Source organism: Crinia signifera, chromosome 8 (assembly GCF_055691185.1).
Source record: "Crinia signifera chromosome 8, ASM5569118v1, whole genome shotgun sequence".
Classification (NCBI taxonomy): domain Eukaryota; kingdom Metazoa; phylum Chordata; class Amphibia; order Anura; family Myobatrachidae; genus Crinia; species Crinia signifera.
In genome coordinates, this window is record NC_139224.1 from 110,946,601 (window position 1) to 111,018,453 (window position 71,853).

General features: G+C 46.7%; 1 protein-coding gene across 3 annotated transcripts; it reads left to right on the forward strand.

Moving 5' to 3' along the window:
- Positions 1-16,433: 16,433 nt before the first annotated feature.
- Positions 16,434-45,911, forward strand: LOC146026367 (flavin-containing monooxygenase 5-like). 3 transcript variants are annotated; one of them, XM_083156980.1, is made up of 9 exons: positions 16,434-16,529; positions 26,240-26,400; positions 26,865-27,053; positions 30,096-30,258; positions 38,273-38,415; positions 41,931-42,127; positions 43,553-43,908; positions 44,011-44,083; positions 45,480-45,911. In XM_083156980.1, exons 2-9 carry the CDS (start codon positions 26,269-26,271, stop codon positions 45,823-45,825), a joined length of 1,599 nt encoding a protein of 532 aa, XP_083013106.1. In that variant the 5' UTR covers positions 16,434-16,529; positions 26,240-26,268; the 3' UTR covers positions 45,826-45,911. The 3 variants fall into 3 exon arrangements, with proteins under 3 accessions (XP_083013106.1, XP_083013105.1, XP_083013107.1); XM_083156979.1 differs by lacking the exon at positions 16,434-16,529 and adding an exon at positions 16,549-16,733; XM_083156981.1 differs by lacking the exon at positions 16,434-16,529 and adding an exon at positions 17,519-17,982.
- Positions 45,912-71,853: the final 25,942 nt, after the last annotated feature.

Below are 71,853 nucleotides of genomic sequence, written 5' to 3' on the forward strand. Positions count from 1 at the left end.
AAGATGGCGCCAGCCCGGCCATCCTTATATAGTGTCCTGATCTTGCAAGCTATGGATAGGCACGCTCCGAGCCTGGGAGGGAAAACCCGAACAGGCTCGGAAACGCGTTCAGATTGGGGGGTGTTCGGCAGTGTTCGGTTTTCCAAAATCTGAGCGCGCTCATCCCTAGTTAACAGTTACTATACCTAGGTAAATGATTGCCAGTCACAGATAACATCCCCATAATCTCTGATAACTGCTGTCTGTAAACTTTAGACAGTGAAGATAGAGAAAATTCCTTCTTGCTATAAACAGGTCAACAAATCTGCTTCAAACCAGACAGAAAAATACAACATAGCAGTTAAGTTACATAATATTCTATGAATGCATTCTGACTCTATTACTAAAATGTTCTATAAACAAATAATTTAGGGGGGTATTCATTAAAGGTCAGACAGAGACAATGGGGGTTATTCTAGTTCATTCTTTCTGACAAAATCCTTCTTAGATGGACAAAACCATGTGCACTGCGGGTGGGGCAGATGTAACATGTGCAGAGAGAATTAGATTTGGGTGGGGTTTTTCTTCAAAGTGAGATCTATATTGAAGTGTAAAATCATGCAGTCAGTATTTTCCCTGCACAGAAACAAAATAACTCACCCAAATCTAATTCTCTCTGCACATGTTACATCTGCCCCCCCTGCAGTGCACATGGTTTTGTCCATCTAAGAAGGATTTTGTCAGAAAGAATGAACTAGAATAAACCCCAATAATACGAAAGTCCTAGCCAGTTTTTTTAGGCTTAAGGGATGTACACATGGTGAGATTTTGGCAGGAGATTTTGACTAGATACTATAGTTAAAATCTACTAGAAGGTTTACCAAAATCTTTAGATACCAACGCTAAAGCAATATCTCTTAGGTGGAGAGTAATAAAGTCCAGTCATAGGTCAACCCCTATTGGTTGACGTGCAAAAGGTCGAAATGATCAAAAGGTTGATATCAATAAGTCGACATGGCAATGGTTGACAAATGAAAAGGTCGACATGAGTTTTTCACTCACTTTATTCTTTACGATCCACATGGCATACAGTAGGGAAAGGTAAAATGTACTCGGCTGTGCGTCTTTGCAAGGCATACGCATCGTATTGCATGGTGTACATTTGTGAAGGGCCTATTGTGGGCCGCCGCAAGGGGTGTGACCAACACCATGAGGATACATAGGATTCATCCCATTGCTCTGCTGATACAGGGCCAGATGTATCAAACTACAAAAAGTGATATAATGGAGAGTGATAAACAGCCAGCCAATCAGCTCCTGCCTGTCATGTTACAGACTGGGTTTGAAAAATGACAGGTAGTAGCTGATTGGCTGGTTGTTTATCACTCTCCACTATATCACTTTGTGAAGCTTGATACATCTGGTCCACAGGGCCTTGTGTTTGGGCAGTTTCAGAACTAAAAGTAGTCCTGGAAATTTTTCTGGAAGTGGCACCAGGAGATAGTGATGGGGAGAGTTAGTTATGCCAGGGAGAGTCAGTGGTTGGGGGAGAGAGTGACAGGGCAGGGCCGTCCGGGCCACCATCAGGGTGTACTGCGGGCAGGGCCGGCGCCACCACTAGGCAGCTCTAGGCATTTGCCTAGGGCGCCGACACCTGGAGGGCGGCAGTTCGCCCCATCACCCCCAGCATGGAGCATTAGCGAACTGTGTAAAAAACTTGCGGCGCCGGCATCCCTGCAGTGCTGGAGTGGGCAGGGGAGTCCGTGCCGCGGGGGTTATAGAAAACAACTAGCGCTTCCCGCGCCGCCGCGCGCATAGCGCTAGTTATTTTCTATTCACTCCAGGGACCCCGCCGGCCGCCGCCAGCTTTATACACAATGACAGCACCGCAGGTACCCCCGCGGCACGGACACCCCGGCCCACTCCAGCACTGCAGGGAAGCCAGCGCCGCAAGTTTTTTACACAGGTACCACCACCACCCCACCCCCCCCCCCCCCGGCACCGGGGCGTCCCCACCCCAACTCGCCTGGGGCGCTCTGGTGCCTTGCACCGGCCCTGAATGCGGGTACAGAGAGGGCCCCATATGAGTGCAGAGGCTTCTACCTGCAAAAAACAAGAAGCAGTTTGCTGCTGGAGTAAGTAACGCTGCAGGCTGGGGGAGGCACAATAATGATGAAATACAGCTTCCTGCTGCTGCTGTGTGTGCTGGAGCACATTACTCCATGCTCCAGCAGAGTGAGAGTGAGACATCATCAGATTGCAGAGGGAGGAGAGAACACTCCTGGTCAATCTCAGTATTACAGTGTATTGTGGGCTAGGAGGCTGTATTCTGACTCTTCCCCATGTCCCCGGTGAAAGATATCTCAGGCACCCTCCCGGAATGGACATTATTATCTCCAGAATACAGAGTTTGATAGTGCAGTCTGGTATTCCGGGGTCCATTACGGTTCCGGTTTTCACTTAGTCCCAGGGACTGTGTGTGAACCCAACTATGGGCCTTATTCAGATCTGAGCAGTACAAATTTGTTTGGAAAATGGGCAAAACCATGTGCACTTAGGGTTACCACCTAGTCCCTTTAATTCCGGACACATATTAATTACACATGTTCTGGGCTGGCTGACTTCAAGACTCCACTTCACCTGATTTTAAACTGCCACAGAACCTGTGTAATTAACATGTGTCCGGAATTAAAGAGACTAGGTGGTAACCCTATGTGCACTGCAGGTGGAGCAGATGTAACAAGTACTGTATATAGAGAGTTAAATTTGGGTGGGGTGTGTTGAAACTGAAATCTAAATTGCAGTGTATAAATAATGCAGCCAGTATTTACCCTGCACAGAAACAAAACAACTCACACAAATCTATCTCTCTCTATACATGTTACATCTGCCCCACCTGCAGTGCACATGGTTTTGCCCATTTTCCAAACAAATTTGTACTGAGCTCAGATCTGAATAAGGCCCAATGTGTGAACAAAATAATATTTAAATCTAACCCCCGTTTTACCGCATTTTCCTATGTATCATCACCGGTTCGCCCCGTTTTCGCAGGCCAGGGTATCGCCACCCAGAGGGTGGCGATACCCTATAGAAGCCTATGGGCTTCTTTCGCCGTCCGCGCGCCCACCCCCTCCCGTCCTCCTGTGATCATCTCCTCCCCCTGGTGTGACAGCCGGCAGGACATCCGGCTTCAGGGGGGAGGAGGAGACACAGGGGGACGCTGGCAGCCACCGGGAGGCTCCGTTACCGCAGCCCGATGCTGGTCGCATATGTTAGTACATATGCGGTAGCATCGCGGCGGCTGCCGTGCGAAGGGCGGAGATGTATGGTGATACATCCCGCCCTTAACCTCCCTTCCTGCAGCCTTACCCTAAACTCTCCCCTCTGGCAGTCTTACCCTAACCTCTACCCTAACCACCCCTCCCACAGCCTTACCCTATTCTCTCCCATAACCTCCCTTCCTGCAGCCTTACCCTAACCTCCCCTCTGGCAGCCTTACCCTCACCTATCCCCTAACCTCCACTCTTACAGCCTAACTTTGTGGTACTTGCAGAGCTGGCATGACCGATTCACATATAAAATGTAACGTGGTTAATCAATTCATCTGCCTGGATGTGAATGGATCAACACACTAGGGACACATCATTTAGCTCTTCTGCAGCAATACTCGATAGATAAATTAATAATATTGCTGTAAGGGCTGCCCCACTTCTCTATAGCTCTATCTATCTATCTATTGCCCCTTTCAGACCGCACTTTGTAAACGGTATATTGCCATTTTTTTACCGTTTTAAAACGGTAATCTGTGCGGTCTGAAAGGTGCAGATCCAATTAACCGGTTTGAAAATACCGTTTTTTCAAACCGGTTAAAATGCAGGGTCCTACCCGTTTCAGTCCCGGTATTTTGGGATCAATATCGGGTCTGAAACGGTATTTAGGACCCAGCCAATAAGCTTGGTCCTAAATTCAGAGCAGCGAATATTTAATGAGCACTCATTAAATATTCGCAGCACTGGAGCCGCCCCCGCCGCCCCCCCCCCACGTGTCGCCCCCCCTGCGCATGTGTCGACACCCCCCCCACGCGGCGCGTGTGTCGACACCCGCTGTGCAGCCGGTACCTTCGTTGTGGATCCCGGCAGTGAAGTATGGTCGGGGAAGCACTTATGAAAAAAAAGCGTCTTTCAGAAAATGGCTGCCCCATAGGAAAACCTGTTTTAAAAAACTGTCTTTCGTATGGGGGCAGCCATTTTCCGAAAGTCACTTTTCTTAAAAGAAAAGTGACTTTCGGAAAATGGCTGCCCCCATACGAAAGAGTTTTTTAAAACTGATTTTCCTATGGGGCAGCCATTTTCTGAAAGACGCTTTTTTTCATAAGTGCTTCCCCGACCAACTGCAGTGCCGGATCACGCAACGGAGTTACCGGCTGCACGGGGAGGGGGGGGGGGGGGGTTGTTAGCCATGGGGTGGGGCGGATTTGGTAGTGTTAACCCCCGGGGGAAGGGGGGGCGGGGGCGGTGCGCGCTGAAGACTGGCTTTGACCCTGTTTTTGGAAAGTTTCCAAAAACGGGTCTGCCAGTGTAAAAAAAAAAACGCACTTAAACGGTAATATACCGTTTAAGAGATGCGGTGTGAAAGGGGTTTTACCTGGCAGACCCGTTTTTGGAAACGTTTCCAAATACAGGGTCAAAGCCAGTTTTGCGGTCTGAAAGCAGCATATCTATCTATATATCTATCTATCTATCTATCTATCTATATATCTATCTATCTATCTATCAAATATGATCTTTTTTTTTATTAATAAAACCTTTTTCTATCCTAGGGGTGCCTTAAGAAAAGGGTGATACTTTAGTATGCAATGATTCAAGAAAATGTGGGAACAACTGATGTACTGTATAGTATGTGTGCAATTACTATATTTAGCCACCAGAAGGAGACATTGCATGTTTATTCCGCTCCCTTAGATAAAATGCTCCCTAGTGCTTTGCAGATTCCTCCATTTGTGTAGTTGAGGAGTACAAGTAGATGTCTAGAGTGTAAGGGCAATCCTAGCAAAACATTGGCTAGAGCATTGATTTGCTGAGTTTTACAGATTAGTGCTAATACATTTTTTTTTTCAGAATGAGATTATTGTAAGCAAATAAATAAGCAACGCTGCTGGAACTGGATATAGAATTTATTTATTTACTGTACTAAAATTATGAATGTTATGCTGTGTACACTATATAGTCAAAATCGCATGCAGATCGCAAGCAGATCGCACAGGTTTTTTACCTTGCGATCCCGATGCACGCTCCCATAACAGCACAAATTGAAACCCAGATAGACAGGGCAGCAATGACTATATAGTGCAGATTGTATAGCACTCGAATCTCGCCATGTGTACACACCATAACTCCCATTCATTCACAATATTAATAACAACAATTGGATGATTATTAAATAAAACAGCAGAAACAAACACAGTATCATAATAAATTAAATACCCAATAACATTTAAAAAATAATATTCACAGTCTATGCAGGGACTTGTATTAAATTAGAAGCTTTCCATAATGTGAAGCATGGGCAGGATTAGTAATTCACAGTTGTTAGTTCCCAATTAATAATTGCTTAGTAGTTAAAGTTGTTAGAATGCAGCTTAATCCTATTATGCAGTTCGGTACACATCCTCCGACCGGTACACATCCTCCGACCTTTTCATACCCCCACTATCCACGTCGGCGTGGAGTTGACTTTAGATAGTGTGGCGAGCGCAGCGAGCCCGAAGCGTGGCGAGCGTAGCGTGCCCCGCGAGGGGATGCGGAATACATGTAAAGTAATATGCGCCCGCTCGCCACGATTCGGGCTCGGTGGCTCGCCTCGCTCGCTACACTATCTGAAATCAACTCCACGCCGATGTGGATAGTGGGGGTATGAAAAGGTCGGAGGATGTGTACCGCCGCCCCTCGCGGGATCGTTGCGCTTGCCACGCTTCGGGTTGGCGTTGATAGTGGGGGTGGTGTGGAGGTGCATTTAACATTATAAGCACCCATCAGGGTGCTTGTACAATGAAAAATCGCATTGCATCGCATGCATCGTATGCCGCTATATGGCATGCGATGCGATGCCATAAGATAGAAATCGGGGGCGCCGTGCTAGGAAACAAGTACCTGCAGTTCTCTCACAACTGCTACTTTTCAGTCACTTGAAATCTATGCATGCAAAATTGTTATATTTTGTTAGTGTTGCAACAATTTATACTCTGTCCACTCTTGCTACTACAGTCTGTAGCCTGGATTACCCAACACTTGACTGCCTGCTGGCCTCACATTTGTTCCGGGCTGCTGGTTCTTTAAAAATGCAGCCATCACTGGAATGCTTCCACGGGATTGTTCTGGTGAGCATTGTAATAATTAACAGGGCCGCCACTAGGAATCATGGGGTCTGGGACTGACCTTCAGTCCACCCCCCCCCCCCCCCCCCACACGAGTACCATTACTTACCTAGATGTGGGGGCATGGCATTGCCCTTGTTCCTGCATACCTCCACTCTCTGCATGCATCTCCTCAGGAGCGCACGCTGCACAGTGCAGACTGCAGAGCGCCAAGCCCCTCTGTGTCCTAGGCTCGGCGCTCTGAAGGTTGCACTGTGTATTGTGCGTGCCTGGCTGGGGGGCCGCGGGGGTTGGGGTGGCACCATGCCACTGTCGCTGTGGGCAGCTGCCCGGGCCCCTCCAGAGGCTGGGTCCCGGGACAGCTGTACAAACAGCACCCCCCTGTTGGTGGCCCTGATAATTAAAGGGATAATATGGCGGCTTCCTCAGAAAACAACTCATGTCGACATGTGACTGACGATCACGCTCCCATTAATGCTTGCGTCTAACTTTCGTTACTCGATCTAGATGCGGTCAACTATCTTTAGGCGTCTACCTAAACAGGTTAGCCTAAGTGTGGTCAACCATAACATGGTCAATTTAGACATTGTCAAAAAGCTATACCATAACCAATTCACATGTGCATTACTAAATTGTTATTTAAAAAAATATATATATGCAAGATAGTTGCAAAAATTAATTTGATGTGTTCATACAGACCCTGACTGCACTGTATGCCCGTGGATCACCATCCTTACATGGACCTTTCTAGACCTGCGTCTAGCGCTAGTTATTTTCTATTCACTACAGGGACCCTGCCGGCCGCAGCCAGCTTTATACACATGACGGCGCCGCAGGTACCCCTGCGGCACGGACACCCCTGACCGCTCCAGCAGCACTGCAGGGACGCCGGGGCGCAAGCTTTTTACACAGTTCGCTGGGGGTGAGGGGGCGAACTGCCGCCCTCCAGGTGCCGGCGCCCTAGGCAAATGCCTAGAGCTGCCAAGTGGTGGCGCCGGCCCTTGAGCTAGCTATGCGCACATCCCAGAGAAGCACAATGTGCACAGTGAATATAGCTACTCCCTTGGGCTTTGTCACATCCCCCTCCCATATCAGGGCTTGAAAATGGTCTCAGTAACCCTAATAAACAAATGCATTCACAATCATATATGCAAATGAATCTCAGTGCACCAATACAGCATGTATAAACTATGAGGCGGATTCAGACCCGTTCTTTTGGGTGCAAATTCCCCCAATGTTCGGGGTTTGCGCACATGCATTTCTGCACATGTGCAAATCCCGGGAGCAAATGGCTTTGGTCAGTTTCACACCCCCCGTGCCGTTCACTCTGAGAAGGGAGGGCAGGAGGTAGCAGCAGGGGAATGCCCAATGTATTATGGGCGTACCCATAAAAATGCAGGGCATTCCCTTATGAATGCAGGCATGGAAATGCCTGCTTGGGGTGGGCGACTGACATCACATGACGTCAGAGTCACCTCGAATGCGGTGCACAGCGGCCGGAATAAAAGTCAGTCTAGAGAAAAATCATTTAATGTTGAGCAACCATCAAATGATTTCTCTCCCGTTCGGCTGCATGCCAGGGGCTGTGTCAGTGAAAACATCGGTACTTGTGTAGTTTCACGGTGGCACGCTACGTTGTCAGCATAGCCCAATGGCAGCCTAGCGTAGTCAGCATAGTGTCCCCGCGGCAGCCCTGCGTAGTCAGCATAGTGTCCCAGCGGCAGCCCTGCGTAGTCAGCGTAGTGTCCCCGCGTCAGCCCTGCGTAGTCAGCATAGTGTCCCCACAGCATCCCTTCATAGTCAGGGTAGTGTCCCAGCGGCAGCCCTGCATAGTCAGCGTAGTGTCCCAGCGGCAGCCCTGCATAGTCAGCATAGTGTCCCAGCGGCAGCCCTGCATAGTCAGCATAGTGTCCCAGCGGCAGCCCTGCATAGTCAGCATAGTGTCCCCATGGCAGCCCTGCGTAGTCAGTGTAGTGTCCCCACGGCAGCCCTGCATAGTCAGCATAGTGTCCCAGCGGCAGCCCTGCATAGTCAGCATAGTGTCCCAGCGGCAGCCCTGCATAGTCAGCATAGTGTCCCAGCGGCAGCCCTGCATAGTCAGCATAGTGTCCCCATGGCAGCCCTGCGTAGTCAGTGTAGTGTCCCCACGGCAGCCCTGCATAGTCAGCATAGTGTCCCAGCGGCAGCCCTGCATAGTCAGCATAGTGTCCCAGCGGCAGCCCTGCATAGTCAGCATAGTGTCCCAGCGGCAGCCCTGCATAGTCAGCATAGTGTCCCCATGGCAGCCCTGCGTAGTCAGTGTAGTGTCCCCATGGCAACCCTGCATAGTCAGCATAGTGTCCCAGCGGCAGCCCTGCATAGTCAGCATAGTGTCCCCATGGCAGCCCTGCGTAGTCAGTGTAGTGTCCCCACGGCAACCCTGCATAGTCAGGGTAGTGTTCCCCTCAGGCAGCATAGTCACCGTACTGTCTCCGTGAGCTGCAGCTCTGTCCCCTGTGTCCCTGGCAAGCCTAGTGAGCGCCACTCACACAGCGTCGGTAACCGCCACATACCCTGCGCTGGCAGACGCCGGCAGAGAGGCAATCATGCGAACGCTGGTGGAGAGGCGCACTATCTGCCTGAGACGCATGAGCGTCCCATACACTTGTGCGTCTCAGTAATTTGTGCGGCAGGGTACGGCAACCTTGCCCATGTCTGCTTCCGGGATATGGTCAGGGTTAGGGGTTCGGAAGCGCGTGCGTCTCGTGCACAAAGGGGGGCTGTGGGCAGAAGTGCGTCTCATGCACAATAAAGGACACATTTGCCAGTGCTCCATGTTACATACTGGCAAATGCCTCCATTTCAAACCCCCACTATCCACGTCAGCCCGAAGCGTGTCCAGTGCAGTGAGTCCCCCGAGGGGACATGGTATGCGTCCTCCCAACCTGTTCATACCCCCACTATCCACGTTGGCGTGGAGTTGATTTTATAAAGTGTGGCGAGCGCAGTGAGCCACCGAGCCCGAAGCATGGCGAGTGCAGCAAGCCCCGCGAGGGGACACATAAAACGAGCCCGAAATGTGGCGAGTGCAGCGAGGGAACGCGTAATACACATCAAGTAATCCGCATCCCCTTGCAGGGCTCGCATTGCTATGCTCGTTTTTCGTGTCCCCTCGCGGGGTACACTGCGCTCGCCACGCTTCGGGCTCGGTGGTTCACTGCGCTTGCCACACTTTATAAAATCAACTCCACGGGAGGATGCGTACCACACATGCTTGCTACACTTCGGGCTGACATGGATAGTGGGGGTGTTTCAGGAACACATTCACACCTGTCATGTCAGGTTAAAAATGGTCAATGGTTCCCACACTATGTGATAAGTGCTGACACAATGCTGAGTGACTACGCTAACTGCGTAACGCTGACTGACTACGCTAACATCAACTGAGGAAGCCACTGATGTGGTATACATAGGCAGAGAAACACGTTTTGAACTATATTCCAGTCACTCTCTGTGAATCACTGCCGTGAGTGCAGCAGATTGGCGGTGCACACAACTCCAATTGGCCACAGTTATTTCCCCATTTCAGCAAAAAAGGCACCCAACGTTAACTGGCCAGGAGCTGCATGGCCTATTGAGGCAAGATGTATGAGGAAACCTCTGTATCCAAGCAGAGGCAGAGGTCACAGTGTTAGCTGCTGTGCAAGTGCTGTTTGCAGGTAGGTTGGTTGTACAATAGTTTTCAGCATATGTGTAATGGGCATTATGTGTGTCATGTATAAATGCATTAATAATGTGCGACATATGTGTAACAGGCATTATGTGAGTCGTGTATAAGGGCATTAATAATGTGCAACATATGTGTAATGGGCATTATGTGTGTCATGTGTATAAGAGCATTAATAATGTGCAACATGTGTGTAAGGGGCATTATGTGTGTCATTATGTGTATGAAGGGCATTAATAAAGGTTGGCATAATGTGTAAGGGGCATTATGTTTATAAGAACATGAATAATGTGTGTCATATGTGAGGGGCATTACTGTGTGGTATTATCAGGGGTGCTGAGAGAAAGGGGTAGGGGGTACAAATTACCCAGGCCAAAGTCTGATGGAAGGGCCAAGTGGGGGCCCCGTGCCCCCCCCCCCCCTTAAGTGACAGCAGCAGCTGCAGCTTTTCTCCTCTGCCCAGCACACTCTGCTTTGTGCTGGGTTGCAGTGTGGCCATGGAGGTGCTTAAAATACAATATTTTCTCAGGATTTTTTTCTAAGGGTATAATGTGAATAATGTGAGGAGTAATGTATTTAAGGTAAAGTGGTACTACTGTGTGATGTAATGTGAATAAGGGACACCATCACATGATATAATGTGAATAAAGTTGCACTACGGTGTGGCATAATTTGAATTGGGGGTACTATTGTGTGGCCATGCCCCTTCCCAGCAAGAACACACCCCTGTTTGGGCTGCGCACCAAATGTGTGCACTGTTTTTATTTAAAATATTGCGGGTAGGAGCACCAAAATGATGACTGCTATGATGAGGGTTGATGGTGCTGGGAAAGGGGAGCAGGGTCAGAGGCGGAACTAGTGGCGGCGCTAGGGGGCACCAGCCAAAATCTTGCCTAGGGCATCATTTAGGCTAGGGCCGGCTCTGCTGGTACTAAGGGGAGCTGCTTACTTGGACATCTAATTCTGAAAGTGAACCAGGATTGTAAAAATAGCCACTGGAGGAAATACATTGTGCGGGGTAGTAATTATAAGGATATCTGCCTTACACATTCTGCAAGTTCATGCCTAAAAATTTGAGCAATCTTTAGCCTCCTATTAACAGCCATTTATGCCGGAGATACTATGGGGAGTATTCAATGCTGTGGGCGAGCGGCGACAGCGAGCAGAGCTTCCTGCTCGCTGTCACCACTCACCCTGTCAGTATTCAACGCAGCCCCCCGCATACACCAATTCCCCCTCGCTCCATTTTTTGAGCGAGGGGGAATTGGCGTATGCGGCTCCAGAACCAGCGAGACTCGTGGCTAAATACAGCGAGTTTTCTGCATTAGCCACGGGTCTTGCTGTTTTTTGGAATTCTCGCCGAGATTATCAAGTGACATCTTGATAAAGCTGTGAGTGAACACAGTGAAACGCGTTGGTATAGACCTGACTTTGGAGTAATAACACCCACCACCATTTGGAGAAGAGGTTGACCACCTGCTCATCATTGGATCGTGTCCTCCAAATCTATCACCAGAGGCACTTTTACCGTTTATAAGAACCTGACCTATTGGACTTCCATTTATTGGTCCCCCCGGGCTGGCTACACAACATCTATTGCCAATGGGTTTGGAACCAGGAGACCATAAGGACATTCAGGACTACCATCTAACGGACTTACTGTGCACTTGTCCATCTCGATCCACGCAGGTTCTATCAATCCCCCATTTGGTGACTATTGACACTCCACAGGTCCCCCCACACCTAAAATAGGTCCAATCTATATATTTTATATATATATTTTATTTTAGATATTGTGTTATATATGTATGTCTAATTGTTATTAAATTGTCATATATTTTTAATTGATGCATACACTCTTAAATTTGTCATAGCGCTGCTCCATTCTTGTTTTTTTCTTGTATATCTTCTTGGGGAACTGACCATCCCCGGTAGCAGCTGCATGTTAGAAAACAATCTCATATTAAGGTGCTCTAACAGTTAACCTAGGTTAATTATTTCATTTTTTATATTTATACATTGGGTAATTCATTTAAACAATTCTAATTGGCGCTGATTATTCAATAATCAGCTCTTAGAGGTTTCTGTTTAGAGTTTGTTTTTGTAATTGCTTCCTGCAATCTAACACAAAGCAATCACTATAACATCCAATCTACATATTGGTTAACTAGGATGCTGTTGTATTCACATCCAGAGAAAAAGAGAAAGATAGAAAGATAGAAAATAGGAATGAGAATAGATAAAAATAGAAATAAAGATAAGAATAGTAATGAATATATAAATTATTATATACATAATAATAAATGTGAATAAATATAAAATTAAGAAGGTGTGTGTATATATAAGTAGAGAGATTATATAATAAATTCATAAATAGTAACACCATTTATGTAGATACATAAAGGCAATGGAAAGAACAAATATATAGTAAAATATATAGTAAAATAACCATAATAATAATAATAATAGATATATCTGTACAGAATCGCTTAATACAATATACAGATTAGACAGATGTTTCAGGATCTATGTGGCGAGAGCAGATATCAGTATCTTTTATATTTTTATTTTTCATTTAATACAATTTATTCTCTTCTTTAAGAGTTTATTCACCTATAGAGAGTTTGTTCCAATAGATTGCTTATGGATAACTCTAACGCTACAGCCCCCTCTCTAAGAGGTCTATAACAGGTTATAACCTGTACTCAGAGCTGTATTTTTTTTTTTTCAAAAATAGATATTTATATATATATATATTATATATATATGTCATATCCAACTCGTTATACACTATATTCAGCTCGTTATATGTCATATTCAGCTCGTCATACACTATATTCAGCTCGTTATACTGTATGTCATATTCAGGAAGTCGTAATTTTGACATGAACGGCCCCTCATACTGCACATCATGCAGTTTAAGGGACGGGGCAGAGCTGCTGCACATCCCTAGTGTGCCAGCTTCTTCTTCCACATTTACTGTATGTGTATGCCCTCAAACATTGCAATGGACCAGAGAGTAGCTGCCAGGAGGAAGAGACAGGAGCCTTGCCATGTAATGGGAGATTGTGAGCTTAGAAAGCACAGTACTTGTTCTATTATGTTTGTGTATTTATTTATCTCTTATATAATAGCCCAGAACTGTCAATCTGTGAGTGTGTGTATAACGCTGGGTGGAGTCACAGAGTGAACTGGGTGCAGGGTAGGGGTACAGGTGTGTGAGGAAGGTGGCTGGGTGCAAGGTAGGGGTACAGGTGTGTAAGCAGTGGCGTAGCTACAGGGGTCGCAGCGGTCGCAACTGCGACCGGGCCCCTGAGCCAGGGGGGCCCAACCCCCGCCACTGTCCGGCCGTCCTGGAAGAGGGTAGCGAACAGCACCCGTTCCCAGTGGTGCTTTGCGGGCCCGGCCAGCGTGCGTCGCGCTGACATCACGCGGCAAGGGGTCCCCTTCCTATTGGCTGCCTGCGGCTGGGGACGGGACACGGTGGCCGTATCGGAGCTGTGATTGGCTGCAGCGGCTCCGGTTCCCCCTGATGCTGAAGATAGAGCGGTGTTAGAGGAAGGACAGTCGCCGCTGCCGCGCTGCGTATTCGCGTGTGTCCCGGTGCTCAATGGCCGCCGCTGCCTACACGTAAGTCTCCTCTGTTGTAGTATCGTCTCAGCCAGATAGCTGTTGGATCAATCAGGATTTGGAGTGGTGCCCAAAGCTGACAAAGCAATTCGTTTTTATTGTTTGGCTGCTCTTATTGCAGAAATAATTACTGCTTTTTATGTTTTGTTTTTCTCCCCCTCTCATTAGCTCTGATTCAGTAGGATATGTATGAAATTACACCAGGCTCTTAGATTGTCTGAAAGGTGCAAACTAAATGCAAATGCTGAAAAGAGGAAAATCTCATAGAATTCATTGCATAACAACTAGAAAATGTACACATTGTAGTAACCCAGAGCAACAGACCGAGATTTTAATTTTGTTGTATGTAGGGGGGCCCCAAGCTGACCTTTCGCACCAGGGCCCATGAACCCTTAGCTACGCCCCTGTGTGTAAGGGATACTGCTGAATGCAGGGTAGGGGTACAGGTGTGTGAGGGAGGTGGCAGGGTGCAGGGTAGAGATACAGGTGCTTCAGGGATACTGCTGGGTGCAGGGTAAGGGTATAATACTTTATTCCTAATGATAGTGTGGTAACTGGGGGGCGCAGTTTTAGAAGTTTTGCCTAGTGTGCTAAAACACCTTGCACCAGCCTTGACCACAGGCTCCACACACATGCCCACCCTCTCACTGCCCTCCCCCCACGACCATGCTCACCCCGCCGGAAGTTCTCTGTGTCCGGGATTCCCCTGCTCCCCCTCTACGTCCATAGCCAGCTGTAAGTCTGTGATGTGTCCAGAGCCCTGACCAGCAACACAAAATCCGCCCTCAGCCCAGCTTTACAGAAAGCAGCCAGCCACATCCACCAGGAGGTCTGCGGGGAACATGTGTGCAGTAAGTCACTGCCTGTGGGGCTCACCTGCCGCACATGCCATCGACCACGCCCACGCCCACCCCCACCTAAAGTGCTCTCTGCCCGATGCCCTTATCTCCTTCTGTCCAGAGTGCTCGACAGCCGCACAAACTCCGCCCCCCGCTCAGGGTTACAGTAATCAGCCAGCCACATCCACAAGAAGGTCTGCGGGAACATGTGCGTGGTCACTGCCTGTGATCCCCAGAAGGTGCTCACCCGCTGCTCATTTACCAGAAATTTGTTTTTATGAAGTATTTGAAATGTAAAACATGTAATTTTTTCACTAAACTGTCCATCACAATGTTAAACTACAGACACTTACCCTGCAGTCGCTGTTGTTTACAATAGCATACCTCCCAACTTCTGTGCTAATAAAATAGGGACACTCGCGCGGCGTCCGAAAAGGGGGCGGAACGTATGCAAATGAGGTTACGGCTTATGCTAATTAGCAGCGTCTATTCTATTAGATTGGGGGGTCTCCCAACTGCCACCCCAGCAGCGGGACAATGCCTGCCGCGGGTGGGACAGCGGGACAGGACCCGGAAATCGGGACTGTCCCGCTGTAATTGTGACAGTTGGGAGGTATGCAATAGTCTTTCAAATGGTCTACAACTTTTGTCATTATTTTGCAAAGAAACATTACTTCTACTAAAAAAATCTTATCACTACATTCAATACATATTACTGTCTAACCACTCTTCATAGCAACTAAATGGGTTACCCCTCCTTCCCAATTTTACGCCCTTGATGCTATACAGTACATCCTTGATAAAATACAAGTCATATTTCACATAATAAAAGTCTTCACAGGTTAAGGGGGTGGAGCCCCTTATGACTGTGTGAAGAGCACCCATAGGGCACGATGAATCACCTAGTTTATTATATGTTTAACCTTTTCCTGACCACTTATTTTATTTCAATGCTTGAAGCAGCCTATACTAATAATACTGTATTCCATGCAGGATTCAGTGTATAAAAAAAAACAATTTTCAGGGCTGTTACTGCTCCCCCAGACTCCCATGCTTACTTCAATGCGCTGCAGAGTGTGAGATTTTGAAATGGGTGTGGGTTGTTAGGTCTACAACAACTAGGTCGACAAGCAAGGTCGACATGGGTCTAGGTTGACATGGGTCTAGGTCGACTGGACATTGGGTCGACACAAGCATTAGGTCGACATGGGCAAGGTCGGCAGTCAAAAGGTTGTCATGGGGTTTTTCACTCTTTTTTGACCTGCATGTCAACACAGTCGACATGGACACAGTTTGAAGTGCACCGCATCCACTCGCATCGCTCACTTCGCTTGAAATGCTTCGGGCACTATTTTATTCTCCCACCATGCTCTAGTGGATGCTAGGACATGAAATACCGCCTGTCGGCACATGTCGGCTCCAAAAACAGTGACCTTTTGACTGTCGACCTTGCCCATGTCGACCTAATGCTTGTGTCGCCTAATGACCTGTTGACCTAGACCCATGTCGACCTAGACACATGTTAACCTTGACCCATGTCGACCCATTCGCCTGTCGGCCTAGTGGTGTCGACACAATGCTTGTCGACCTAGTTGCTGTAGACCTAACGACCAAAACCCCTTGGACGCTCCCCTCTAAAAATCCTGCATTTGCCACTGAGATCCTATGACTAATAACAGTGCACTTTTATCTCAGTAGTTTCAGTTGTTACTGTTTATTACTTAACCATTTGTCGGACCTAAGCCAACATGATTACCACATGTCAGTGTAGTTACAGCCAGTTATTTTTCCCTCTATTTTTTCCATCTTTATACAGTAGTAAGAATTCAGATCTGTGAATTATTGAACATTAACTAGATACTGGGAAACTCCCCAAAATCCAAGTTTGTATTACACAAGAGCCATATAAAAGGAGGAGGGGAAAATGTTACAAAAACTTGTTTTGTTTTTTGCTAAAAGAGCAGCACCCAAGAAGAAACAAAATCATTATTGAGCAGCTCAGGCAAGTGATCTTACTTAATTAGTATAATGCAATATTTGTGACTTTTTTTGCGTAAGATCTTTAGAGTTTGCATTTCTCTTGGGCACTCTTGAATTTGGGATGGTGGATGAAATGCTGGCAGTCAGAATACCAACTGGCACCAAGAAGACCTGTGCCGGAATACCGACATCGCTGAGGATACTGATGCCGTCATTCTGTTCACAAGTATGCGGGATAGCTGAGCATTAGGCTAGGGGGAGGGTTAAGTTTTGGCACCTTTTTGTAGACAATAATACTCTTTCTGATTTGTGATGCAGTTTATGTTTCTACTTTCAGAATATATTTAGTACTAATTTGATTGTTTACTGTTGTAGTATGACTAGCAGATGGTCGGGATCCCAATGGTTAATCATACCAACATCAGATTCCTGGCTGACGGTACTCCGAGGGAGGTGGGCGCAAAAAAACATTAAAGCCACATGCGGGCTCTCTGGGTTCCTCACACTGCGGGCTCAGGGCTCACTGCACTTGCCACAGGTTCTATTTTCCCTCTTTGGGGTCATAATCCCCACAAGGAAGAATAGCCCCTGTTGGTCGGGATCCCGACTGTCGGGCAGTCATCCGGCACCCACAGTTACAACAGAATCTCAGACATTTTTTTTTAAAGAAAATATTTTGATAAAATATCTGGCGTTTGTAGCAGAAATAAGGGAAGAGGCATAGTTGATCTGATGGAAGGCATTTTGTGTTTTGGTATATGTGTTGTGTGTGTATATTAGGTGTTAAAGTCGAGTTGCACACATGCCATTTTAGGATGGTATGGCCGCCATTTTGGTTCGCAGAGTTGCGCAAATAAAGTATCCATACCCGAGTCTGTGTGACAAAGTGGACCAGAAGCGCAGCCATACTATTACACATAAATTCATAATACCATACTTACACCAAATAAAATATAGTTAAAGGTTTAAAGCACTACACATAGTTTATTCAGCATTACATACTTCCATCTGTATAATGTTTGGTACCGTTACGTTCCGTTTCTCATGCGCAGTATTCCGGTCATTGCGAATAAATCGCAATTCATACGGTCCGCTAATTACGGACAAAATCCATATTCCCAAGACTGTTTCTGTTAAAATGTGTATTACAAAAGAATCTAGTTATAACCGGTTCTTACTGCTATTTACGACCCCTGACGACGATGCCAACAGACAAAGGACTCCAAAGTTCACTCCCCCTGCACCTATCCGAACCAGGTGCAATACTTTGCCCCAATCACAGAGGACTTGACATACGAACCCTGACCAATAGGAATGGCCTTTGACCTCCCCCTTCTGACCCTATAAGTTAGGTGACCCAGGGCGGCCTCGGTCACTTCGGCACAGCTTCTTTTCCCTGACCATTGACCGGGCTATAGTTCAACCTGAACATAGCGAGCTCCGACCGGACTGCGCTGCGCATATTTGATGAGACGGTAAACGGTTGCATTCACTGTACTTACTTTTATTGTATTGTTGGCTGAGTGTATCCTGTGCCTGTTTTCTTTCCCTAGTAGAGCTTGATTAGTATATTCATTGTTAGACAAATTGCATCACGTGTTACCCTGTGTTTTTCCTATTTCTGTAATCCCCTTTTGTCCATTAGGGACTAAATACATCATTTACGGAGTTTCTATCTCCTCACCTTTATACTGTGGTCTCGTCTGTTATTCGCACCTAGCGATAAGGTATATCACGGACATTGTCCTTAAAGGTGTATTCGCAGATTAGAGACAAATTACTGCGAAGGGATCTCCTATTAATGCATTGGTTCTATCGTGTATAAGGCGTCTATACATTTATTTGGCTTGAACCTTAACATTCACCTTAAGCTAGCTTAACTAAAGAATAAACTCACACCGACACAATAAAGACACGGACACCAAAGCAATTAGATTTAAAGGTCATAGGATATTTATTAAGTGGTATGACCCTTCTTCGTAAAGGGCTGGCAATAAGGCGTCACGGCTGCCCAGCTCTAGTCACATCAAAAATGGCGGCGACTTAAACGCCCCAACTGACTGATATTAACATGGGGACGACTGAGACGGCCCCATCCGACTAAGGCACAACCTAACGCTGGGAAGTCTCACCACCCCTTCTCTGGCTGGTGTGGACACTCCGCTGACGAAGTGCCCACAGCGCCCCCCCGCAAAGGCAGGACACCCCGCCGTCTTTCCCGGGGGTAGTGCCTCCCAGCGCCCTCTTATGCCACAAGTGACCGCTGGACCGTGACGCCCTACCGCCCCAGTTCTGATAATGGTAAATGTACCAATGAATTGACTATAAAATTGAAATGCCGAAGGCAAGGGAGGGTGGGTGGGGCTGAAGAAACTTTTGCAAGAGGAAGTATTTCCTGTAAGGACCTGCCTATATACCCCTCTCCTAAGCTCACGCCCCTAAGCTCTCCCATAGTCTGACCACAAAACTGAAACTAACTTTAGCCCACTAGCAGTCATTAACTCTTTCCTGCCAACCCAAAAAATGTAAGCCTCTTACGTACGCTCTGGCTTAGGCAGCCCTCGCTTTATCTAAGGCGTCTATACATTTATTTGGCTTGAACCTTAACATTCACCTTAAGCTAGCTTAACTAAAGAATAAACTCACACCGACACAATAAAGACACGGACACCAAAGCAATTAGATTTAAAGGTCATAGGATATTTATTAAGTGGTATGACCCTTCTTCGTAAAGGGCTGGCAATAAGGCGTCACGGCTGCCCAGCTCTAGTCACATCAAAAATGGCGGCGACTTAAACGCCCCAACTGACTGATATTAACATGGGGACGACTGAGACGGCCCCATCCGACTAAGGCACAACCTAACGCTGGGAAGTCTCACCACCCCTTCTCTGGCTGGTGTGGACACTCCGCTGACGAAGTGCCCACAGCGCCCCCCCGCAAAGGCAGGACACCCCGCCGTCTTTCCCGGGGGTAGTGCCTCCCAGCGCCCTCTTATGCCACAAGTGACCGCTGGACCGTGACGCCCTAACGCCACCGCCAGGCTCTTAAGAGATTAACTAGATGAGCTCTAAGAGCCGCCGCATGCCACCCACGAAGACCTACCTAAGTGTCCGCTTATCCTGAACTAAATCTGAACTAAACCTCAACAAAACCCCCTAACCTAATTGAAGGGGAGGCTGAAAGAAAAAGTTCCTGAAAGAAAATGTCCCTAACCGTTAGAAATTATACATTGCATTGATTAGTACGGCAAGGTAAGTTAGTACAATGGACCCAAGTGAAGTCGAAAACTTGATAAAAAACCTCTCGTGTGTCCCGGAAGGGGGAGGTGGGCCGAATTGAAATTAATAAGGACCCACGGAGGTAAAAATGCAAGAAAGTCCTTCACACCCCTGATTCCGGAACACTAGCTGTTCCAAAACCAGCGAGTAAACTGCGTTTTTGGGTCAGCGCCACAGGCGCACTACATCCAAATCTTATCTACCTTATATAAATCCTAATTGCAGCGGACTTCCATCGTCCCCATTGTCTGAACGGAAGAGTCAGGGAGCCTGCTGGCCGCTGCGCAGGTAGCTGCCCGCACAGGCAATTTCAGCACTAAATATTGCAGCCGCCGCAAAGGTTGCGGCGGCGACGCCAAAAATGGATCAGCACCACAACCCAGGATTATATCCTGGGTCTTTTTTGAAAAGCTGGTACTGTCTGAATACCTAGAGGAGGAATTCCGTTTCCCGCCGGATGATGCGTGAAGTCCCGGTCTCAGCCGCATCGGCGGTTCCCGACCTCCCAGGGGAAGGAAGGACGGTGGATGTACCGGACGTCTGGACCCCGGCAGACGGACGTGCTGACCCGACGCCCTCGACAGCCGCCTCCGGGCAAGGCAAGAGGGCCGGCTGGGCCCCGGGAAGGATCGCGGGTATAGGTGGAGCAACATTCACGCTCGGATCCATGGTGGATGGTAAAGAGGTAGTGGTGGCTGGAGCCGGCCACCTGGAAGAAATTTCTGAGGAGACAAAAGATGAAAAGTTACCCGATGAATTAACCGCGCTCTCGAAGGACCGCAGCGCGGCCCTGCCATGGACTGCAGCATGGGGGGTATGGGGGGGGGGGCGGAAGCTGATGCGGATCCGATTCCCCATGCGCATTGAACGGCGGGGCCCCAGGGGGGCATGAAGGGGCAGGAGGGGGCCCGAAGGGGAGGGACTGCTGCCAAAAGTTCTGCTGTTGCCAGGAACCAGGGGGACCGTAACAGGGGTAACCCGGGGTTCCTGCGAATGCGCGGACCCCAGTTGGGAGTTGAAGGACCATGTGGGCTGGGGACCGTAATGGGAGGGGAAAGGCGGGTAATGGGACGGGGATAAAGATGGTGTCATTGACACTGGGAGGGACTGCTGCTGGGAGGAGTAGGCCTGCTAGGCAGTCACGCTGGGTTGGAACCACTCCCCCTGCCCGTATCCCTGCGCAGGTGAAGGACGGAGGGGGATCGCGAAGGTGGCGGACACGGAGGACTGGGCCGACACAAGTTGGACCACGCCAGAGACTGGCGCCGCGGGGGGCGCGGCATTCCACACCGTGCCCGTTGGGGCACATTGTGGTGCGGGTGGCGGGCCCCCGGCTCCCCGGCTGGGGGCGAGGGAGCCAGGGGGGGGGAGGGCGGGAATGTTCGGCGCCCCCTGGGCAGCAATGGTGGGGGTCACCAGTGACTGTAATCCCCCCGGGGCGGGGGCGGGCGCTGATGGTGCCCGCAGCACCCTTAGTGGGGTGGATGGGAAGGGGTACCCGTCCCCAGGCCCTGGAGGGGCCTGGAACACCGGGCTTTCATAGGTGGGTGGGACAGGCAGCCGTGTGGCAGTCCCTGGGATGTTGGGGCCGGCCCCGGCAGGGAGCTGAATGAGGCCCCTTATCTGGTATGCCGGGGACAGAGGTGGGGGCGGGGCCTGACTGGCGGAGGCGCCCCCGGGTGACCATGCACCCGGGAGCCGGGGGCCGCCATCCTGCATGGTGGCGCTGGCTGCTCCCCCGGCGTTAATTAGTGAGGGGGCGGTGGACGGGGCGCCCGGGAGATGCGCTCCCTGCGCGAGCATTAACTGGGCGCCCGTCCCAGAGAAACTGAGATAAGGCAAAGACGCGCGGACGGAAGTGCCGTCCGCCGCGTCATATGCCTGCACCCCCCTGCGCGCTGTGGCGTCATCCGCCTCAGACTCCGGCCTAGCCGGCGGGGGCCGACAGTGAGGCAGCGGGTGCTAAGAGAGCGCCCGCTGCGGTGACCAAGGGGGGGGGGAGGGGGGGCCGGGGCCGCTGCAAAGCCAGACGCGGCCGGGCTAGAACCGGGTGAGTCCGGATCAGGCCCCTGAAACCCAAGGCCGTGGGGGTACTCTCCGGTGGGGGGGGGGAGCTGACTGAGAGCCCCGGGGGCGGGCGGGGGTATTGGTATAAAGGCCGGGGCAGCCACTGAGGTGGGGGCCGGGGGGGTAGGCATGCTGGAAGCCTGGGTGGGTCAGATAGTCATCCAGGAAACGCCGGTGAGGGGGAGCTGAGCGGCAGGGACGGGACATGTTGTTGAAAGCGCAAGGGAGAAATCAAAGGTGTAAAGACAGGCACTTAGCTGTGTAAACGCTGCTGGGCTGTGTCTGCATGCTGCTGGGCTGTGTCTGCATGCTGCTGGGCTGTGTCTGCATGCTGCTGGCCTGTGTCTGCATGCTGCTGGCCTGTGACTGCATGCTGCAGGCTGAAGAAACTTTTGCAAGAGGAAGTATTTCCTGTAAGGACCTGCCTATATACCCCTCTCCTAAGCTCACGCCCCTAAGCTCTCCCATAGTCTGACCACAAAACTGAAACTAACTTTAGCCCACTAGCAGTCATTAACTCTTTCCTGCCAACCCAAAAAATGTAAGCCTCTTACGTACGCTCTGGCTTAGGCAGCCCTCGCTTTATCTAATACACGATAAGGGTACGCTACGCTGCGCTACGTTTTGTTCGCACGTAGCTAGGAATAAAGGGTACGCAGGTTACGGACATAATACGTAACCTACGCTTTTCACTTATTGTTCTTTGATTATATAAATATCGGTATTGATATAGGACTCTTAGGAGTACAGATAAAACAAGTATAAATATACAGAAAAAACTGCGCTGGTTGTGTGTAGTGTATTAAGATTACCTGCAACGATGTGAAGTCAGAATATGACTTATGTAGCGGAGGTAGTTGTGGTAATAAAACAGGTGTAGCAAAATAACAATGATATACTGTAATGTACTATGCACCATATACCAAAATGGGAGATATAACAGTGAATGAGTGACTGACAGGAAATATATGTACTGTATTTAGTAGAGATGTGTGGGCTCGGATTTCAGAGATCCGAGCCCCCACGGACGTCATCATTCCGAGCCCGATTCCGAGCAGCGGTCGGAGATTCCTGCCTGAAATGGGTCCGTCCGCGTGAATAGAACGTCATCTCCCGGTGCCGGATTTCGCGAGGCTTTATAAGCGGCCGCCATCTTCACTCCTGTCAAGTAGTGGGTTGGGAGAGGGTGTGTTGGTGCTGCTGCTGGGGCTTAAACTTGAGGTTGACCTTGAGCTTGAGCGCAATATTTTGCAATCGCTGGGGCTGTCTCTCAGTGCTGCTGTGTAGTCTAACTGTGTACTTGTAGTACTACTGTCTCCTCTGTGCGGTCTACCTCTGGTGTGCTGTGCTGTAATTAATTATTTTATTCGCTGGGGCTGTCTCCCTCAGTGCTGCTGTGTACTCTGTTCTCCTCTGCTTAGGAGAACAGTCTAACTGTGTACCTGCCTGTAGTACTACTGTCTCCTCTGTGCTGGGGCCTACCTCTGGTGCTGTACTGTGCCATTTATTATATATTAATAATTAATTAATTATATTAAATAATATATATATAGTCCACTGGTGCTGCCTGCACTGAATCTGCCAGTATTATTTAGTTACTCAGTCCACTGTTGCCACTGACAGTGCTACTGCCTACCTAGTGTACCTACCTAGTACATACTAGGCTGCTATAGGTATATCTAATTTAATTAAAAAATAATACTTGTGCTGTGTGGGACTGTAAAAAATAATTAAATGCTGCTGGTGCACTGACGTGTGCCACTGCCAAGCAGTATCTAATAATTAAGTATTATAAATTCTGCTGGTGCACAATAGTAGTATTGCTGACATATCTATCTACCTGTCTTGTGCCTAGTAGTACTGTCTTATCTACCTGTCTGGTGCCTAGTACTGCCATATCTCCTGTCTGGTCTGGGGCTCACTGCCTAATACTGGCATACCTGTGTGGTCTGGGGCTCACTGCCTAATAAATACTGCCCTATATATACCTGTGTGGTCTGGGGCTCACTGCCTAATAAATACTGCCGTATATCTACCTTTGTGGTCTGGAGCTTTCTGCCTAATACTGCCGTACCTGTCTGGTCTGGGGCTCTCTGCCTAATACTGCCATACCTGTGTGGTCTGTGGCTCACTGCCTAATACTGCCGTATCTACCATCTGGTCTGGGGCTCACTGCCTAATAAATAAAATACTGCCGTATATTTACCTGTGTGGTCTGGGGCTCACTGCCTAATACTGCTGTATCTTCTGTCTGGTCTGGGGCTCACTGCCTAATACTGTCGTATCTACCGTCTGTTTTGGGGCTCACTGCCTAATACTGGTGTATCTACCGTCTGGTCTGGGGCTCACTGCCTAATACTGCCGTATCTACCTGTCTGCTGCCTAGTACTGCCGTATCTACCGCTGCAGTGCCACTCTTACATGAGCCACGTGTTTGTGCCGCACACTTGTGTGGCTTAGCATAGTTATCCAGCTACCTCAGTGCAACCTTTTGCCCTAAAAACAATATTGTAAGGTGTGAGGTGTTCAGAATAGACTGGAAATGAGTGGAAATGAATGTTATTGAGGTTAATATAGCGTAGGAGCAAAAAAAAAAAAAAAACAAATTCTGCGATTTTAGCCATTTTTATGCTTTTTTAACAAAAAATTCAGAACCCAAAACCCAAGAAATCCAAACACAAAACACTTAGGAGGTATTTTGGCAAAACCCAATAGAACCCAAAACCTCAAGGTAATCAGAACTCAAAACCCGAAAAGTGGCTGGTGCACATCCCTAGTATTTAGTGATGCTTACTGTATATTGGTCATGGTAGCAAAGCACACTAAAGTAAGTCTGGTAGTAGCAGTATCTAAGAGGGAAACTGCTGGATGGCAAAGTATTGTGCTGGGTGATAAGGGGTGGGTTAGATGGGATTATGTCCACAGTGTATGGGTGCATGTGGGGGCCGGCGTCCCGTCCCTCCCACTGTGCACCTTTAACCTGTGCTGTATTCTGTGTTCCTCCTCCGGCCATCCCTTGTAGTCCTTCTTGTACTAGCTGCGACTGGTGCACTCAGTAAGTGTGTCACCGCCCAGCTCCATGGAGTTGAACAGGGCTCAACTCCCGGTAAAGAGGAGACTTGTTGCTGTGTATAGCATAGGTGCCGATTCTGTGGGTGCTCAAGGGCCCAAGCACCCACAGGAATTAATGAGCACCCATGTGCCCGTAACTCCAGAGTCCCAATGCCGGGCCACTGTATTTGCTTGTTGAGCCTTTCAACAGGCTTGAGAACCCACCAGCAAAAACATAAATCGGCACCTCTGGTGTATAGGAGTGTTCCCCCAATGCGTGTCTGCCTGGTGGTAGCACCCACGCCCACGTGTCCTATATATTGGTTTTAATTAGGTTCCTGACATTTTTTAGACTGCATGCAGAGCAAGGTGATTCCTGCACAAATGTATATTGGATTATCAGATGGAGGGTGGATTTCTGGGTTGTGGGTCCCCCTGGACTGCTGTGGCTGTTTGGCCTCAGGAACAACACAGATTAACACTTATTTTCATATTTCCTTCTATCTTTATCATGTGTTTTGTTTCAATGTAACTCATTTCCCACTTTCATTCCTCACCACTTTATCCCTCACTACTTTTCCTCTCACTAATTTATCTCTCACTGTGTTACCTCTCACTTATTTGCCCCTGCTATTTTCAGTAAACTCTCTCACTAATCTATCTTCACTTTTTTCACTACATACTTTTTACTTTTCTGTTGCATTGGGGTCACTCAGCTGCTAACAAGGTCAACTGGACGCCGTGGGCATGCTGTTACTTATAGCCATAACTATGGGAGAACCTCCCTCAAAATGCTAATTTTTTTGTAATGATTATTATTAATAAACTGGGAGTTTGAATTGTGCACCTGCAACCTTGTCTTTGTATGCAGTGCTACTGAAGTTCTCCGCAGGGTCGCACCTCTCATTACTGGTGTGCAACCCAGGACCCCACCCCTGTGATTCTATTATATCCATCATATTACTATGTTTCTCCTTTTACCAATTCTAGGTTACAATTGTTAGACTGGATTCATTATGAAATCCGGACGGTCGAAATACTGACACCAGAATCCCGACTGCCGAAATGCCGACAAGGGGGGCCCCCCTGGATTGCCCCTCCCTTACGGGCTCACTGCGCTCGCCACGCAGCGGGCCCTGTGTCTCGCACACTATTTTATTCTCCCTCTATGGGTGTCGTGGACACCCATAGAGGGAGAAAGTGCCGGCATTGCGGCGGTCGGGATTCCGACCGCCGGGATTTTGACCGCATCCCGTTAGACTACTACCAAGCTAAGCATTACTGGTTTTGTATTGATGCCAAAACTGACCAATTATGTGATTACTTTTAACAGTTTTCCATTCTGAAACTGAAAACATCACCATGGTTAAGAGAGTCGCAGTGATTGGTTCTGGCTGCAGTGGATTAGCTGCCATTAAATGCTGCCTAGATGAAGGTCTGGAGCCAACCTGCTTCGAAAGGAGTGATGATATTGGAGGACTCTGGAGATTTAAGGTATATATGTTTATTAGTTGAGGGTTTACAGTATGTCAGGGGTGGGGAACCTTTTTTGTACCAAGGGCCATTTATATGGGGAAAAAATCCTTCGGGAGGCTTCCGCCACCCGCCGGAGATTTAGAATAAAGCATTGCTCACTGTGCCGGACGGTGTCCAGTCAAGCGCACCGGGTGGGGGGGGGGGGGGGGGCAGTGGATTGACGCTGTCTTCCCGGCAGGGGCAGGGGCTGCCTCCGCCCGCCGCCAAAGTTTCCCTCTGGCTGCTGTAGGCCTGATGACCGGGCGCCTGACTGACTACTGTCTGTCAGCGGCTGTCAGTGCAGCAGGGTACACGGGCGGGCTTCATGCACACAGGGGTGCCACATATTTTTTAGATATTATTTATTATATTCTTATATATTATTTTTCATGATCAACACCATGACCAATGCTGAAAGTATACTTGGATCTTGTTTATTGCAGGAAGTCCCAGAAGATGGCAGAGCCAGTATTTACCAATCTGTGATCATCAATACATCCAAGGAGATGATGTGTTACAGCGATTACCCCATTCCTGATGACTTCCCAAATTTTATGCATAATTCCAAAGTGCTCCAGTATTTCCGCCAATATGCTGAGCATTTTCAGCTCCTTAAACATATCCAAGTACAGGTAACCCGAAGCAGTTGTATGGCTTGCATCATACCTTTTATATATACTAACCCTCTTTTTTGTTTTGAGGTGAAGTGACCACTAGAGGCCACATGATGGACCAAATTACTCCTTAACACAAAGGGTCTGATTCAGATTTGTTAACTAGGAAGCTTATATCCACTGCATAGTGAGCAAGTAAACGCCAAATCAAATGATTTCTCTAGCCTTCGCTCTGAAAAGTAAGTCTACACTTACCTTTCAGATGCCCGCAATCCGGCGAATTGGGGGTGATGTCATGTGACACCAGCCGTCCTCCCAGAGGATGCATGGGCACGGTTGTGTTTGCAGGGGTACACCCAGCATTTACATGGGCGCAGCCACCATTTTTGGCGCACGCCCAAGGCAGATTCCTACATCCACCCCATGCCCGCCCCACATCAGGAACGGGGGCGAATTCGGACCTGAGTGATCAGTTGAAAGCAAAATGATCTGTTTCAAACTTGCCAGTCAGATATGCAGAGAGGGAGCTGTGAATACAGAAGGGGAAATTTACTAAGATCGAATGGGCATGAATGCACCTATTAGTACCCATTTAATCTAAAATATGTCAGGGACCCGGTGCCTGGCTAATTTACTAACTGACAAAATTTAGCTGATTTGCCATTTTTATTGCATGGGAGCCCTGGGTGTCCTTTGTGGTTTCTTGCTCTTAGATGGAGACCCAGACCCAGGAGAGAGTGGAAACAAAAGCGGGGGAAAAGATCAGGTATTAGGGTAAGACTCTGCTTGTGCCCTTATTGTTTAGAATTACCTATATAGTAGAGGAAGTGCTTAATGGGTATTCTAATGTAGCAACTGGTCTCTGGGAGGGGGCTAGCCTCCTAAGGTAATCTGGATAAGACAGTGGCGTAGAGACCTGTGCTCTGTAATGGTAATGTGAAATCACTTTGTGCAATGCAAAACAACGACTGGATGTATTTTATCAATGTATTTAAGATACTTTAATGGTCACAATGCCTGTCACAAATGCAATGACTGAATGTTTTCCTAGCAGTGCTTCTGAGGCACTTGGCTAGGTGCAGAGTGGCACAATCTGTGTCTGGATCACAGTAGTGACATAATAGTAGTCACTAGTCAGTAGTCACATAATACATATGCGTAAGGAATAAAGAAAAACTTGCACAATCAAGAATTAATGTGACCCCAGCTCCCCCCCCCCCCCATGTATTTCTGCAATGAGCACAAGCTCAAAGAGCCCAGGGATGGTTATACTCGTGGAGGAACCCCACGCCTTTTTTTTAATGATCTCATCATCTCTCTATTTTATTACACAGAGAAGCCTGCATGGATCTTACAGATTCATGCAGGTTTTATCATGCTTGTCCATATTTGGCTACCGGGAAACTCAGCAGCCAAATACAAATGATTTCACCATCGTAAAAAACGAATCCTGAGAATTTGGCAGCTTAGTAAATTTGCCGAATTCTCGGGTTGTATTTTTGGGCTGATTACACATGATCCCGGTCATACCCGTTTTCCCCAGAGGTTGGAGGTAGGAGCAGATAGGGACTAAACCGTCATTTTGACAGGCATTTAACTAGTACCCACATATAGGCTGGCAAGATTGACAGTTTCCATGATAAAGATCCATGAACCATTTGTACCTGTAGCTTGATAATTTATTTAGGCTTTACATGTTTTAAACTTACCATCAGGAATCTCTATGCCCACACTTTATAAACTTAACCAACACTTAACATAACCAATAACTTAACCTAAAATAAATACACAGACACAAGTGCTGGCGTTTCAAAATTGAATGTCAAATTTATTTTGACAACTTAAATATATAACTATAAATGGTGGCGGCACCAAAGAACGGTCAAGTAAAGGAAAGTGGGGGTAAACATCACCATGCATACACACATCACTGGTGATCACTGCGCGCTCACCAGCCTGTGCAGATGGGGTGCCCATGACAATCGATGTCAAGATAGAGTACACCCACTCTCTACATACACACAGAGCTATTCAAGATGACCGTTCTTTACCGCCGCCGAAGAAGGAAAATAGGGAAGGGTAGGTGGGGCTTTTTAGGACAGAGGCAGATCATTCTAGCACAAGATTACTCCTAAACAGCCTACTCCTCCCCCACTGCCCTGATAGGCCTTATGCCTACCTCATTACCATCACATGACCAACTACTAAAGTGCAGCATGCGAGAACCCTTCAGTGCTTAATCAGCATTCAGTGTCTCTTTTACTTTAATGTAACAAATCTTGTCTATCTTATTAATTCATTGTGTACACAAGAACATGATGTAGAGAATTATATTTGACAGTGATGAAAAATGTTAATAGCTACTTAATAACTAATTAGTACAGTATATAACTAACTATGAATTATTATCTGATTTTACCTTGTAGTAGTGAAATGATGGACTAGTTAGGGTTATTGTGGCCCGCCAAATGAACATGGTAGTAATTTTTGCATGCTGTATATATATTTTTTTAAATATTTAATATATATTTTTAGACAGTGGTTCCCAAACTGTGTGCCGTAGCACCCTGGGGTCCTCGGGACCTTTGCATGGGTGCCCTAGGTTCATGGTCCAAGACCAATATAAATCATTTATGGTCACTGTAATAGACCAAACTGGCTCTTGTGGACAAACCTAATTGAATCTTGCCCCTTACCACATAACTGAACCTAAGGATGACATATAAACACAATTGACCTAAATGAATATGTTTTTCCTGAATTTAATACCACAGTAAGAAACCTTTGGCCTAGGGGTGCCATGAACAAAATTCTGATACACAAGGGTGCAGAGATTCAAAAAAGTTTGGGAACCACTGGTTTAGGACTTAAGGTAATATTGTATTGGGACAGGCTTATATTCCTTATTTGCTTCTACAAACTCATCTTAGTTGGTAATCTAACTATTCTTCTAAACCTTCTTCGCTAATTTAATAAATGGCTGGTATGGAGGAATTCCTACACATCAAACCAATAAAATAACTCATCCGAAATAACTCTTCCTATTTTCATTATATGAAGACCGCTGTTGTAAGCGTTAAGAAACATCCAGATTTTCTCACCACTGGTCAGTGGGATGTGGTCACAGAGACTGAAGAAAAACAGCAGTCACATGTCTTTGATGCCGTACTGGTCTGTTCTGGTCACCACTCAACTGCAAATCTACCACTACATACATTCCCAGGTATTGCTATACTTGGTTAAACTGTTAAATGTTCTATTAATTTAATTTGAAGATATCTATTTTGTGTTTGTCTGGGGCAAGATGTTAGGAGGAAATTTATTAAAGCTTGGAGGTAAATTCGAGAGAGATAAAGAATACCTCTCAACATACCTGTTTATTGAACTAGGACCCTGCATGTTTTGTAGTGGTGTGCTCTGCAGCGGTCTCCTTAAAGCAGCTGCATCAGCCCCGTAGGCTATTTGGTCCTCTGCGCTCCCCATCCAGCAGTGGGCGGCCCCACGAGCTGTGTCCAATATTTAGCAAGCCTTGTCTGTTACAGTCAGCATACCTTATACCCCTTTCAGACAGAAAAATCCCAAAAACCCAGGTATTTCCCGGATACAAAAACCCGGGTACAACTAGGCAGCAAGGGGCTGACCCCCTTTCACACAGGAGCAAAAACCCGGGTATTTCCTGTGTCGACCCCTTTCACACAGAAGCCGGATTTTTCCTGCAAAACTCTGTGTGTCATAAGAATAGGACAGTTTTAAAGGCACACAGAGATGAGATCATGAAAAGTGGAAGGTGTCTGCTCACTGCATTACATTAACCATGGCATGACACAAGGATATGTTGTAAACAAGTTTTATTGTTTTTCTATACTGGAAGGTACATGTTACCTCACATGGCAGTCAGTATATTTGCAATGTTTGAGTACACTGTGGCATCTTTGACTTTCCCAGTCATCTGTTTGCCGATATCCTCCTTCCCTCTCACTGCCAGCAGCTCTCAATTCTTGCTTCTACCAGTGGGCCATTCTATCCTTTTTTCAGCTCCCTAATGAACTCAGAGGCCAGCTCTATTGCCATGCCCTCCCAACCAATCAGAGAAGCCTATCCTCACAACCAATCAGCCAGCACCCCACCAGGAGAGCCAATCAGTGCCTAACAATGTGTAATAATCCCAAAAACCCAGGTCGTTTCCTTTCAGACAGCCGGCGACCCGGGTTTTTGGAATACAGACCCGGGAAAAACCCAGGTAAATACCTGGGTCGAAGTCCCGGAACTTTAGACCCGTGTTGACCCTTTCAGACAGAAGAAAAACCCGGGTCGACACGGCAAGAGCAGGGAAATTCCCGGGTCTTTTTTTCTGTCTGAAAGGGGTATTAGTTTACTGAGGTGATCCCACGCTGTGCAGTATATTGAGAGAGGACTGCGTCATTATAGAGACAGTGCATCCTGAGCCCCGGCTAGGGATGGGACATCGAAAGAAAACATCAATTAAATGATGTTTTTCAACATTGGTTACAAAACATCATTTAGATCTAAACATTGGTACTCTGAAACCAATGATAACCGATGTTTCTATGTTTTTTTTTAATAATCTGTCTACTTAAGCATATAATACACTAATAAACTTCTGAATTTATAAATACTCCTATTAAGTTTATTTGTTGGAGGCTTACAGTTTACACACACATTGGATATATTATTCATGTTTTGTGGTAGATATAATTTGTTACGGAGGGGAAAAAAATGAAGCATTAACTAGCAAAACTTTATTGCAACTCACAGCATCTAACAATGTGCTATTTTTATATATATTAAGGTACTTCCTCATCTTTGCAGCCACCGATTACGCCAGTTACGTTAGCCAATACGTGATTCACGATTGTCCCCTCACGATTGCTCACCACGCTTTGGGCTCAGTGGCTCGCTCTGCTTCCTTCGCCACAACATTACTAAAGGTAATAGATGATGGCGTGGACCCCAAAAAATACCCTTATGGCTCGCCATACACAATGTAAGTTCCGTAGCGTAAGTGGTGGCCGCAAAGATGAGGAAGTACCATTTTTAACTTGATTTATAACAGTAGCAACAAGCTAATATCTTAAGCTGAACAAAGAAAATAACTAAGTGTGTGTTAGTATTTTGTATCTTATTTTAAGTTGTCAATGAATATAAAACAAGGAGTGAGCTGGCGACCGAAAGCATTGACAGCACCACACAGTGACCCACAAAAGAAAAAAAAAACATTGGAAAATTGTGAAAAACATCGGGGAACAAATCTAGCGATGTTGAGGAAACATTGGATCCTCAACATTGCAGGGTTAAACATCGAACATTGGAACCATAAATCCAATGTTACCGATGAAACATCATATGATTACCCATACCTAGCCCCGGCAGCTTTCCCCACCGGAGGGTTCTGTCAATCATTGCTGAGAGTTCCTGCACAGTGTGCCACAGCGCTAACCCCGCTGTCAGCCCTCACAGAGGGCAGATTTATTAAGCTCGGTGAAGTGTTAATGTGGCTGGAACTTTATCACTGGCCAATCAAGCCTGTGAGGTTAGAGGCTTGGTTGGAAAAATGACAGGTAGGAGCTGATTGGCTGGTGATAAAGACCAGACACTTTATCACTTCACCGAGCTTAATAAATCTACCCCAGAGTTCAGCTACAAGCCTGCACTGCTATGCAGACTTCTTGACTTGAATAGAAAACTCCATCATTCCATCATCTCTGGAACGATAAGTACATGCACCAGACGCTGTGTACCCTGTCTGTTATACATGCTAAAGTATACCTGCAAATTAACCCTTGACTACCTGTTATCTCTGTACTTATTGCAATATTCCACATCCTGGTAAAGCTCCAAAACTGTCATCTAAGAACACCACTAAATACTCTGCCAACAGCATGCACCCAATGAAGGGATTAGATCTTGCGTGAAAGGGGGTGGAGCCGCATTGCACCCCTGTTTGCATCACTCTGGGTGGCATCTATTTAGCCGCTGCTCTGCTATTTACCTGCTGTGAGCAGTGGCAGTGCTTCAAACACCCCGGGACACAACAGTGGTACAGTCACTAGGTCGACATGCATAAGGGCGACATGGGGTTAAGTTGACATGGTCATTAAGTCGACACATTCATTAGGTTGATGTGGGCTAGGTCAACAGTCAAAAGGTCGACATGGGGTTTTTCACTTTAACTTTGGGGACTTTAGGGATTATTGACTGACTGAGCATGTGTACCACAAGCATAGCGCATGCACAAGGGTGAATAGCAACAAAAAATGCATATGGATCTTAAACGGAATCCCCAAGCAATTTGACTTACACATAGCTGGCGTTTGTGGGTGGAATCCTTCCATTTTCTGGGAGTGTCTCTGATGTTAGCACTGGACTCATTCAGCCTAACTCAGTTATAGGTAGAGGAAGCCCCAGAGCTTTTTAGATTTGCACAGACTCCAAAATCCTTTTGATGGTTCAGGATTTGCAAGTGGATATCGATTAGCATTCAATTTGTAATTCTCTTGTAGTTTTGCAAGGGGTGTCTTTTCTTTTTGTATGGCTTACTCCTCGTTGTCATCTGCAACTGCTCAGATTAGCGATCCATGCTGAATTAGGCACATAGCCCCGTGTAACTCTCAACATATTGGGTGAGATTTAATAGGATGAGAGATTCAGAAAGTGAGAGATTTAGTGAGAAATCTCCAGTTTTTTTAAAGCGGCAATCATTTACACTGCAAAACCAGTTTGATTTTGAAGTGTAAATGATTGCCGCTTTAAAAAAACTGGAGATCTCTTACCAAATCTCTCACTTTCTGAATATCTCATCCTATTAAATCTCACCCTTTATCTCTTTCCAAGCTTTGATAAATGTCATCATTAATAGAATTAGAAATCTCCATGAAGAGTTTAGCCCAGTGGTTCCCAAACTGTGGGCCTTATTCTGGTTCACTCTTAGAGGCAAATTCTTTCTTAAATGGACAAAACCATGTGCACTGCAGGTGGGGCAGATGTAACTTGTGCAGAGAGACTTAGATTTGGGTGGGGTTTTTCTTCAAAGTGAGATCTATATTGCAGTGTAGAAATAAAGCAGTCAGTATTTTCCCTGCACAGAAACAAAATAACTCACCCAAATCTAACTCTCTCCCCACCATAGGCGTGTGCAGCACATTTAATTAGGGGGTGCACAGTCCTAGTGGGCGTGTCTAACACTGCCAATCAGGCATGTCTACCATCGATTGGCACTCACTACAATATAAAACGTCTCTCAGCCACACCATAATCACCTGCCTGTTTCAGTTTTAATCTTCTAATTTCTGTACATGCAAATAAAGTAAAAAACATATATGGATGACACAGTTATGTAGAGATATGAGTGACACAGGTATGTAGTGATATGACAATGGTCTAGTTCCAGTAACAATGCAAAACACACATACTGTAACTGATTGATAGGCGCTTCTTTTTATGGAATACAGTTCTAATAAGCAAAAGTATTTGGTAAAAGGTATTGCCGGTTGCTAGCATCAGGGAGGTGTTCATAAGGGTGGGTACAGCATTAGGGGGAGCCTGTGCACCCCTAACACTTAATGTGTGCACGCCTATGTGCCCCACCTGCAGTGCACATGGTTTTGTCCAATTGAGAAGGAATTTGCCTCTAAGAGTGAACAAGAATAAGGCCCTATGTGCCTAGGCAACCTGGAGTACCATTATACACTTGCATAAGTGCCTGTGGTTGGTGGTTCTGGACCAAAACTAATTATGTATGGTCAAACTATTAGGTACCAATTACTCAGTTACATTTTTAGGTACTTGTTTCCTAGCACGGCCACAATCTTGTGGATCGTGTACCTTTAAGTTAAGGTACACGATCCACACGATGGACCCGATTTCCTTTGAAATCAGGTCCATTTTGCCGGCAAAGGTACAAAATCGGGGGCATCGCGTCGGTCGGGACCATTAACATTGGTCCCGACGCGACCGACGCGATGCCCCCGATTTCCCCATAGGCTTCAATGTTAAAATATGTTTTAACATTGAAATCGTGAGGATCGCGTCGGTCTTGTGCCATTATAATGGCACAAGATGAGATGGACTTGATTAAGTCCATCTCACCTTTAAAAAAATGTGAAAAATGTGAAATGGGCCAATATGACCCATTTCACATTATAGATGTCCCCGTCGTCACCCCACGATAGACGCCAACCCGAAGCGTGGCGAGCGCAGCGAGCCCGCGAGGGGCGGCGGTGCGCGTCCTCCGACCTTTTCATTCCCCTACTATCCACGTCGGCCTGGAGTTGAGAATAGAATAGTGTGGCGAGCGCAGCGAGCCACCGTGCCCAAAGCGTGGCGAGCGGACGCGTATAACTTCACAGGTATACGCGTCCCCTCGCGGGGCTCGCTGCGCTCGCCACGCTTCGGGCTCGGTGGCTCGCTGCGCTCGCCACACTATTCTATTCTCGACTCCACGCCGACGTGGATAGTAGGGGAATGAAAAGGTCGGAGGACGCACACCGCCGCCCCTCGCGGGCTCGCTGCGCTCGCCACGCTTCGGGTTGGCGTCTATCGTGGGGTGGGGTATACGTCGTTAAATTTGGGGGTCTAGGGAATATTTTACATTGAATCCAATGTAAAATCGGGTCCCAGGGACCCGATTTACATTTCATTCAATCAAAAAATCGGGTCGAAATTCGGGTCGGTCACGTCGATCGCATCGCATGCGATGCGATCGACCCGATTTTTCCGACACGACCACCCCGATGTAAATCGGTGTGGCCGTGCTAGGAAACAAGTACCCATTTTTATTTCATTTATCATTCTGAAATGTTTGGACTAAGGGAGCCTTGAAAAAGGTTGATATTTTAGGGTGCCGTGATTCAGGATAGTTTGGAGACCACCAGTTTACTGGGGTAGATGTATGAAGCAGTTTACTGGGGTAGATGTATGAAGCAGTGAGAAGTGAGGCAGATAAAAAGTGGCCCATGGCAACCAATCAGCACTGAAGTAACATCTATAATTTGCATAATATAAAATTCTACAGAGAAGCTGATCGGTCGCCACGGGCCACTTCTCCTACCTTTATCACTGCTTCATACATCTAGCCACTGTTGCTTGCAAGTGCTCTCCCTACTAATGATGTTTTTTTCTCGAGTGCAGCCTCCTCTCATCTGCTTGGGCTACTTATCAAACATAGAATTTAATGGCAGATAAGAACCACTTGGCCCATCTAGTCTGTCTTTTTTTTTTTTTGGTATTGTTCACATTGTCCATATCCCCTGTGAATTTTAATATGTGACCGTTCGTTATACACAGTGCGCCGACTGAAAACTTGGAAAACCTGTTAGGGGGTACTTGAGAATCAAGGTTGTGAGCCACTGCTTTAGGCAAACTCAACCCTTTTCAAACCATTAGTTTTTGTGTAAGGATATTCTTATGTTTTATGCCTTTATGCTAAATTGGGTTCTACATGGACAAGGGGACAGGCCAACGAGGGAATCCCTAGGTAATGTGTGAGTGGATGATTGTAGTGTGTAATAAAGTTTAACTGTTCAAATGTGTCCGTGTTTTTTTTAACAATTTGTACTATTGTGGAACTACAAGTACCAGAGGGCCCTTTAATGCTCTGCATGCTGGGACTTGTGGTTCTCAACGTCCCTTCATACGATGCAGGCTTGCTGGCACTCAGTTCCAAAACAATACATAATAGTTTAAATCTATCTTTGACACCATTTGGCTTCAGCCCAGACAGTGTTAATCCTCCCCCAGGATCCTTGCCCAGACTGACCGGTCAGGGTTTTTATGCTTTGGCTGGGGGAACTTGCGTAAAAAATGTTCCCCCCCCCCAGGCTGTGCCATTGCCCTTGTGGCTGGTTGGGCCCGGTGCTGGATCTCAAACTAGGGGGAAATCTAGTAAACTCTAGTCCCCCGTATTTTGGGAACCAGGACCGACCCTTGAGCCTGGTGCTGATTTAAAAGAATCCAGTGATCCCCTGTCGTTTGCCTCGTGAATTTTAAAACACAGGACTGGGTTTTGAGCCAGGTGGCTGGTTACGGTCGTGGGGAGGACCCCATGCCATTTTTAGTTTATTTATTTTAAAAAAATTTTACACTGCAGCCTGCACGGATCTGACTGGTCCGTGCCGGCTGCCGACACGTATTTGTATTTAGCGGCTGTATATACATCCGCTAAATACGAATATGGCGACATACATGAATGGGACAATACAAATCAGTAAATAGGGCAGATTAGTAAATCTGTCCTATTTACAATTCGTATTTTCCTGAAAATACGACCGATGCAGGTCGTATGAATTCGCCTCGGTTGTATTTGGGGATGTTAGTAAATTTCCCCCACTATCTTTTATTTTCTAGAAGGTGCTAATTAAATAAGAAGTCGATTTCTAATTGGTTGCCCATAGCAACATCCCATGTGAAATAGAACACCTATCTTAGTAAATGACATGTTTTATAGAAGAGATTGAAAATAATTCTGAGAATGATAATATGTTTTATAAACCTTGCAATAGCGGATGTGTGACCCTTGCATGTTACAGTTGACATATGTAATCTTAACACTCTATTAAAGAAATGAAGACACGGACACATGGTTTGGCAGAAATTTGTTAGCTGAAATTTATTTGAAAAATAATTTTTTAAACTAAGTTTTTTATTTTTATATTTTTTATTTTTATTTTATTTTATTTAAAATGGTGGCCAAGAAAGAACGGCTATTATTATTAATCTCCACCCCCAAACCAACATACGTAATTTGGCCTAAAAACAGGAAGCGGTCTCCACTCAACCCACACATTGGCTGCCCACCCAGCCGGGTGGGCTCGCTATCCCCGGTCGGGTAATCTAGCGAAGGCCTAAGCCAATGAGGGGCAAGCGCACCGAAAGATACCAAATACGCCATAAACTTAAATCAATAAACGCCTAAAAACTCTGAACTTGCCGTTCTTTCCCGCCTAACAGCTAACGCGATTAAAACACCCCACTATCCTAAACACCTAACAAAACAGAGGGATGGGAGGGTGGGGAATTTTTCAGGAGAAGAGGGAGACTCCTCCCCTCTCCTGATGTATTATCCAGATGCTAACAAGCCAAGAGCCACAGCCATAGGCTATCCGTGTCACATGCTAATCCTGGCCACACCCAGCTATTAAGTTTAAGTCACTCCATGTCTATCCTAGCCACTGCGTTGTTTTTCCTGTTGTTTTATTGCTGTTATCTGTTGGTGTTCACAGGCATTGACAATTTCAAAGGCAAGTATATTCACAGCCGTGACTACAAATCGGCAGAACCTTTCAGGGACAAAAGAGTCGTAGTGGTTGGTATTGGAAACACAGCAGTGGATCTGGTTGTGGAGCTTAGCTCTGTGGCTAAACAGGTGCGTATTCAAGTTACCAATATTATTACTGCTAAAGGGATTACAATGACACTGTTTGAGCCAAAATATTCAAGAACATATTATGTGATTGGAGTTATATCGTTGGTGCTGTTGTAGTTTGCAGCAAAGGCCTTCTACAGTATATGACTTACGGCACATGAATGCGCCTCATGTATGTATTCTCAAGCTGTGGTTTTTTTAGTCAGTCACATATGCAATAGGTCAAATCATAGGAGCCAGCTCTGTAGGCGCTTAAGTGCCTCAATATCCATTTCCATACCTCCCAACTTTCTTCATTGTAGAATAGGGACACCTGAAAAGGGGGCGTGGTCTATGCAAATGAGGGTGCATGCGCACAGCGTCTATTCGGTCAGATTGGGGGGAACTCCCAACTGCCCCCCCCCCCGCGCAGCGGGACACCGATGGCCGCGGGAGGGATGCGGGGACGTCCCCAAAAATCGGGACGTTCCTGCATTTAGCGGGACAGTTGGGAGGTATGCATTTTGGGTGTGGTATGGTGGTTCGACAATCGGGATCCCGACAGTTAGTATCCCGACATCGGAGTCAGTATCCCGACATCGGAGTCAGTATCCCAACTGCCGGTGCTCCGTGGCTCACTTCACTCGCCACAGATTCTATTCTCCCGGTTCTCTATTCTCCCGGTATGGGGGTCGTGGGCCCCCACAAGGGAGAATAGCCCCTGCCAGTTGGGATCCCGACTGTCAGGCATTTAATCAGTCAGAATTCCATATTTCTGGGTACTGACAGTTGGAATCCTGACTGTCGGGCAGTAATCCAGCACCCATCCATGTCTCCTTCCTGCTTTCTTCTCATTGAAAGGAGGATTAATACTGATTATTCCTGCCGTTTTTTCACCTGATGGTTTCTGCGACCCCATAGCCTGCATTGGTGACTGCGACATTTGATCTATTGAGATGGCATCACCCTGCATACTTCTCACTAGTAGTTACCCTTTACGCATAATGGAAGATCTGCGATGCTTTGCAATGCTGCCTTGTGGATCAGGAATTGCTGCACATGTGCAGCTGATGGCCACTCATGTGTTTATTACCTGGACTGTAGATTGGTGGTAAAAGCCAGAATAGTGTAAGGAGGTTAAAAAAGATGGCTTTGGATCATAAGTTTCTCTAAGGGGGTGACGTTTTAGGGAATGGCAGAAGGTTTGGTAGCAAGGAGGAAATGCTTATTGTATAAGAAAAGGCATTCCACAGAATGGATGCAGACAAGGGGCAAACGTAGGATTTGTCAGGGGGGTTTTCCAGAGAGGGGTGGAGCGAAGCATGGCAGTTTAGACTACTGTTATATACAGTACATGTGGCCGGATGCACTAAGATTCAAAAGTGATAAAATGGAGAGTGATAAACAACCAACCAATCAGCTCCTGCCTGACATTGTTCAAACAGTCTGTGACATGGTAGTTAGGAGCTCATTGGTTGGTTGTTTTTCACTCTCCATTTTATCACTTTTGAAGCTTAGTGCATCTGGCCTATGGTCTGCTAAACAATGTATATAGGGCCTGATTCAGACCTGCTGAACGAATTATGTATATGTATACATATGTATATATAGAAAAAAGAGGGTACCCCTTCAATGCGCTGTTTTCAGATAAGTTATCTGGGCAGCAACTCTGTTATGTCCCCTCTGTTAGTAGGGGAAGAGTGGGAATGGATAGATACAAAGGACAGAGTGTGCCAATATCTTAACTTTCCACCACCAATGTACAGACAATGTACAAAAAATGTAATGACACTTATCACAATTTTCAGTGATTTAATACATAATAAAAAAAAGATAAAAATTCTTTGTTTGAAGTTTGAGTCATTTTCACACGGTACATTGAAACACCCAACGCGTTTCGTCACACTGACTTCATCAGGGGTGACTGTCTAGGTGGTGAAGGAGAATGGAGGTATAAGTTAGCTTCTATCTATAGAATATGGATAGTGCCAAGATATTGAGAAAACGTACATACCAATGAATAATGTAATTTTAACACATGGATCGACTTCCACTTGGTACAAAAAGGACCTCAGACGTGTCCTACTAGAGTGTGCAATTATGCCGCATCTAAAATAAATTTGCATAATGACATGAGACAAGGAGCAGGGTGGGGGGAGGACTAATTTGGCACAGAACATTTGGCGGATGGTTCTACATACCAGTTTTTCATAAAAGTTTGTAAAATCAAGTTCAACCAACAGGGAGAAGAAAAGGGGGGTCGCTTGCTTCCCAAGATTAGCCTACAATGTTAACATGGAACCAATTTATAGGTAAATAGGCTATGACACATTTCAGATTATTAACAGCAAAAAAGTGTGAAATATAAATAGCAAGTAATGCTCTATTAGGACAGCCTCTAACATATTTCAGAGTAACATAATTATTTAGACAGCCTTTGACTGATTTCAGGGTAATAACATTGGCCCCAGTAAATTGGCTGGGTGGTATTATACATATGTATATATGTTTAAAATTATGCTGCAGGTTTTACCTGCACAGGCAGCAGCGTTGGGTACTTGGAGAAAGGGAGACGGGACACCGCAACAGCAGCGTTTGATACTTGGAGAGAGCAGGAGGGACGCAGCAGTAGCAGCATTGGGTACTTGGAGAAAGGAGGAGGGACGCAGCAGTAGCTGTGTGGACACAGCAAGAAAACATGGATGAAGTATTTATTTTCATCTGTATTTACCGTGATTTGCGGGTGTTTGAATAGTGTGGTGGAGCCAATATCTGAGGGGCGTGGCTTAATCGCAGTTCGCTGTGGGGGCTGCATTTAATGGAAAAAATCTGGTGTGTCAGGGGGGTTTCTGGGCACTCAGAACCCCCCACTGCATTCCCCACTGGCAGACTGTGTTTTTAATAGATCAGCTACGCACCACTACAAGAGGTGGTTGAGGGATGATGAGCTTAGCATTCCGTCAGTCGGGATGCCGGCAGCCAAAATACAGAAGCCGGCAGCTTGAATAGGGGCCAGAAGACTGGCGCCTGAATGCCAACATCGATTGGGAATCCCCACTATAGACATCTCATGGCCATGAGTAGTACAGCTTCACTTGCCTCTTCTGTTATATGATTGGCTTAGTCTTCAACATCCGTACAAGTCCCTCAGTTTCGGCAACCTGGCAGCTACTGTGTGAGTAGCTGAAGTGCAGGGGATGGCTGCCAGGAAGAGGGGTGATGGAAATTATGCAGAGAGAGAGAGAGATAGGACATTCTTTCTGCATCTGCCTCTCAATTCAGTGCTGGAGAGAGGCTTTGGTCCTTTCTATACCCACTGCCACTGTCTACAATGGGAAAGGGGGTGGAGTAGTGGGACCTGGGCTCTTCCAACTCCCCCTCTGGCTACACTGCCCTCACATGTCTTCTTTATAGAGTTTAATAAATCCCCCACCCCCCTACCGAATTTCTGTCTGTGTCAGAAAATCAATAATGGAATCTGCAAACTGATATCCTGGCGATACTCACCACTGGTCTTGTCTGCTGCTATTTTTCAGGTTTTTCTGAGCACCAGGAGAGGAACGTGGCTACTAAACCGTGTTGGTGACCAGGGCTATCCATTGGATATTGTCCTCTTCAATCGTTTCTTCAGCATTTTTCAAGATGCATTCCCAACTCTGGCAAACAACTATCTAGAGCACAAATTGAACTCCAGGGTTAACCATGAAAACTTTGGTCTAAAACCACAGCACAGGTGCAGAGGTTTCCTTTCTTCTAAATTTGGAATTATAGCACACTTGTGTTCCAAAGAAAATTTGTAATGCTGCAAAATTTCACTTTTTTATTACCTGTTATTTATATAGTGCACACATATTCTGCAACACTTTACAGAGACTATTTCCCCATTCACAGCAATCCCTGCCCGGACCCTACTATCTATATTCCCATTTACATTCCCATTTATATACATACAAATACAGGTCCGCCATCAAGGAGAACTGCAGGGAATGCAGTCCTGGGAGGAGGGGCCCGCCACTGACTCCTTTCTGCTGTAGACAGGAAATTATTTTCCCTGTTACAGCCTGCATGCATTTGACATTCGGACTGAGCCCTTCCCATCATCTGAGACGCCCGGTCTCCTCCTCAGCAGTGTGCATCAAACATGGTGGACACAGCACAGTGCAGGGTTGCCTACCCTCCCGGAATGGCCAGGAGGCTTCCAAAAATTGGATCCCCCTCCCGGACCACGTAAAGGTGGGCAACCCTCCTGGATATTGCAGGATCCCCTGCATCTCCCTGGTGGCAGCGATTAAATTTCCGCGATTCGTGGCTGTCCGAGGCTAAATATTCAAATTGCGCCATATTAGCCCCGCATCCTCATAGAAGACCCGTAAATAGTGCTGCTGACAGACACCTCTCCCAGCTTCTCCCATAGACTCTCCCATGGAGACTTTAAAAGTAGGCAAGTATGGCACAGTGGAAGGCTTATCTATCTGTGTGCTCCGTGTTTGTCACAACTCATCTGGCATACCAGCAGTCAATGCAATGGCTATCAGAGTGTCCTGCAGTCTAAGCCTCGGCACTTGTAGAATGTACCTTATGCAGCTTAATAATTATATTATTGTATGTGTGTGTGTAGAGATATATAATAAAAAATCTTTCTATATCCAATAAACACAGTGGCATAAATGACAGCTATTCAAAGGTGAACAGGTTAAAACAAGTACTGTATATGGCATGGAACTCAAATGTAGAGAATGTAAGGTACTATATGTTTTGAGGTTATGAGTTGGTAGGAGTAACCAGAGGACAGAAGGACCCCAACACCACAACTTCGTCAACACCCAGGCTGCGAAGGGGGTGTGTGAACATTACCAATTCCCATTTTTCCCATGAACTGCTGTAAGTCAGTAATGCTAACCATTCATGCAGCCGTCACATGGATGCAAATATTTCGGGGATTCTTAACCCCTAATCTTGTTGCTCACCATAAAAATGCTAAATAATAAATCCAATCAGCAATATTTCAGAGGACTAGATCCAGAGTATTCCCTCACACTGTTATAGATTCCAATTAATCATTGCAGGATACCAATTTGAATTTAAATTGAATTGGTCATTGCGTTTTTTTCCTTATGGAATACTTATAGATTATGTCTCTGCTCATACATTCCTACAGGTTCCTCAGCCAGCATCCCACAGTTAGTGATGATCTCCCCAACCGCATTATCGCCGGCAAAGTTACTATGAAGACTAATGTGAAACAGTTTACAGAGACCGATGCAATATTTGAGGATGGCACAGTTGAGAAAGACATTGACGTTGTCATTTTTGCCACAGGATATCATTTTTCATTCCCCTTCTTTGATGATTCTATCATGAAGGTGGAAAATAATGAAGTGCCCTTATATAAAATGATATTTCCTCCACATCTGGAAAGACATACGTTAGCTTGCATTGGCTACATCCAACCTATTGGTGCTATAATGCCTATTTCTGAGATGCAATGTCGCTGGGCCACAAGAGTCTTCAAAGGTTTACATTTATTTATTTAATTTTAATATTTTGTGTAATTTTATCATCTTAGCTCACATCATCATGGATAACCTATATATTTTCTGCATTTGGTATTTGCAGGTCTGAGTCAGTTACCTTCCATGAATGAAATGAAGATGGAAATATGCAAGAGAAAAGAAAAAAATCAGAAAAGGTTGGTCTTTTTGAATAGAACTATATGGTAGTAGCAGTTCCTATATTAAAAACAGCAGCTTTTTCTGGGCTAAGAGGTCTCAGGAATCTTTGTATGTAGTAATAATTTATTGCCCAAACAAGCACTACTTCCTGAAGAATTATTCTTAGCTTTGACTTTTTGAATAAACTTTAGACTTTGGAATTGTGGGGGCATACCTGGCACTGTGGGGGTATACCTGGCACTCTGGCACTGTGGGGGCATTCCTGTTTCTGGTACCGTGGGAGCATATGTGTATCTGGCACTATTGGGTGTATATGTGTATCTGGCACTGCACTATTGGGTGCATATGTGTACCACCCCCCCCCCCCATTTTCATTGGCCGCACCTCATGTGGCATGTTGCCACACAAATCTTTTTGTTGCGCGCCTTCGGCGCACACACACAGTGCAGTTGAGTATGTTTTTAGACTTCTACCAATAGCTAGGGGGCATTGTTTATCTGGCACTGCTGGGGGACATTGTGTTTCTGGCATTACTGCAGGTATTTGGGGCATTGTGTAACTGGCACTGCTGGTGGCATGTGTATACAGTATATGGCATTACAGGTGGCATAATGTATATGTATGGCACTGCTGAGATCATTGTGTATCTATGGCACTGCTGAGGGCATTATGTGTAAACAAAAAAGGTTTATGCAACAGTTGATGCCCTGCCCCTTTGATAGCTCCACCCACACCAACACCTACTTCTGCCCCGCCCATAGTTCCTGAACCTATTTTCCTACAAAAATAGCACTGCATACGGATGACTAGTGGTCAGAATACTGACACCAGCATCCTGATGGAAGGAATCCCTACAGTGGTCAGGTAAGCATACTTGCCTCCCGCTCATAAACTTAACCCCCCTCCCCACCGCTAAACTCTCCTCACGCAGCCCTACTCTACCTGCTAGTGCTTAACCTTAACCACTGAGCCCCGCTGCCTAAACCTAACCATACCCCCACCCTGCAGCTTAACCCTAGCAGGGGCCTGCAACCTAACCCTAAGTCCCCCCAGTGGTTCAGCTTAAACACCCCCCCTGGACCCCATGTGTGTGTATGTGTCCCCCTCCCCCCCCCCCCCCATATACCTAGTTTCAGGATGCCAACAGCCAGAATTCCTATGCTCCCATCCTAATCAATGTCTGAATTCCGGTGGTGGTCTCCTGGTGGTAGTAGGGATTCCAACATTGGTAATGTGATGCTGAGCTTATTTCCCTGTAACATGGCAGTTAGCAGCAGATGTGGCACAACTTTATCTCTCTTCAAGCTTTGAAAAACCTTAAACTTGTTCTGTGATGTTTACCTCACCATTTGAAATACATTTTTATATTCAAAACACTCTACTCACAATGATATCCACTCTACCTTTCTTCAGGTATGTCAAAAGTGATCGTCATACCATACAAGTGGATTATGTGCTATACATGGATCAACTCGCAGAGGAGATAGGCTGCAAGCCTAATATTATGCAGTTCTTACTATCAGATCCAAAGCTGGCCTGGGAGATGTTCTTTGGCCCATGCTCACCTTACCAGTATCGCCTGTGCGGACCGGGGCAGTGGAAGGATGCCCGGAAAGCTATTTTAACTCAACATGACCGTATCATCAAGCCAACAAAGACCCGTGTCCTGAACAATGACTCTGCTCACAGTTTCTTCCCTTTTGCTGTAAAGATCTTTGGCATACTGATTCTTTTTGCTGCTTTATATTCCTCTATGTAAATTGAAATCCTGAGAGAGAGAGAGTGTGAGTGAGCAATAACCAATGGTGCCAAGCCATGACATAGAATTAAAACAAATTACTTCTATTTTGTAGCACTCTGTTTCAAATACATATATTACTCATGCATATGAGAGATTAAAACAGAATACAGTGTCACAGATAATAAAATGTATTAAATAAGATCAGTTACCTTCTGAAACAAAGTAGTTCACATAGATGTATATAGCTGGAGTGCAAAGTAGCCGCACCATTAAATCGATTGGTAGTACAAGTTGAGCAGACCACAGGTAGATAAAAATCCAGCATTAGTGTGCAGTGAGGGGAATTCGGATACAGTAACCCCTTTGTCTAACAAACACTCCTGCTCCACTGCTCAGTGGCATATTAATAACTAGCTAAACCACCCGGCGTTGCCCGGGAAAACCTTGGGGTTTCTTTATTTCCAAAATTGCTGAAAAATGTCATCTTACAGTATGCTGTGCCAAATACCTAAGATTGTAATTTGCTATAGATTCCACCATAATGTTAGAATGTGTTTGCATTGATACTCAATGACGGCAATGCAATCAGGTGTGGTGGTGTTGTTTGAAACACAACGCTCCTGAGTTGATAACTTGTATGTGTTGATGAATTCCACATCCACTCCTGAGATTTAGCACCTACTGTATGACATATCCTCCAACATCTGAGGGTCAGAAATCGGTACAAAATCAGAAAGGGACGTGGCCACACCTCCATTTCTATACTTTCAATGGTACAGTTTCTAGGGTGTGTAATTACAGGCACTGAGTGCGTGGAGACAGGGTGGGCGTTACTTACCGCGCCATAATTAATTAAAAATTCACTGCTCCCTGCCACTCCCCTCACCGAACCTGCTGCAGCAGTCTCTGAGGTCTGGGGATCTGTAAAGCACATGCACCGGGCATCTCTACCAAACAGTGGGGCAGCCCCTGAGTGTGGGAGCAGGTCCGTGGGCCTGGCCACATGATGTCATGACGTGACCACTGTAATGCACCACTGGGAATGGGTGCAATGGGCCAAATTCTTCCCTACACCCGCCGGGCCAATCCACTGATCCAGCCATCACAATCATCAATGGGTGCATTGATAAGGTTTGAGTGTAAGAAGTTGAAGAATACGACTGAGAAAAAGAATTGCCGTGTTACAAAGTGTACAATTTACTCAATAAATCGTGAAAAAAATATAAGTGTACATAGAAGTACAGTCAAGAAATGAAAGTAGGATTAAAAAATAAGTTCTCATTCAAACTGATAATTGTTTGGATGGGGTGGGTTGTGAAACAAATCTATAGGTGGGGGTATGGATATTGTGGGCATAATTGGTGTTTGTTACACTTACAGGGGGCCCTCAATTGATGGGATTTTCACTACAGTGTCACAGTCACAGTGTCACCATAGGGGGATTCCCAATTGGGGTCCAGGTGGTCTTTTAGGGAACCTTTACAATCCTGTAGGTCTCATCTCCTTGAGCTTACGGTCTCCCTTAATGATAGTCAATCACTGAGGGAGACCGTAGGCTCCAGGAGAAGAGACCAACGGGATTGTAAAGGGGTCCTTAAAGACCACCTGAACCCCAATTGGAAATCCCCCTACGATGACACTGTAGAGAAAATTTCTCATCAACTGGAGACCCCCTGTAGGTGTACCAAACACCAATTATGCCCACAATATCCATACCCCCTTCACCTATAGATTTGTTTCGCAACCCACCGCCATCCAAACAATTATCAGTTTGAATAAGAATTTAATTTTTAATCCTACTTTCATTTCTTGATTGTACTTCTATGTACACATATTTTTTTTCACGATTTATTGAGTAAATTGTACACTATAACGTGACAAATATTAATCTCAGTCTGATTCTTCAACTTCTTACACTCATAACATTCAAACAAATGCATGCAGCGCTCATGCCCATCGACCAAACATTATCTATGAACCAAAAGAGTCTGGGAAACCCTTAAGGCAAAGCAGTGCCTGATATCCAACTGACTAACAGGGTGAGTGCAGTGTATGTATATACAGTGTGCTATGTACTGTATATACAGTATGTGTGTGTTGTGTCTTTGTGTATCTGTGCAATGTTTAAGTGTGTGTTTTGTGTGTGTTGTACTGTTTTTTGGGTGTGTGTGGTGAATTTGGGTGTGTGTTGTGCTGTTAGAGGTATGTTATGTGTGTGTGTTGTGTATATCTGCCCTATATGTAAGTGTGTAAGGTGTGCTATGTATAAATCTGTTTGTGTGTAGTGTGCTGTGTGTATCTGTGCAATGTTTAAGTGTGTGTGTTCTGTGTATTGTACTGTTTTTGGGTGTGTGGTGTAGTGAATGTGGGTGTGTGTTGTACTGTGAGTGGTGTGTTATGTGTGTGTGTTGTGTTGTGTGTATCTGCCGAAAGTGTAAGTTTGTGAGGTGTGCTACGTATGTATGTGTGTATAGTGTGCTGTGCGTACCCTGGCAATGTTTAAGTGTGTGTGTTCTGTGTGTTTGTTGTACTGTTTTTGGGTGTGTGTTGTAGTGTGTATGGATTTGTATTGTACTGCATGTGGTGTGTTTTGTGTGTGTGTATCTGTACAATTTGTAAGTGTGTGAGGTGCTCTACGTATAAATGTGTGTGTTGTGTGCTATGTGTGCGTATGTGGTGTACTGTGTGTGTGTGTGTGCGTGTACAATGTGTACGTGTGTGTGTGTGTTATGTGTGGTCTATGTATATCCTCAATTATTTCCTAATTGTTTAAAGTCAACACCATAAGTAGCCCATGACTTAATTAACCTTTACTTAACCATAAGTGCAAAACCTCTAACTAAAAATAATTGAGACTGACTCAAATAAATCACGCAGACAAAATAAAGACTCAGACACCAGAATTACGTCTAAAAAGGTCAAAGGAATTATTTATTGACGACCTTGTTAAGCTAAACTAGAATTTTAAATTTGGAATTTTTGGGATCATAAAGATCAAGTCCCTAACGTTAAACTAAAGATGGAGGATGGCAAAAATTCTTAGTCGCTACCACACGCCAGCCCAGTCAACTTGAAACACGTGACTTAAACTTAAGGAGGGGTTCACCACCGCCTCCTAACTGGCACAACCTGCATCGTGAGGATCCCACCACCCCTTAACCTGGCAGAGCAAAAAATGGGCGGTCCCGCAAGGGAACGCCCCTTGTCCACCCGCATGGCGAGGACCACTCGCCATCCTACGAAAGGGGTGGTGTCCTACGATGACCGCTTATGCCCCCCTTTGACCGCTGGCTGGTAGCGACTTTCCGCCATTTTGGCTGAAAAGCCACCACAAAAAATTGCTTAAAAAGACCAAGCGTACCAGCACTCTGAGGGATAACCATCCCAACGTTGAATGCTAAAATAGGGAGGGCGGGAGGGCTTCCAAAGGTAAGAAGGTGGAGGTCACATGGTCCCTAGAGCTTAAGTAGTGCTGAAATGTACCCTCCCCCTTAACTCCTGATAGGCTAACTACTTCTGCCAACCTTATCACTAGGCAGAAAAACCTGAACAGAGTTTTTTCACTGCCTGACCTTTTACTGACCCTAAGTCAGGGCTCTTATCTTGCCTCATGCTTAATCAGCCTTCAGCTCCCCTAAGTAGCCCATGACTTAATTAACCTTTACTTAACCATAAGTGCAAAACCTCTAACTAAAAATAATTGAGACTGACTCAAATAAATCACGCAGACAAAATAAAGACTCAGACACCAGAATTACGTTTAAAAAGGTCAAAGGAATTATTTATTGACGACCTTGTTAAGCTAAACTAGAATTTTAAATTTGGAATTTTTGGGATCATAAAGATCAAGTCCCTAACGTTAAACTAAAGATGGAGGATGGCAAAAATTCTTAGTCGCTACCACACGCCAGCCCAGTCAACTTGAAACACGTGACTTAAACTTAAGGAGGGGTTCACCACCGCCTCCTAACTGGCACAACCTGCATCGTGAGGATCCCACCACCCCTTAACCTGGCAGAGCAAAAAATGGGCGGTCCCGCAAGGGAACGCCCCTTGTCCACCCGCATGGCGAGGACCACTCGCCGTCCTACGAAAGGGGTGGTGTCCCACGATGACCGCTTATGCCCCCCTTTGACCGCTGGCTGGTAGCGACTTTCCGCCACAACAAGGTTGCCTCAAGGCAACCTCCACCGCCATCCCCAGAAAAGAACCCGAAAAGGCCATTAACCCGAATACTCATGCCCAAACTCTAAAAATATCCTCCAAGAAGATGCAATTTCCCGCAGGGGAAAGATGCACCCCATCCTCACGATAAAACCTCACACTGTCCAGAACCAGTGAAGGATGTTTGACGACAATTCCCCCCATGGCTCTCACAAAAACTCCTATTGCGGAGTTCACCTTCTTGCGAGCCTTTTCAATGGCGGAGATCCTAACTGCACCCCGCCAATGAAACCTGGGAATTATCTCCGACCACACCACCTTAACATTAGGCCAGTGTGCCCTCAACGCTACCAGATCCGACTTGATACTTAGAATCAAGTCAATCCCTTTGGTAATACCCAGATCATTACCACCGAGATGAATAACCAGCCACTCAGGCCTGCCCCAGCTCCTCTCATGCCTCATGAGCACTTTCAGGAACTTGACCCAACGCAGACCCCGGACTCCTATCCACCTGACCTGCCTATCACCAAGATAATCATGTGACCTTCTCGCCATTGGATGCCTACCGGCCCAATAAATAAAAGAATGGCCGATGAGCCATATTTGTCCTGATGAATCCGTTGAAACTGAAAAATTAAGGAGATTCCCTAACATCAGTATCTTAATCTTAAAACACAACTTGATACATAATCAACCCATGTGAAGGAGAAAACTTAAAAAACCTCCCGTGGACCAGTTTTGCCAATTGAATTAAGGCCCCCGTGGAGGAAAAAGTAAAAGCAACCTTCACACCATCGATTCCGGAACGCTGCCGTTCCAAAACCGACAGTAAACTTCGTTTTAGGGTTGGCGCAACAGGCGCATCTACAACTTATCTAAACGAACATAAGACTTGTATGCATTTGACTTCCACCGGCCTAGCGCCCGGATCTCACTTACCGACGATCCGGACGCCGCCGCCTGTGTAGCCGACCCAATCCGAAAGGAATGGGTCCCATACTCCTGGGGCCTTAGTCCCAGCACCTCTAAACACTGCTTTAAAACTGCAGCAAATTGAAACTTTGACATTGAACTCCCATCTGGATGCAACAAAAACTGCCCTTGAATCCCCGCAGGGCGGATTCCTAAATAAGCTTGCGCCAAGCTGAGCGGGCAGATATCTTTAACGCTTTGCGCCTGCAGTGTGATCCAGCGCCCCTTCCCCAGTTGATCTGTTTTGGACTTAACCAACCTGTATAACAATGCTGCCTCTACCTATTTGGACGTTGCCCACCAGCAAACCTGCCTCTTTGCCCGCTTTGTTCTTAGCCACCAATTCGCTTACTCTAAGTGCCCCGAAAAAATGCAAACACAAAACCGGTCCTGAAAAACAGCACCTCAAATGGAGATTCCCCAACATCCGCTAATACCTTAACCAGATCTTTCAGCAGTGCCAAATCAATGGGACGCCTTGCGTCCTTTGGTGCCGGGTTGGCCCTGGCCCACCCTTTCATGGCCTTAGCCAACACAAAGGACCGAGTGGGGTCCTCCTGACCCCGCAGCCTAGAATGAAAGGCTATGCCCGCAAGGGCAATCGACATGGCCCCCTAACCCGGTTCGATGATCTGCCAGACATAAGGCGGGCATGTCAAACCCACTGGAGACGCCCCGGGTACCAATTCCCGGAACCTCTCCCATTGGAAACGGGACAATGCATCCGCAATGTTATTATCTATGCCCGGCACATGGCTGGCAGAGAAATGAATATTAAAACGCAAACACTGCAATACTAGATGCCTGAGCAGCCGCAAGGTGAACGGGCATGAACTCCTCTGATTATTAATCGCGTGCACTACCCCCATGTTGTCGCACCTAAAAACCACCTGCCTATCAGCCAAATCGCGGGCCCACAACACCAGAGACACCACAATAGGAAACAATTCCAATAACAACAGGTTCCTGGTAAAGCCCCTATCCACCCAGGACTTTGGCCAGCCCGAAACACACCACTCCAACCTGAAAAATGCTCCAAACCCACAACTACCCTACGCATCCGTAAACAACTGCAACGCACTGTTGTAACAAGGAGGGGCAGGCCACAAAACTACCCTGTTAAAAGAAACCAAAAACGAAGCCCAAACCTTTAAATCCTCCCTGATTTCCCTTGAAAGATAAACTGAATGATGGAGCCGCGCCACACCAGCTGTTGCGCGTTCCAATTTGCGACAAAAAACACGTCCCATTGGTATGATCCTGCACGCAAAATTGAAAGATCCCAATAACGACTGCACCTGCTTTAACCGCACTTTCCGCTTACACAGGCCGTCTTCAATGAGACCCAACAGCTTCTGAACCTTGTCCGCCGGGAGACGGCAGCATCCCGCCTGGGAATCAATTTCGATTCCCAGATAGCTTAGGCAATGGGTTGGACCATCTGTTTTCCCTTCCGCTATGGGAACCCCTAATGCTCCAAAAACCCTCTCAGTAACCTCCAATAACCTCTGGCAAACTTTGCTCCCGCCTTGACCCACAAAAAGGAAATCATCCAGGTAATGAGCAATACCCTGATGCCCTGAAGCCGACTGAATGCACCAATGCAAAAAACAACTAAACCTCTCAAAATACGCACAAGAAACCGAGCACCCCATAGGTAGACATCTATCCACAAAAAACTCGCTACCCAACTTGAAACCCAGGAACCGCAAGGAATCCGGGTGTATTGGTAACAACTGAAAAGCGGCCTCAACATCTACCTTTGCTAACAACGCATTGCGGCCACAGCCTCTCACTAACTCCAAGGCCTCCTCGAACAGCTGGTACCTAACCCTGCACAGTTCCTCCGGTATGGCATCATTAACTGACCCACCTTGAGGGTGAGATAGGTGTTGGATCAACCTAAACTTTCCCGGGGTACTCTTGGGTACAACACCTACCGGAGAAATACATAAACCCTGTATTGGCGGTACCGCATATGGACCGCACATACGCCCTAATGCTATTTCCGCGTCCACTTTCTGGCGGACAATGAGAGGAAAATCCCTGGCCGATTTAAAGTTCCTAACCGAAACAACATGCACAGAACCTTCTATCGGCAACTGAAAACCCGAGCGAAAACCATTCAACAAAAAACTGGCAGCCTCCCTATCTGGGTAGCTCCTAAGCCACCTGCCTAACTCTGCCACCACTATAGGCGAAGGGGCCTTACTTGTGACTTCCAGCGGCATCGCTGGCATCACCTGCCTTGGAAGATGGGGCTGCGGTGCAATCCTTTGCTGGGTTACTGGACCCGCACACTCTGCAGGAGTGGCGAAAACGACAATTCGCCCCCCTGTTGCATTTTCCCTCATTATATGCGAAACACTTGCCCTTGCCCGCTACCTTGGGGGATTGAGCTGGCGCCACCGCCACCTTTTTCCCCGAAGCTTCACCCAAAGGCCTGGTCTGCTGAGTAACCTCCAACCAGACCTCCACGTCCTTAAACCCCATGGGCAACACCCCATTCCCGTCCTGCTTGCGACGAAACTTTTCATCATACTCCCGCCAGGAATACCCCTTTGTCTTCAAATACATCTCGTGTACCAAAAACAAATATTTTATAAGATTGGGGTATTCCGCTACCCTTGTCTCAGCATAACAGGCTGCAAAAACTAAAAACCCTTTCAGCCACTGGTGAAAATTTCAAAAAGCATTCTCCCCTATTCCATCGGCCTTTTTCGCCTTCTCAAATGCCTGCTTCATATCATCAGTCAGTGTAAAAATATCCACATATTTCCCCTTTCTAATCTTTTCCCTCATCCTCTTACGGATGCCCCTGGTGACCGCTGTGTTCGCACAGTGAACCATTTCGGTGAACAGGGGTGGCTCCGCAGGAGGAGGAGCAACGCTTGAACCCACAGGCTTGTCTTTTGTAGTAACCTTAGCAACCTGACGCGCAATCATCCTGGCTAACTTACGCGGGCGCCGAGGGGAATCCGACCCCACACTACTGGTGTCGCTATCGGTAGAATCACAAGATGAATGACCCACACACTCACCCGTGCCCGATGTCCCTGGAGCTTCGTCAGCCGCAACGGCCGACCCGGAAACTGCTGCAGACGTTTCAGGGGCTGTCCTCTGCTCGACCCTGACCTCCCGACTTCTTCTCCTGGATGCTGATGCTGTAGCTGCACCCGCACTCGCCTGTGAAGACACAACAAGAGAGGGGGGGGGGGAGAAGAAAAAACACTATCCCCCCCGGCCCCAGCGGATGCCGGAGCTACCGCCGTGGCAGGGGGAACCACTTCAACCACACCTGAAGGCGGAACCCTCTGTGGAATAACAAACCTTGGCGGGTTCCGGTAACCCCGAGGGGTCTGGGTGTACCCAACCGCACCTGCCCCGGGAGAAAATCCATAACCTTGCCCCAGTTGATGCTGCCAATACCCCGAAAACCCTGCCCCTTGCTCCCAAACATAGCCCGCTGAACTGGGTGATCTGTACCCATGCGGAACCATGGGCCCCCACATATGTTGGCCCGAGGTCCCCGACTGATACCCTACACCCTGCTGAGACCCATAGCCCGTGGAAAAAACAGGTCTCCAGGTGGCTCCCTGGGACACCACACCTTGCCCGCCACCCCCCATGGGGGACTGAAAATACGGGGAGCTATGGGGCGCCCACTGCCCTTGCCAACCCGACATAGGGGGGCCCTGTGGCAATGAGAGGGACTGAGCCCCCTGCCAGGCTCCTGATGACATAATCCCTCCCACTGAGTGAAACCCCGGGTAACCACTAGATGCAGATCCCTGCATTTGTACTGAAGTGGCCATGGAGCTACTAGAATAAAAAACATTTCCTGCCACCCCTGCACCTGTAGGTGGCGCTGGTGCACCACCCCCTTGCCCTGCCATGGGATTGTAACCCATAAGCCTTTGCCCAGCTTCACCAAAAAAAAAAAAAAAAACCCTGACTAGCCCCAGAATTGGGGGGAGCCAAGCCACTTCCCCCCATACCCACCATATACTGGGGTCTGAGAGAACTCAAACCCCCTGGTGCAGGGCCAACGTTTGTAGGACCTGCAGACACATTTACTCCTGCAGGGCTCATATTTTCTCCAGGCAGCCTTGTAACTGCCTGGCCATCCGCCGCCATTCCTCTCCCCTCAGGAAAACTCGCCTCCCCCACTTCCTCCCTTATCAATGCGGTGCTCACCCGCAACCCTCCGCTGCTCCCCGCAAGGGAAGACAGCGCACTTCCCACATCCCCCTGCTCAGGCCTGTGTCCCCGCAGCGCCGGGGACCCCCGAGCCTCCGCCGGCACAGTGGAAGTCCCCGTCGCCTGATGTCCAGCTCCAGGCCTCGCGCTCGCTAGAGCCGAGGCCTGCGCAATAACCACAGCACCTGCGCCAGTGTGAGCGCCAGGCCTCGCGCTCACCAGAGCCGAGGCTTGCGCTCCGTGTCCGGCACCTCCGTCAGCGGGTGTCGGCGGCATCGTCATTGCCGCGTCACCCGCCGTCAGCTCAGGCCGCGCGCTAGTCAGCGCCGCGTCCTGAGCCTCTGCAGTGGAGACGCTCCCCGCCGGGGAGCTCTCCATCTCCAACCCACTCGCCACCAATGCCTCTGGCTGGGAGATCTCAAGGCTCCCAGCCTGATCAATACCCGGCCCCGCCACCTCAGACGCTGCTGGGGCAGGAGAGAGGGAAGGGGGAACCGCTACCATAATTAACCCGTCAACTGGGTTCCCTAAGGGGGCAGGCAAGGCATCTGCACTGCCCTCAGCGCTCACCACTCTCACCCTGGGCCGCCTGTACCCCGCAAGGGGCCTGGCAGCGTCCACCAAACGGCGGGGAGGGGGAGCAGAGCGACGTGGCCTAGGCATATTTGAATTCAAAGAAGGTAAAGAAGATTAAACACTCACCAGATCTGCGCAGGACCCACAGGATACCAGCACTTCCAAAGGTAAGAAGGTGGAGGTCACATGGTCCCTAGAGCTTAAGTAGTGCTGAAATGTACCCTCCCCCTTAACTCCTGATAGGCTAACTACTTCTGCCAACCTTATCACTAGGCAGAAAAACCTGAACAGAGTTTTTTCACTGCCTGACCTTTTACTGACCCTAAGTCAGGGCTCTTATCTTGCCTCATGCTTAATCAGCCTTCAGCTCACCTAATGTTAGAATGTGTCATTCATACTCAATGGCAGCAATGAAATCAGGTGTGGTTGTTCCTTCGTCAACGGTTTCCCAGATCGTCGATCTTTTCCCCAAAACATCAATGAAGGAAAATTAAAACTTGGTGTTTTTTAAATTTCTAAGTGAAACGTCCCCAACACGGCTTCGAGGTGCACACCACCAGGTCTAGAGGTATCTTGTTGCCGAATTTGGTGTCTCTGAGTGCCACGGTGTTTCCGCAATGCGACGGACACGCACACACACACGCACACAGACTCTTCAACTTATTATATAGATTATTTTTATAATTATTCTTATTTGATGTGATAATTAAATGAATTTATATTTTGCGATACCCAATTGATCAATTTTATTTCAAATGTATCTATTTTATTAACTGTAAACATAATTGATTGTTACAGTATTTATACTAATTCTTTGGGCGCTCCACCCCCCCCCCCCCCCCCCATCTCTCTCTCGTATTCACCATACCAGGGGATTGAACCTCCCCTCTGTGTGAGTAGCCTACAAAACAACCCACCCGCCAAGCGCCTTCATCACTTGGTGGTGATTCGTTTTTCCCCACATTCAGTGCTGCTGGCTGATCACACTTCAGTTCCTGCCGCCCGGGAGGAACATGAATTCTGATAGGGCGGTAGCAACCCGCTCCTGATTGGCTTTTTTTTTACTCGATGCTGCCCGCTCAGCCAGGTCACAGACAGCCTGCCGCCCTTTGATAGGTGCTGCCCCTAGGCCCGTGCCTCACGAGCCTAGTAAGAAATCCGGCGCTGCCTATGGCAGGGAATGAGACACCTAAGGAGAGGCCCACAAAGGAGTAACCATATACCAAATATTTTTTTAAAGAAGATACTTGGACCAGTCGCTGCAATGCGTTCACGCACATATGCGAACATCAATAAAAAGGTGCAACATGTAAACATTCACTATAAAGCTTTAAATCAAGCATGTCCAACGTTGGCCCTCCAGATGTTGTGAAACTACACATCCCAGCATGCTTTGCAATAGTTTTAGCATTCTCTAATAGCAAAACTGTGGCAAAGCATGCTGGGATGTGTAGTTTCACAACATCTGGAGGGCCAACGTTGGACATGCCTGCTTTAAATACTCAATGACCACTTCAGTATGTATCGGTCAAGCTGCAGCGGTCATAACTGACTCCACCAAAAGACATTAAAGAGAGAACGATTGCTGCACATATAACACGGATGTCCGCCAGGTGGCGCTACGCACCCTGTATACACTGAACTGCAGTCTCTGTTGCAAGCAAACAGTACTGAACTTGAAGAAAGGGCCTGGCGAAGGAAGATCCTTACAAGCAGGGCCGGACTGGGACCAAAAATTGGCCCTGGCATTTCTAGCACACAGGCCTACCTGCTGCATGTCAAAAAGAGGGTGTGGCCTAATGGAAAGGAGGTGTGGCATCAAAAAGGTGCGTGGTATTACACATTATACTACACACCATAATACACATTATGGCACATACACCGTAATGCCCATTACAGAATATGACACAATCCTTATGCCCATTACACATTATGGCGCACACACCATAATGCCCGTTACACGTTATACACGTTATACCAAAAACCTTAATGCCCATCACACGTTATACCAAACTCCGTTATGCCCATTACATATAATACCACATGCCATAATGCCTATTACATTTTATGCCACATAAGTTCGGCTTACCTACATGCTCGTTACTTCAGGTTTCATGCTCATTGCAACGGATTTCCTGCTCAATACCAGGTATTTAATGCTCGATGCCAGGGGTTGCATGCACTTAGTCTGCGCTGTGTTCCGTGTGGGCGGCGGTGGCTCCTTCGCAATTTCATGGGCGATGGCTGGCCCGGGCAAGGTGGGTGACGATGGCCTGGGCAGGCCTAGTGGTGCTGTGCCCCCGGCTGGGCGAAGTGACGTTGAACACCAAATAATAAATTACAGTCTACTTTTGACAGACTGTCCCAACTTTTTCAATCTTCCCTGAGCTGCTGTTGCTAGCTGCCTTGCTTTCCACGGCCTGGGCCAGTTAGCTGGGGCCTGGGCGTTGCCCAGGGCACACTGGTGCAGTGCGGGCAGCAGAAGGACTAAGTGAGTGTCACATAGAATGGTGGCGTAAACTAGACATATTTCTCCCAATGCAAAAAAGTTTCTAGTGCCCCCCCAACTGGGAAGTACTGTGTGTTGTAGGATATACTGGGGGGCTGGCAGTGACAGACAGATAAGTGATGGCGGGGTCTTCACCAATGGCAAGCAGGGGGGAGAGGCAAGGTCAGGGCTTATAGGGAGGGAGCCGAGCTGAGTGGGTGACTGTCAGCCGCACTCAGCATGTGAAAGACCCATAGCTATCAGCCGCTACCGCTGTCTCTCTCACCAAACTTGGTCCCAGACATCACATCATGCTGTGCCGCTGAAGCAGGAGAGCACATCCAGTGCTCCCAGCGCGCGACGCGGTGGCGTGTGTGTGACGTGACATACAAACACAGTGAGTTATGTGGGGGTGCGGGGGGAGTGTTATCAATGGGAAATAGGATGGCCAGGACGCGGGTGGTTGGAAGCTGCAGCTGCCAATCATTGGAAGTGCTGAAAATGTCCGGGGGCACGCCTAAGGTCATGTCTGATGTCACACGGTGGGCGGTGCGGTGCAAAGTGATTGAAGCCCAGGACTCAAGGTAGTGGGCTCAGCGCATAAAATCAGCCCACAAGGCCATCGGCCCATCTGGCATTTGCCAGAAGGGCCAGATGGCCAGTCTGGCCCTGCTCAAAAGTAAAAAATTAGGGCCCTATACTAGTGTGCACACTACTTTATGCCCCACGGGAAGGGATAACAATAAAATGGTTCTCAAGTAAGAGGGACAGGCAAGTTCCAACTTTCACCTGGGCAACCTGTTTGGCACTTATTTCAAACTGCAGGGTTGAATCTGAAGATTTAGTCCTGTACCTGATAGGGGAAGCACCAACAGATGGGTCTGTGTCCTGTCTCAATTGGTGGGGTCAGGATGTAGCAGAGTGACAAGCACCCCAATAATAGTTACTCCCTACGAAGGAGTATCTGCAGTGACTTGGCCGCATGGGGCAGTCCCCTAGAGAGTCATCTGGTGGGACACCTTAAACAGGGGACCCGGTTGGTGCTTCGACTGGGGTATAGTGGAGGGAAGCTCAATTGGGACCAAGGGGACGTGTATCGTACAGGCCGGCAGTGGGGAGGATAGGATACATGTGGAATCAGTTGCAGTTGGATAGCAATGTGCACCCTAGGGTGCACGGACATGCGCTACCACGGGTGCTGTGCCAAGAGCTGCCACTTATTAAAGGGGTAGTCAGCCCCAAAGAAACCAGAGTAAAAAAGAAAAAGAGGTGGCGCTGGTATTGATGAAATAATCGTACAAATATTTAATATCAATTAAAACAACATGACATAAATCAATTACATACAACAATAAAAAGGTGAATCAATAACTGGACCGGAGGCTGAATGGAATTAACCCAATAAATGGTGAATATAGGTTAATATCTGGGATAATTTGGGTTGCCCAATAGTTACCACTGATGGTGATGCACACGCCATTTTAGGATAGTATGGCCGCCATTTTGGTTTGCAGAGTTGCGCAAATAAAGTATACATACCCGAGTCTGTGTGACAAAGTGGACCAGAAGCGCAGCCATACTATTACACATAAATTCATAATACCATACTTACACCAAAAAAATATATAGTTAATTAAAGGTTTAGAGCACTACACATAGGTTAATCAGCATTACACACTTCTGTCTGTATAATGTTTGGTACCGTTACGTTCCGTTTCTTATGCGCAGTACTCCGGTCATTGCGAAGTTTTCGCAACTCATATGGTCCGATAATTACGGACAAAATCCATATTTCAAGGACTATTTCTCTTATACTGTGTGAGACAAAGGAATCCAGTTAAAAACCGGTTCTTGTTGCTGTTTACGACCCCCGACGACGATGCCAACACAAAAAGGACACTGAAGTACACCCCCCCCTCCTGCACCAATCCTTATTGGGTGCAGTATTTTGCTACTTGATATTTGAACCTGTGACCAATGAAAACGGCCTTTGACCCCCCTTTGTTTGTAAACTATAAAGATAGCTATCCCTGAGCTGGCTGGGGCTCTCTCTATCTTTGGCACTGCATCTCTCCCTACATCTTGACCGGGCTAAGTTCAATTTGAACATAGCGAGCTCCGACTGGACTGCGCTGCGATATTTCTACAAGTATATGACGGTAAAATTTGTATTCCTGTTCTATGTAAATGTGGCTGATTATAGTCTGTATCTGTTTCTGTTCCCCTGTTAGTTTAAAGTGTATTAGTATTGTTAAGGGAATTGTATCACGTGTTATCCTGTATTTCTTCTTTCTGTAATCACCTTTTGTCTGCTAGGGACTAAATACACTATTTACGGAGAATCTATCTCCTCACTTGTTATATCGTGGTCTCGTCTAATTATTCGCATCTAGCGATAAGGTGTATTACGGACCTTGTCCTTAAAGTGAATTCACAGATTAGAGACTAAGTACTGCGAAGGGATCTCCTATTACTGCATTGATTCATCCGTGTACAATACACGGTAAAGGTACGCTACGCTGCGCAACACTTTGTTCGCATGTAACTAGGAATAAAAGGTACGCAAAAAGACGGAAAAAGTACGTAACCTACGCTTTTCACTTATTGTTCTTTGGTCATATAAATATGGGTATTGATAGTGATTATGATCCAGTCCCGAAAGCTGAGTAGCAAAAAGGTCCTCAAATGGATGCGAATGTGGGGCCACAGTTGGTTAGAAACGACTCAGCTGCAGTTGCCGACTCCGGCTGGACACGACTCCTGGCTGTCTCTCCGCACGCCGCCATGCTCTCTCCCTCTGCCGCTTCTTGCTGGGTCCACGCAGCTGACTCCATCCTCTCCTAGCTGGGGATGCCGGCTGTCAATCACCGCCGGGGTTGTTGCAGAGCTCCGCCTCTGTGTGGGTGATCAGTGGCTTCCTGATGCGCTTGCCGCTGCTGGCTGTCTCTCCTCTCTGGTGTCAGCGGGGGTCAGCGGGGAGGGGGGGGGAGGCGCCGCCTCTCTTGTGCCTCAGTCCCGGCACCCTTCTTCCGGCCGGCTCCTTCTCTCTTCCTTCAGCCAGGTCAGATTTCGTGCTGGCTGCCTGCGGGTCCCCTCTTCTGCGGCGTCACCTCCCTGCAGGTCAGTCCTTCTCCCGTCCCGCTGCACCACGCCGGCCTTTTTACTTTTTGCCGTCACTTGCCTTCTTTCCTTCCCTGCTCACCCCGCTCTCTTCCACCAAAACACGTTGTTCACGCCGGGGATGACCTCCTGACTCTCCTGGAGCGTGCAGGCCAGCCAATCCCAGCGGGGCAGGTCTCCTTCCCCAGGGTCAATATGGGGGCAGTCAGTGGGTCCTAGAGTTTGCTGGGTCTGATTAACCCTTTCATCCCCAGTCAAAACAGAAAAAGGGTTCTCTTATGGACTGCACTGGCTCCCACGTTCAGGTCCTTTAGGGCCACAGATATTACCAGGTTTTTGTCCCAACCAGCCCAATATGACAATCAATCTGTAGATGTATGGCTAGCTTTAGTTGAACAGTATAACTGTATACAGAGACTTTTATTACCAGAGCAATTCACGGTTTTGTATAAAAATAAATATCATAAATGAGCTTCACCATCACCTGTGATGTTTTGGAAATGCCTCATCTAGTGGCTTTGTTTGGTATCTGTTGTTTATATTCACCACGCGTTACATACAGACTCTATAAGATTACACCTGCTGCAGGCTGTTTAACAGAAGGAACGACGGATAGTGGACACGCAAGCATGGATGTTATTACAGATAGTTGTAAGATATAAACCTATAATAATATTTCCCTGGATAAAAAGGGTTTCCATTTCCATCCTATAAATTGAGGTACACCGCACCATCCATGAACATTTATGGTGCTCCCAAAAAGTCAGCCAAGGAAGCAATATCAATGGCTTTGAATTAACTGATTGAAATTTGCAGTACGGGAGAGGTGCCCCCTTGTGAGCAGTAGCCCAGCTGCAGATGACTCCATTAACTCCTAGAGTTACGCCTCTGATGCATATACTACTAGAATTATGCAATTCATTGATCTGTGCACTTACTAAGAAACATTGATATACCTGGTTGTATTGAAGTATTTGAAGTTACAGTACTGCTATTGCTCATCACTGGGACTCATCTACTCTTCCAAAGTAGCAGATAGTGTAAAGTGGTAGGCTCTGTAACTATTTGGCAGGTAAAGGAGTTCCAGTGGGAGGAATAAGCAAGGAGGGGAGTAAATCGGATCTACAGTATAGTGTTAAGTTATACTGTTAATGTATTAATTATTCACTTTTGGAGTGAGTAAAGTTACCAATATTGAGAACTTTAAAATAACCACCACACTTCAGTCAGGGTGTTTTATTGACCTTCATGTATAAGTAATACTGCTTTCACATTGCAGAAATGGGTAATGACACGGTATTCTTAAATGGGACTTTAAAACGGGTCTGAGCCTTGAGACCTTTCACATTGCAGGTGAAAACCGTTTTAATAATCATTTAATACCATTCAAACATTCAACCCGTTTAACCCCCAAGGGACACGTTTCAAGCCATTGAAATAGAGCTGTTCAAACTGCCAAAAAAACGGCTTTGAACCGTGTAGAAATACCGGTTAACTTTAACCGGTAAATCAACTCTGGCACTTTCACATTGCAGCCTTAAACGTTTTAAAATGGAAAAAAAATGGCAATATACCGTTTTAAAAGTGCGATGTGAAAGGGGTATAAAGGTTATCCAAGTAAGCCCATTTGTGTATAAATTACACATCAAAACTTGGGTGGAGGCAAATATTTTATAAAGTATCCTATAATTCCACCTTGACCTGAGAGAAGGGTTACAATCGCAATGCAAATTTAATCGTTATTATCACCTTCTGAGTTTTGATAAATGGGCCCCTATATCCTTAAATGGATTTGAAATGGGTATTCAGTGGCACACGCTGATTTTTTAGAGGGGGGGAGGTTCCATTTGCAATCCAAAATCACCCACTCGGTAGTGTATTGGAGTAAGTACAGCAGTCTGGTGGAGCAGTAGCAGCCCTGAAAATTGGTATTTTTATACACTGGATACTATGGTATACAGTATTAATATTTAACAGTACAGATGGTATAGGCTGCATTCAGCATATTTAAATAAGTGCTCATGAAAAGGTTAAAAATATCATAATAAATAAATACACAAATGTAATAGAGACAGTACTGCACTTTCTAAGCTTACAATCTCTCACTTCATGGTAAGGCTCCTGGCTGTTCTGGTCCATTGTGATGTTTGAGGGCTCAGATCCACACATACAGTAAATGTGGTAGTAGAAGCTGGTACACTAGGCCTGTGCAGTAGCTCTGCTCTGTCTCTTAAACACCATGATGCGCTTGCAGCACTATTGATCATATTATATATGAGTGCTATTGTTGTCATAATTGAGGCCGCTTGCCATGAGAAGGGGGGGGGGGGGGTTTCTGGGCAACCAGAACCCCCCCCCCCCCCCTGCGTTTGCCTATGGTGTTTTTGTTTACAAGATGAATTTACTAAGTTGAGTATTCTTCTATAAACTTTGCTCTATATTCCTGGGAATGCAAGTTATACTCTCACTACCTCTGTGTTTATTGCAGGCCAAGTATCTTAAAAGTTACCTAGGTAAATTATAGCCAGCCAAAGATAACTTCCTGCTAATGTCAGCTGGTAAATGCTGTTTGTTTTAGACTTTAGACAGCAGAGATAGATAAATTTGCTTCAAGTATAAACAAGTCAACATCAGACAGAAAACTAGAACGTAGCAGGTAAGACGCATAATATTCTATACATGCATTTTATTTTTTTTATAAACTCTATTAGTAGAATGCTTTATGAACAAATGACTTACAGTAAGTTGCATACACACGGATAGATTGAGGAGATGATCCAATACCATTAATGGTTTCCTCAGAACTCCTGGACAAATGATTTGGTGTCAAATAGTAAACGATTGTACAAACGATTACACACGAACGATCGTTCTTCACTGATCTTTAACAGAATGAGAAAAGAGTCAATCAGCTTTTTACCAAATTATTCATCGTGCATACACATAAAACGATTTGAACACATTCAAAAGATTGGTCTATGATCTTTCTGCGTTATGTGCATCGGCATCGATATCGTTCATACACACGGAATGATTTGAACTGTTGGTTGTTCCGATCAATTGGAAATGCTTCCATTGTATGCCAAATCTATCCGTGGGTATGCACCTTCAGGGGTCTAAGGAGGCTATTCAGACCTGATCGTTAAGGTCTGAATTCGCTGCCCCGGCACATGTTCAAAATCCTGGAGCAAACGCATCCTCAGGCCAGGCGGCTGATATCACATGATGTCAGCATCCGCACCCAATTTGGCAAGAGCTTATGTGGTCAGCTCCAGTAATTTTTCAAATGCATCCTGTTATTATAGGGAATTCTGCTGTAGAGAAGGACTTGGGGGTCATCATAGATGAAAAATTGGGTATCTATTTGGCCCCTCTAGTCTGACCTTAGACCATATTGTTACCTCACACCCTATTTGATCTTATTTCTTTGTACAGTATGTCTATCCCATGTATCTTTACATTTTTCTACTGTCTTAGCCTCTACCATCTTTTATGGGTGGAGAAAAGATGCAGTAATCATGCGCACAGCATCTTTTCACAGAGACAGAGGGGCTGGGGGCATGGCCAGCAGTTCATAGATCCCCCAGCTCATGTTATCTGGCTGTCACCCCTTCCCAATAGATTGTTAGCTCCTCAGAGCAGGGCCCTCTTCCCTCTTGTTGTCAAAACCCTCTTCTCACATTTCACTTACTCGGCTGCTACTTATTTCTAAGCTGTAGTGTGTATTGAATTGTGGTGCTCTTTGTTACCTGTATTCTATTTTATTTTTTTACTGTAATGCAAAGTCTCCCTGTATTGTTCTATTGTATGCCCTTTGGGGGTAATTCAGACCAGGTCACTGGGCTTTGAGATTTGTGACCCCAGCAATTAGGTAAATGCTGCACTGCTGCAGCATTCGCAATCTCCTTGCTGATGTGAACAGCTGCAAATTCATCCCTATCACATCGCTATCGCTATGCCCCTACATACGGAGCGATGTAATGGCATTTTCTAAGTTCGATTGCTTAGAAAATGCCCTGAAATCACCTTGTGTGTAGGCCCCATTGCTTTCATTCTAGAGCAAAGATTTCTCAGCTTTCTGTAGTAATGCCACTATTTTTGTTTCTTTAATCCTCCTTTAGTTCTAGCTGGTCTTTAAGGAGAGGGGTGCCGGATAGCCTCCTGACAGTTGGGATGCTGATGGTCATTACACTGATGTCGGAAATCCAACTGTTAAAAGCATGACAGTCCAGATCCTGACTTACATGGGCTATTCTCCCTAGTGTGGGTCCTAGGTGAGGAGTACAGCAAACCACTGAGCACACAGTGTGGCGAGCACCGGACATTGTGTTTTTAGGTGTTACAGGGAGCAATAAAGCTTGTTTGACAACAGTCGGTATGTTTTAGATCCCTAATTGGTTCCTTCATCCATCAAAATGTAGCATTGTTCATAGGCGTCAATTCTGTGGGTGCCCCCTAGTCCCTCTGGTCACTGCTGGGCGCTGTAGGTAGACTGCAGGCTGCAGCAGTGCTGACCATCGCTTATAAAATATGGCTTAAAGTGTTTGTGTGGAAATATGAAATGTGGTGGAACTGAATTTCCACTAGCACTGACTGCCAAAATCATCATCATCATCATCATCAGCGCCCCCCTCTCCACAAAGGTGCTGGTGGTCTCACTGGCAGTTGGGATTCCGACAGTCATTACCCCAACGTCGAAATCCCGACTGCTAAAAGCCCGACACATGGGCAGCAGCAAATCTCCCTCGTGAGGGTCCATGACCCCCATAGAGGGAAAATAAAATAGGTGGCGAGCGCAGAGAGCCACTGTGCCTGCAGCATGGTGAGCGTTGCGCTCCCCCCGCTGTCTGAGTCCCTGTAGTTGGGATTCCAACATTGGGCTAATGACTGTTGGAATCCCGACTGCCGGGGTGTTATACCACACCTCTCCACAGATTTAACAGCTCTAAATTGCTTCTCTCCTTTAGTTGCAAGCATAGGCAAATCTAGGGGGTGGTCCGGGGGTGCACAGGACCACCCATTAGCCCATTTTGTAGCTGAGGGATAGGGCTTTCCAACGAGCCCAGCCCCGTGTCTCTAGCCCCCTGGGAACCGGAGATACTGCCAGGCAAAGCTGGAACGTTTTCCCTATAGGATAACATGGGACCCGCTAATTCCGACCCCCACCCAGTTCAACGGCTGCCAGTTCCCCCTTCGGCATCACTGAAGCTCAAGGTTGATCTCAGTCGAACCCAAATCGCTGGGCCTTCAATCTGATACTAGGCTGGATCCATATGGGTTAATTGGTTCCAGGGATATTGAGGTTAAACTGTTTTTTTTTTTTTTTTTTCTTAAATGCAATTTCATGACTGTTTATGTTCTTTGAGGGCAGATTTCTCTGGAACCAAACAGCCCAGTTTCACGGGACCAAAATCATTCGAAGCCAACTCAAAAGTTCTTTAATATGATACTGGTCTCATGTAAATGGGTCAGTTGGTTCTGAAGATATAGCTGGTTGGTTAAAGGGGGGTAGGGAGAGGGGAGTGGTTGTCTCTCCCCCTCACACCAGAAAATGCATGGACTAGGCTGGTGTTTATAGGTGGTCAGCCTGGGGATCCTGCATGATCCTGGCACCATATTCCCGGGTAAATCCCTGCATTTTCTGTTGTGAAAGGGGTATTATTTCAAACAGCCGTGACCTGCAGTGCTTTGAATCTGCCCAGCTGTGAATGACTGTCACCCCTGCAGCTTCCGCTCCAATTCTTCTCCCTGCTTTCACCTCAGCCCGCCCCCCCTTTAATCATGTGGTGCCGGCGCCCGGCATGCTCCCCCAACGTCAAGCACAACAACAGCGTGCACAATATTTCAAATGTCCTCTCGGCTAGAGGGGACACCAGGAGGGGAGTGGGAGCGTGCTCTGCGCTGTGCTCTGCGCTGCGCTCTGCTCCTCTCCCCATAGAAGCAGCTGCACCGCTCTCCATCTCTCCCTGCAGCAGCAGCGAAGGCTCATAGAAAAATTTACAGTAAGTGGCACTTTTGGGGGCATTGCTTAAAGGATGCTACAAGTGGCGGTATGTGGGGGCATTACGCATAATCTGTGGCTTAATGTGTAAGGGGCATTAAGGTGTGCAGCATCATGTGTAAGCGGCATTATGTGTGCAGCATCATGTGTAAGGGACATTATGTGTGCAGCATCATGTGTAATGGGTACTATGGTGCGCGGCATCATGTGTAATGGGTACTATGGTGTGCGGCATCATGTGTAATGGGTACTATGGTGTGCGGCATCATGTGTAATGGGTACTATGGTGTGCGGCATCATGTGTAATGGGTACTATGGTGCCATCAAGCAAGAACCCCCTAGCAATGAGCATGTAGGTGAGCAGCACTTATGTGGCAAATATGTAATGGGCATTACGGTTTGTTATATAGTATGTAATGGGCATCATGATGTGTGGCACAATGTGTAATGGGCATTATGCTGTGTGGCGTTATGTGTAATTGGCATTAAGGCGTGTGGCTTTATGTGTAATGGGTATTACAGAGTTTGCTAAAATGTGTAATGGGCATTACTTTGTATGGTCTAAAGCAGTGGTTCCCAAACTGTGTGCCGTGGCTCCCTGGGGTGCCTCGGGACACTTGCAGGGGTGCCACGGTTTGGTGGTCCAGGACCAATTCAAATTATTTATGATCAATTATTTATGGACAAAACCAGTGCTGGTGGCTGCCAATTATAAAATATATGGACAAACAGAAGCAAATCCTGCTCTTTACCACATAACTGAAGAATGACATATAAACACAATCTACTTAATGTTATATTTATTTTTCTACACCTAGGGGTGCCGTGGAAAAATTCTGTTACCCTAGGGTGCCATGATTCAAAAAAAGATTGGGAACCCCTGGTCTAAAGTGTAATACCACACCCCTTTTGTGATGCCACGCCTCCTTCTCATGAGGCCACGCCCCCTTTTTGACGCGCGGCTGCGCCGCGCAAAGGTCCCCCTCCTGTTGTGTCTGGATCTGGGACCACCCATTATCATAATTCTAGATTCGCCTATGGTTGCAAGTATTTTCAGCAGCTTCTGAACAATCATAACTCTCCTTTTTTTTGACTTTCCATTTGTCTTGACACTCAAAATGAAATCTCTTACATTCATGAAATCATTGCATTAGTAAGCTTGTCATAAAACTCACCCATGTTATGTCTATTAAAGCTTGTGGCTCTACTCAAGAAAGTTGCTTCAGGTGTACAGATGGATAGAATTTGATATTAATTCATAAAGCCTTTCAACCAATATTTGGTTGCATTTATTTGAATTTTCCAGTTTGGATATTACAGACAAAGCAATACTCCTATGCCAGTGTTTTGGCATCATTCATATTCAATCCATAAAATATTTTTGAGTATTTTTATATGTATGATGCCAGGTCCTTTTACTGTACATCCGAGGATACGTGCCTGGGTTTAGAACATCCTACTAATTTTGTTGTGTGACTAATTTTCTCTTTTCGCTTTATATACTTTTGCTTTTGGTGTGTCATGAAATAAAGTTTATGAAAATCGTCTGTTTTTCTTAAAAAAAAAATTTCGGTACTTGTTTCCTAGCACGGCCACAACGATTATGATCGTGGGCATCGTGAGGAAAAATCGGGGGCATCGCGGCCATCGCAAGCACTAAAAAATCGGGTGCGATGGTCGCGACGCGATGCCCGCGATTTCCCCATAGGGAACAATGTTAAATGGCTCAATTTAGCCGCGATGCCCCCGATTTCCCATAGGAAACAATGTTAAATGGGTCAATTTACCCAAATCATCATAGGGAACAATGTTAAATGGGCCATAAACCCCCCAAAACACCCCTGAACAGTGAAATGTCCCCCCAAAAGTATTTTACGCCACCGCACGATCAACGCGAACCCGAAGCGTGGCGAGCGCAGCGAGCCCACGAGGGGCGGCGGTACGCGTCCTCCGACCTTTTCATACCCCCACTATCCACGTCGGCGTGGAGTTGAGAATAGAATAGTGTGGCGAACGCAGCGAGCCACCGAGCCCGAAGCGTGGCGAGCGCAGCGAGCCCCGCGAGGGGCCACGGATACCTGTGAAGCCCGCGAAGGGACGCGTTTACCTGTGAAGGTATCCGCGTGCGCTCGCCACACTTCGGGCTCGGTGGCTCGCTGCGCTCGCCACACTATTCTATTCTCAACTCCACGCCGACGTGGATAGTGGGGGTATTAAGTTTGACGCGGCGATGATGAAACAGCAGAAAGGCATTCAGAGACACGGCTTAATACAGATGGGGACATGTTAGGGGAGTATAGGTAGAACTGAGGGGCAGATTTATTAAGCTTGGAGAAGAGATAAACTGGAGATAAAGCAGAGAAAAGGAGATAAAGCACCAGCCAATTAACTCCCTACTGTCTTTTTCAAACACAGCTGATTGGCTGGTGCTTTATCTCCTTTTACCTTTTATCTGCTTTATCTCCAGTTTATCTCTTCAAGCTTAATAAATCTGCCCCTGAGTATCATCCGCATACAGATGATACTAAAATCCAAAAGAGCTGATTAGTTTGCCAAGAGATGATGTATAGATTGAGAAAAGCAGAGGACCTAAAACTGAACCCTGAGGTACTCCAACTGAAAGAGGTAGCAAAGAGGAGGTAGAATCAGAGAAACGAACACGAAAGGAGCGGTTAGATAGGTAGGATGAGAACCAAGAGAGGGCTGTGTCTTTAAGACCTAGGGGGATTGTAGTGTTTGTATGTATGAGAAGTGGTACTTGTTTCCTATCTGGGCGCCCGCTAAGTTAATTGCGCACCATGCTATTCTCTGTAGAGAAATCTGATCGCATCGCATCGTACACATACACGATATTGAACGATGCGATGCGATGCGATCCGATTCGATTTCCCATAGGAAACAATGTTAAATGGATCAATTTACCCAAATCAGCATAAGGAAGAATGGTAAATGGGCCAGAAACCCCAAAAAAACCCACAGAGCAGTGGAATGTCCCCCCAAAAGTAGTTGACGCCACCCCGCCATCAACGTGAACCCGAAGCGTGGCAAGCGCAGCGAGCCCGCGAGGGGCGGCGGTACGCGTCCTCCGACCTTTTCATGCCCTACTATCCACTAGGGCGTGGAGTGAGAATAGAATAGTGTGGCGAGCGCAGCGAGCCACCGAGCCCGAAGCGTGGCGAGCGCAGCGAGCCCCGCGAGGGGACGCGGATACCTTCACAGGTAAATGCGTCCCTTCGCGGGCTTCCCAGGTGTCCGCGTCCCCATGGACACCTGGGAAGCCCGCGAGGGGACGCGTATAACTGTGAAGGTATCCGCGTCCCCTCGCGGGGCTCGCTGCACTCGCCACACTTCGGGCCCTATGGGAAATCGAATCGGATCGCATCGCATCGCATCGTTCAATATCGTGTATGTGTACGATGCGATGCGATCCGATTTCATTACGGTGCCGTACGTAGAAAACCTGGGCGCCCAGATAGGAAACAAGTACCTGAGAAGTATGTGGACAACAGTGGCAAAAGCAGCAGAGAGATCTAGAAGAATTATCTATTTAACCCCTTCCCGACATTGCCTTTTAAGGTAATTTTTTTTTTTTTTTTCCTCCTTGTGTTCAAATAAGCGTAACTTTTTTAATTTTCCGGCTATATAGACACATGAGGGCTTTTTTTTTGCGGGACAAGTTGTACTTTCTAATGGTACCATTTACTATACCGTATAATATTCTGGGGAATCAGGAAATAATTCAATGTGGGGTAAAAAAAAAAAAAAACGCAATTCCACAATTTTGCGCTGGTTACGGTTTTTTTGGAGTTCATAGTTCGTTTAAAATGATGGGTTATCTTTATTCTATGGGTCGTTACGATTCCGGTGATACCAAACTTATATAGTTTTCGTTACATTTTACCACTAAAAAAATAGAAAATGTTACGGTTTTTCGATTTTGCGTCGCGTCGCCATGTTCTGCGGCTTATAACTTTTTTATTTTTCCACCTACGGACCTGGGTGAGGGCTCATTTTTTGCGGGCTGAAGTGTACTTTTTAATTAATACCATTATGGGATATGGGCGACTTTCTGATCTCTTTTAGCTATTTTTTTTTGGGTAGGCGATGCGACCAAAAAGCGTAGTTTTGGCGTTGGGGATTATTTTCCGTTTACGCCTTTAACCGTGCGGGATAACTAATGTTATATTTTAATAGATCGGACTTTTAGGAACGCGGCGATACCAAATATGTTTATTTTTTTTATTATTTATTTATTTTTATTTGGGAAATGGGGAAAGGGGGGTGATTTGAACTTTTAATATTTTATTATTTTTTTTTTATTTTTAAACTTTATTTTTTTTTTTTTTTACTTTTACTACAAGGCCCCCTAGTGTACTTGACCACTAGGGGGCGCGATCGCCTGTACTAGGTTCAGCCATAGAGCTCTATGGCTGAACGTAGTGATTTTTTTCACTTCCTATTACATCCTGCCTGAGGCAGGATGTAATAGGTATGAATACACGGACAGCACAGGGGTCTACAT

Coding starts and splice junctions, on each gene's coding strand:
- LOC146026367 (XM_083156980.1), top strand. CDS start 26,269: ATGGTTAAGAGAGTCGCAGTGATTGGTTCTGGCTGCAGTGGATTAGCT. Junction 42,128..43,552: donor GGTCTAAAACCACAGCACAG/GTGCAGAGGTTT, acceptor ACATTCCTACAG/GTTCCTCAGCCAGCATCCCA. Junction 43,909..44,010: donor GGCCACAAGAGTCTTCAAAG/GTTTACATTTAT, acceptor TGGTATTTGCAG/GTCTGAGTCAGTTACCTTCC.